The 61310-nt window shown below is 42.7% G+C and overlaps 1 protein-coding gene across 3 annotated transcripts; it reads left to right on the top strand.

The window, feature by feature from the left end:
• The first annotated feature begins 29817 nt into the window (after positions 1-29817).
• Positions 29818-60830, top strand: PHYH (phytanoyl-CoA 2-hydroxylase). Of its 3 annotated transcripts, XM_061582269.1 has the most exons (9): positions 29824-30142; positions 39150-39205; positions 40468-40578; positions 46856-47024; positions 49060-49141; positions 50842-51023; positions 57465-57614; positions 58650-58784; positions 60418-60830. In XM_061582269.1, the coding sequence occupies exons 1-9, from the start codon at positions 30032-30034 to the stop codon at positions 60469-60471; spliced, it is 1050 nt and encodes a 349-aa protein (XP_061438253.1). In that variant the 5' UTR covers positions 29824-30031; the 3' UTR covers positions 60472-60830. The 3 variants fall into 3 exon arrangements, with proteins under 3 accessions (XP_061438254.1, XP_061438253.1, XP_061438255.1); XM_061582270.1 differs by lacking the exon at positions 60418-60830 and having other exon boundaries at positions 29818-30142; positions 58673-58759; XM_061582271.1 differs by lacking the exons at positions 29824-30142; positions 39150-39205 and adding an exon at positions 39490-39581.
• Positions 60831-61310: the final 480 nt, after the last annotated feature.

Below are 61310 nucleotides of genomic sequence, written 5' to 3'. Positions count from 1 at the left end.
AAGGGTTTTTATTAATTGAATAGTATTTAGTCCCTGATGAAAAAATAAAGTCAATACTGACAGCATCATAACTTCCCTCTGCCAATAATAGGTCAGCATGAATGTAACCGACTGTCCTGGATACCACCACTTATCAAAGGATAGCTGTGTTGTATGTTTAAGAATTATCTCACACCATACATAACTTATCTAAACTCTTTGGAATAATGTTTTCTTCTTGTTACTTTTTAAAATGTGTTCTTTGTTGTAGAATATCTCTAAAAGTTTAATTTTGAATATTGGAACGTGTACTTTGTTACTCTGAGAAGCATCCATAAATGCCAGAAGAGTGTTTTTCCCTATGAGTCCGGCCATCACAGCGGGTATTAGCTCCACCTATCGTGTGAAGGCAAGAATGTCTTTGAAGTGAAGACTAGGGGCGTCAGGCCCCTCCCACTCTCCAGTTCATTCTTGCCTTCGTACGAACAAGATTGAGATACTATAGCGTAGCATTTAGCTAAGTTTTTTCGTGATTTGTCTGTTTATTTGTTCTGACTGGGTGCGAACCTAGTGTTACTTGTGTGTCTCCCCAGTCCATCCTTTCCCTGTTTTTCTGTTTAACTTCATTTAAGTTTATTTCTACTTCTTTTGAGGGTTCCCTCAGAGACCGCGGCTGCGGTTCTCCATGTTTTTTGTGTTTAGCCTTCCATTTACTTTAATTTCCTTTGCTTGTCTGAGGGTCCCCACAGAGACCGCGGCTGCGGTTCTCTACCTTTTTTGGCTGTTTTGGAGCCTTTCATTTACTTTTATTTCCCTTGCTTGTCTGAGGGTCCCCACAGAGACCGCGGCTGCAGTTCTCTACCTTTTTTGGCTGTTTTTGAGCCTTTCCCTCCCTGGCTTTGCCATCCATCGGATCAAGCCGCGCTCTGTGGAGCTTTTGAAGGGACCGCGGCTGCGGTTCTCTTCCAGGCGGGAGCTTGCGGCTGCGGCTCCCTGCCCTTTTCAGCCTGCCGCCTTAATTCAGCCTGCCAGGGTTCTGCCTCTCCGGAGCCTCTATCTCTGTGATTTTAATTTTCGCCGTGGAGAGCTCTGCAGCCGGCGGCGGCAGCGGCTTGCCTTCCTGCTCCTCTCAGCAGTCTCCTTCTTGGGGTTTTTTAGAGCCGCAAGCGCGGCTATCACCCCGCGGCTCCCCCTGCGAGACTGTGCTGGGCTACCCTTCCCCCAGTTCATTATCAGACGGCCGCCATTGCTCCGTCTATCTCCGCCATTTTTAGATCATTTTTCCCGCCCTTTCTTTTCCGGGTGCCATTTTTGTGGGATTCAAATTTCCCGCCTTTTTTGTTAACCCCTTTATTAACCAACGGATACCTTCCCTGCAAGCTATCTGTATGTGTGTTGTCTGTGTGTTGTAGACAGACTTACACAGGGCTTCCTCACACACAAATCTACTGTGACTGTATCATCAAGGCTGGAGTTTTAATACAGTGGCTGCCTTGTACTAAAGTCGAATGATATTCAGTACCATCAAGGCTGGAGCTTTAATATCAGTGGCTGACTTGTACTAAATCTGACTTGTACTAAATCTGAATTATATTCAGTATCATCAAGGCTGGAGCTTTAATATCAGTGGCTGACTTGTACTAAATCTGAATTATATTCAGTATTATCAAGGCTGGAGCTTTAATATCAGTGGCTGACTTGTACTAAATCTGAATTATATTCAGTATTATCAAGGCTGGAGCTTTAATATCAGTGGCTGACTTGTACTAAATCTGAACTATATTCAGTATTATCAAGGCTGGAGCTGACTTATACTAAATCTGAATTATATTCAGTATTATCAAGGCTGGAGCTTTAATATCAGTGGCTGACTTGTACTAAATTTGAATTATATTCAGTATCATCAAGGCTGGAGCTTTAATTTCAGCGCCTGACTTGTACTAAATCTGAATTATATTCAGTATTATCAAGGCTGGAGCTTTAATATCAGTGCCTGACTTGCACTAAATCTGAATTATATTCAGTATTATCAAGGCTGGAGCTTTAATATCAGTGGCTGACTTGTACTAAATCTGAATGATATTCAGTACCATCAAGGCTGGAGCTTTAATATCAGTGGCTGACTTGTACTAAATCTGACTTGTACTAAATCTGAATTATATTCAGTATCATCAAGGCTGGAGCTTTAATATCAGTGGCTGACTTGTACTAAATCTGAATTATATTCAGTATTATCAAGGCTGGAGCTTTAATATCAGTGGCTGACTTGTACTAAATCTGAATTATATTCAGTATTATCAAGGCTGGAGCTTTAATATCAGTGGCTGACTTGTACTAAATCTGAACTATATTCAGTATTATCAAGGCTGGAGCTGACTTATACTAAATCTGAATTATATTCAGTATTATCAAGGCTGGAGCTTTAATATCAGTGGCTGACTTGTACTAAATTTGAATTATATTCAGTATCATCAAGGCTGGAGCTTTAATTTCAGCGCCTGACTTGCACTAAATCTGAATTATATTCAGTATTATCAAGGCTGGAGCTTTAATATCAGTGGCTGACTTGTACTAAATCTGAATTATATTCAGTATTATCAACGCTGGAGCTTTAATATCAGTGGCTGACTTGTACTAAATCTGAATTATATTCAGTACATCCTGCCCCCTCTGTGGCTGTGTACCACGCCTGAAATCCAGCCTACAGCACTAATCTGAACTATATTTTGTACATCCTGCCTCCTCTGTGGCCGTGTACCAAGCCTAAAATACAGCCTATATTATACAGCCTATATTATCCTAACGCTGATACCACAGTGCATCCTGCCCCCTCTGTGGCCGTGCACTTAGCCATCTGCCAGTGTATCCTACCCCCTCCGTGGTCGTACACTGTGCCAGTTCGGGTCTTTACATCCTGCCCCTTCCGTGGCCGTGTACTGCACCCAAGTTAATATAAGATGGCAGAACAGCCAGGCATGTCGCAATCAGCCAATATGATGCCAGATCAGCCAGGCATGTCACAAACAGCCCAGCCGCAACAATCTAAGGCGACTAAGTCTAAGCATGTTAAAGCAATGGCTAAGACAAAACATCTTTCAAGCCATAGCAAACCAAAGCGGCCACGCTATGCCTCTGTGCCAACCCCCACTACTACCACAGCAACTCAGGCACACATAAGCGATATACTTCATTCCCCTGCTGCTTCCTCTGACGAGGAAGATTTTGCTGGCTTCCCCACTCAGCCTTCGCCTAACCAGCCTCCCTCTGTTTTACCGTCCCAAACATCTGCGCCAATAGCCACTCAGGCACAAACATCTACCACAACTGGGCTGCTGCCGTCCCCTGATTTCCTCTTCCAACTTCAAGCCATGCTGGCATTTTTCACCCAAATGCAGTCACCACCACAAGCTCCTGCCATACCCCAACTCAACATGGACCAACGTGCGTGTCATGAAGCTCATCCTTCCTGTTCACCTAACCCCTTTGATGTAGCCAGAGGCAGAGTTTTTGACGAAGCCTCGTATGCGGAGGAGTCATCCTTCACTGACCACGTTGAAGGAGATGACTGGAGCGACTATTCAGATCATGAGGAGGATACATCGTATCGCTTGTTTAATGCTTCAGACTATCAGCCCCTGGCACGCAGGGTAGTTAATACCCTTGGTCTCCAGACTGCGCCTTCAACTTCCTCCACCCCAGCCATCAAAGGGGCCAAGGTTCTCAAATCCCCTGCACCTACTGAACATTACATCCCGGTGCTGGACCCGATTGCCAAATTGGCCTCTAAAGAATGGGCTCACCCATTCCATTCTTGCCGCTTCAAGAACCTGGCTGACAGGTTTTACGCCCTAGCTCCGGACTTTGCCACCAAGTTAGACGTCCCTGGCATAGATGAACCAATCGCTCACCTAGTTTCACGTTCTCTCTTGCCCAGGGAAGGGGATTCCCAACTAAAGGACACTACTGAGCGATGAATAGACTTCGCCCTCCGCAAAAATCACGAGGCCACTGCCCTCTCCACGCGTGCCTCCGCTTCAGCCTCCATTTTCTCCAGAGCAGCTATGATGTGGCTAGATGATCTTCTAGAGGACACTAGCCCTGATCCTGTCGCCCTCAGAAGGTCACTGGTAAAGTTGCGTAAGACAGCAGCTTTTGTGGCCGATGCCACCTTGGATACCACTCAATTGGGGGCACGAGCCATGACGGCTCAGATAGTTGCTCGAAGGACCCTCTGGCTTCGCCACTGGCAAGCTGATTCAGCGGCCAGAATGAATCTGTCCAGGGCTCCTTACTCCGGATCATTATTCTTCGGCGAGGAAGCTCTGAAGGCACTGCTGGTTGATCCCAAGGACGCCCACAAACCGGTTCTGGCCACTGTCCAGAACATCGACCACAGGCCTTTCAGGCGATCTCCTTCCTTCTGTACTAACCAGCCCTTTCAAGGAACGCGGCCAGGAGGACGAGGCCGCAACTTCAGATCCTATGACCCCAATTCATTCAGGGGCTCCTGGAACCGACGCTTCCAGGGCAGAGACCTACGGCTGGCTTGTCAACTTCGACAAAAGCCATCTCCAACCAACTCAACGCCTACTATATCTAGGGGCAATGTTGGACACCCTGCAGGCAATGGTATTCCTGGCTCCAGATCGCATCACTGCCATCACAAGCATCGCAAGGTCCCTGATGCACCAAACATCAGCAGATGTCATGCTTCTAGCCAGGGCGCTCAGAATGTTCATTTCTACAATCCATATGGTGCCATGGGCTCGAGCCCACACTCGGCATCTTCAGTGGATTCTACTGCCCTTTCAACAGGACATTGCCAGCTCCAACCATCGCAAAGTTCACTTGACCCCCGCGCTGCACCTATCATTCCGCTGGTGGACGAGGTCCCAACGCCTCTCCAAGGCCACGCCGTTCAGAGAACCACACAGAACTGTTGTAACCACAGATGCCAGCCTCATCGGCTGGGGAGCCCACTGCAACTCCCAGTATGTTCAGGGGGTTTGGTCCACCACAGAGCAGACTCAAAGCATCAACTGGCTGGAGCTAAAGGCTGTACATTTAGCTCTACTTCATTTTCAGTCTCTGTTCCCTTTGGACCATATCCTCATTCGAACAGACAGCACGTGTGTAAAATCACATTTGAACAGACAGGGGGGCACCAGGTCTCGTCCTCTGCAGCACCTAGCCTCCCTCATCTTTGTCTGGGCAGAACATCATCTACAATCCCTGAAAGGAGAACATCTCAGAGGGATTTGGAATGTGACAGCAGACTGGCTCAGCAGACAACAGGTTTTTCCGGGGGAATGGAAACTTCACCCAGCCATTTTCCATCGTTTTCAGAGTCGGTTCGGCGAATGCTCAGTTGACCTGTTTGCCTCCAGTCGCAATTGCCAGCTTCCCAGGTACTTTGCCCGATACCTGGATTCAACAGCGGAAGCAATGGATGCTCTGACAATACCGTGGCCAGACGGTCTCTTGTACGCTTTTCCTCCAATACCATTGTTAGCCAAAACCTTGAGGAAGGCGCGAACCGAGAGGGCACAGCTGGTTCTGATAGCACCATTTTGGCCACGCCGACCGTGGTTCTCACATCTTCTGGCAATGTCAATGATGGAGCCTTGGACACTTCCAGTCAGGCCAGACCTCCTATCCCAGGGTCCAGTATGGTACCAGGACCCTACTTGGCTCAATCTAACAGCGTGGCGTTTGAACGGGGACATTTGAGGTCAGCTGGACTGTCTGACGCTGTGATTGATATTATTTTGGCCTCGAGAAGACCATCTACCACTCGTATTTATCAACATACCTGGGTGGCTTTCTCCAAGTGGTGTCAGTCCCACCACCATGATCCATCCCAGGCCACTGTGCATCAGGTGCTGCAATTTCTTCATAGCGGCTTTATGATGGGACTTCGACCCAACACTCTACGTCGACATGCGTCCACTCTGTCGTCCATTCTCTCAGTGTCCTCTCCTGGAGCTCCTATTTCCTCACATCCGTTCATCAAACGTTTTTTGAGGGGAGTCGCCCTACGCTCTCTGGCTGTTGTCCATCGGTTTCCCTCATGGAGTTTGCCGAAAGTTTTGCAGGCTTTGCAACGCCCTCCGTTTGAACCCATCAGGACTGTGCCCCTACGTATGCTGTCCTTCAAGGTCTTGTTCCTGATCGCAATCACATCTGCCAGACGCGTTTCAGAGTTGGGCGCATTGTCTTCTGCTCAACACCTCTGCATCTTCCATAAGGACTCTGTTGTGCTGAAGACTGATCCTTCCGTCCCAAGGTTGATTCAGTTTTTCATTGCAACCAGGACATTGTTTTGCCTTCCTTTTGCCCGAATCCTATCCATCCTCTCGAGAAGGCTTGGCATTCGTTAGATGTCCGGAGGGCTCTCAAGACCTACCTGTCTAGGACCCAAGAGATTCGACGAACGGAGTCTCTGTTTGTATCCATTCATCCAAGGTCTATGGGACATAAATTATTTTATTATTATTTCAATTTATATACCGCCCTTAGCGAAATAGCTCTCAAAGTATCCAATTCTACCTTATCCCGTTGGTTAAGGGCATGTATTACTTTAGCATATGAGTCTCTGAAGCTGTCAGTTCCAGCTAGTATAACTGCTCATTCTACCAGGTCAGCTGCCACTTCGGCTGCTTTTGCCACTAATGCTCCTGTTGCCGATATTTGTAGGGCTGCAGTCTGGTCTACCCCACACTCGTTTATAAGGCATTATAAAATTGATCGCTATGCCTCTGCTGACGCTTCTTTTGGCAGACGAGTGTTGCAACAGGTTCTTAATGTCGATTAACACGTGGGTGGTCCCTCCTTGTATGGGCTGCTCTGGTACATCCCGCTGTGATGGCCGGACTCATAGGGAAAATGGACCATTGGTCTCACCTGAAGGGTGATTTTCCTATGAGTACGGACATCACGACCCTTCCAGTTGGAGGATGACTATATATTTTCTAATGTGTTCTATATTACTGTTACGCTATTATATTTAAATTTAAGAGTGAAGTCAAGACTTCTTGTTCTGTTATACCGCTATGTTGGAGTCATGTTACTATGCATGGTACTATTGTGTTATTTTCCTGCTGCCAGGCCTGTTTGCCTTGTTCTTGTATTTTTAGATATTTCTCCTTAGACTCGCTGCGAATGAACTGGAGAGTGGGAGGGGCCTGACGCCCCTAGTCTTGACTTCAAAGACATTCTTGCCTTCGCACAATAGGTGGAGCTAATACCCGCTGTGATGTCCGTACTCATAGGAAAATCACCCTTCAGGTGAGACCAATGGTCCATTCTGTTTTTTCAGTCCTAAAGGTGGCCAAAAAATGAGAGTATAGATCTGGATATTCAGCTGCATTCTGTTTTCCACAGGAAAACTAGGTCAATAGTGTTGCCCATTTGGATTTGCTAACAATTGCTGCCTCTTAAAGCCTAGTTGATAATCCAATTACAATGCCTTCAGATTTTCAACACACAGATATTGCACATGTGAGGAAACCGCCATGACCACAGAAATTGCAGCAACAGTATATAAACAGATATACATGTACTTCAGTTCAGGCTCTATCTTCTCCACATGAAAGCAGACTATTGGAAATTTTCTTGTGGGAAATTATGCAGTGATATGCCATGTGAAAACTGACCTTGTAGATATGCCAATTATATTTAGGGCAATCGTTACTCTCAGGAGACATTTTAAGTATTAGTGTGTCTTCACTTTTATAGTGAGGGTGTGGAGAAATGCTGTGTATGTGACTGTTTTGTACTTTAGAAATGATTTTTATGACCTATTATGTCAGAGTGCAAGTTCGAGATCTTGTAGTGTTAGTATGTTGCAGGCCTGTTCAGCAGTACTTGCTTGGTGACTGGTTCTGGAAGGGGAGAAAACATTTTAGTATTTATTATATAGCCACAGGAGTGGCTGTATACTATAGCCAGCAAGGACTTTTCACATTCCGCAATGTTAAATTGAAAATACCCCCCTTCCCATAAGCTCATTTCAAAACAAAACCTTACAAACCTATAGTCCTGAACTCAGAAACACTTGCTTAACAACCTCCCTATGGTCAGTTTTTCCTATCCTAACCCTGATTGCATAGGAGTAAATCCCATTGAACTCAATAAGCATGCAAGTGATCAGACCTGTTTTCCCCGTCCTTCCCCTCTCCTCTCCCTTCCTCCTCTCCTCCCCTCTTCTTCCGTCTCCCCTGCCTATTCCAGCCCTCCCTCCCCCAGTCAGTTTTACCTATCCTAAGCATGATTGCACGAGAGTAAATCACACTGAAGTCAATAAACATGCAAATGTTTGAACCTGTCCTCCTCTCCTCTCTCTCCTTTCCTGCTCCCATCCTAGTCTTCCCCTCTGCGTTTCCTCCCATCCCCTGTGGTCAGTTTCACCTATCCTAAGCATGATTGCAGGGGAGTAAATCCCACTGAACTCAATAAGCATGCGAATGATCAGTCCATTCTCAGCAAACTTGGTCAGGATCCCATTTCTTACCTCCCGGATTAAAAAGCAGGGAAATTCACTAATAGGCAAAAAAAACCTTGTGGTTTAAGAATGTACCTATGTAAACGTAAATGTACTGCCTTCAAGTCAATTCCGACTTATGGCAACCCTATGAATAGGGTTTTCATGAGGCTGAGAGGCAGTGACTGGCCCAAGGTCACCCAGTGAGTTTCATGGCTGTGTGGGGATTTGAACCGTGGTCTCCCAGGTCGTAGTCCAACACCTTAACCACTACACCACACTGGCTCTCTAATATACCTATAGCCTACAGATATTTCTATCAAACTTTAAAAAGCAGGGAAATTGGGCAGCTATAGTGAATGCACCAGGGGAGCAGGAGACCTGACCTCCTCTCTGAGATAATGTACTGCCCTACAAATTTGTCAAAATGCAAACACAATCTGCATTGGTCTTTCACAGTCCAATCCACTTCCTGTGTAGCTTGGAAGAATTTGGTAATGTGCTAGAATAGGTAAAACTGACCATGGAGGAGGGGGAGGGGACAGGAGAGTGAAGGGAGGGGGAGGGGATAGGAGGAGGGCAGGGGAGGGGATAGGAGGAGGGCAGGGCAGGGCAGGTTTGATCATTTGGATGCTTTTTTAGTTCAGTGGGATTTATTCCTGTACAATCATGCTTAGGATGCGTGAAATCGACTTGAGGGACAGGGAGGGGAGAGGAAGTGCTGGAGATTTGGTGGGTGGGCACTGGGCAGAGGGAAAACCCCTTTCCTTTTCAAAAGAAAAATATTGTGAACAGTATCGTTGTTATTCAGTGTTTCTCCCACCTTTTTATTCTACAGCAGACACATGTAGTCTCCCACCCAAATTTAAACCAAAACTGTCCCTGGCTACATCCGCACCAGACCGTTATTTCACTTTAGGCAGTTATGGCTTCCCCCAAAGACTCCTGTGAAGGGTATTGATTCATACTTTGGACACATAATGAGAAGACATGATTCACTTGAAAGGCAATAATGCTGGGAAACCAGAAGGGAGCAGAAAAAGAAGGCCAAACAAGAGATGGATTGATTCCATAAAGGAAGCCACAGACCTGAACTTACAAGATCTGAACAGGGTGGTTCACAACAGATGCTGTTGGAGATCACTGATGCATAGGGTCGCCATAAGTTGTAGTCAACTTGAAGGCACACAAGAACAAAGGAGAGGCCCTATTCCCCTCACAGAGCTACAATCCACAGAAGAGGGGCTGAGTGGCCACTGGAGGTCTGTGAAGCGAATAGGAGTCTCCTAATAACTCTCAGCATCCTTCACAAACTACACTTCCCAGGATTCTATAGTCCATATTGTAGATAAACACTCCTGCATAGATGACAGACTCACCTCCCTTGGTATTAGTTTTCTGCTCAACTATATAATGTTATGTGCCTTCAAGTCGATTACGACTTATAGCAACCCTATGAATCGGCGATCTCCAGTAGCATCTGTTTTAAACCACCCTCTTCAGATCTTGTAAGTTCAGGTCTGTGGCTTCCTTTATTGAATAAATCCATCTCTTTTTTGGCCTTCCTCTTTTTCTGCTCCCTTCTGGTTTCCCAGCATTCTGGTTTCCCAGCATTCTTGTCTTCTCTAGTGAATCATGTCTTCCCATTATGTGTCCAAAGTATGATAACCTCACTTTCATCATTTTAGCATCTAATGATAGTTCTGGTTTAATTTGTTCTAGCACCCAATTATTTGTCTTTTTCGCAGTCCATGGTATCTGCAAAGCTCTCCTCCAACACGACACTTCAAATGAGTTGATTTTTCTCTTACCCACTTTTATCACTGTCCAACTTTCGCATCCATACATAGAGATCGGGAATACCATGGTCTGAATGATCCTGACTTTAGAGTTCAGTGATACATCTTTGCATTTGACCTTTTCTAGTTCTCTCATAGCTGCCCTCCCCAGTTCTAGCCTTCTGCTAATTTCTTGACTATTGTCTCCATTTTGGTTAATGATTATGCCAAGGTATTGATAATCCTTGACAAGTTAAATGTCCTCATTGTCAACTTTAAAGTTACATAAATCTTCTGTTGACATTACTTTAGTCGTCTTGATGTTCAGCTGTAGTCCTGCTTTTGTTTTCCTCTTTAACTTTCAACAGCATTAATTTCAAATCATTACTAGATTCTGCTAGTAGTATGATATTGTCTGCATATCTTAAATTATTGATATTTGTCCCTCCAATTTTCACACCTCCTTCATCTTGGCCCAATCCCGCTTTCCGTATGTTCTGCATATAAACAAATAGGGTGATAGAATACAGCCATCTCACACCCTTTCTGATTGGAAACCAATTGGTTTCTCTATATTCTGTCATTACAGTAGCCTCTTGTCTAGAGTATAGGTTGTGCATCAGTACAATCAGATGCTATGGTACCCCCATTTCTTTTAAAGCACTCTATAGTTTTTCATGATCTACACAATCAAAGGCTTTGATGTAATCTATTAAGCACAGGATGATTTTCTTCTGAAATTCCTTGGTCCGTTCCATTATCCAATGTATGTTAATAGGGTGTTTAATTCCTCATATTCCTGTAAACCCACATTAGATACATCAGTTGCAATTAAAAAAAACCTCTGATTATCTAGTGCTTTTTAAAATGGACATAGATATTAGAGCCTCTTTTAACTTGACACTCCACTGACCATACCGCCTTGTCAAGGCTTATTTTTCCTTGTCAATAGAACAGCTATTCGAAAGTGTTGAACAAATCTATAACTTGATAGCCCTAGAAATTATCTTACTTGTTTCTTTGTAGTGGGAGGCTTCCACTTCTTAACTGCTTCCACTTATTTAAGGGACTGATGTTACTTGTTTTATAATCTAAACAGGTTACTAATTTTATTTTTTTGTTTGATAGTCCTACTTTTCTTACTGCTGCAAACTCATTTCTCAGATGAATTTCATGCTGTTCTTTGGTTTGACTAAAGATGGCTATGTCGCAAGAATGTAACATTTTCTAGCATGGCTTACATAAAACCCACATCATTCAATCATCATTATAAAATAAAACAAAATTAAAATGTCATTAAAAAGCAACATGAAAAAGAGTTATCCAGATCTAAAAGTTCTTTAAAGAGCCTGGGAAAATAGAAATGTCTTTGGTGTCAAAAAAATAGCAGTGTAGATACCAGACAATTTTTTCAACTGATCTGGAATAAAAATAGAAAAGACGTAGGAACAGCAATATCTGATGAACAATGGTCATACCATATTTACAAATGAATAGTGAATATTTACAAGTGAAGTGATCACTGTTGCTTTCATAGTAATGGAAGTTATTTCACTTTCAATTGAGGGTGGAAAAAGGTGGATGTCATTCAATGTAACAAGCGGTTGGAGGGAGGTGCCCAGAATGACTAAACAAAAAGATAAAAAGTCACAATTTTATTCTGTTTGTGCAATTAAAATATGTAAATTTTAAAATATGTAAATTGCGTTGGGCTTTTTACATATTTTAATTGCACAAACGGAATAAAATTGTGACTTTTTATCTTTTTGTTTTGTCATTCTGGGCACCTCCCTCCAACAGCTCTTTTCACTTTCAATTGAGACAGATTTTCTTAGTTTAGGAAGCTTTTAGCCTCGTTTATAGTTCATAGTTGAGAACGGTTTTTAAGTTCACATACCTGAGAATTCTGCCCGTAAATCACATTAGGCTTCCTTTTGTCCTTCCCTCCCACCCCAAAATGGGCCCAGGCTTAGAATTTACTAGCTTAAAAATTATCTCTTCTGCATTTCTGAAATTGCACTACAGACTACACAAGGGCTTTTCTACCATGCTCCCAACCCCCCTCTCTTACGCTATTTTTGTTTTTAATTTCGTTACATTTGTATCCCACCTTTCTTTCATCATGGAACCCAAGGCTGTATACATGGAGTTCCCAGGTAGTCTCCTATCCATGCACTGCTCAGACCCAGATGTGCTTAGCTTCAGTGAGGTGGTGGCCTCATGTACTTCATATACCTTAACATTTAGCCTGAAGAAGTGATATGCAAAGCTTAATGACTATTGGTAACTTTTTGGTCCTAATAAAGGTGTTAATCTGTTGATGACTTTATTTTGTATTGTATTGCAGCTGCAAACATTTTATAAATAGATCCAAGTCAGGTGAAAGCTTTTCTTTATTTAAGCCTCTTTCATTGCAAAATCATTATCTTCCCAAAGTCAATTTCACTTGCAAGTTCAAACAGCTGGATGGCTTCACTGTTCTTTCCCCCTAGAATGCCCTGTGAGAGCCAAGTATAGACCATTTAAAGCCAGGTAAGTATGTTGAGTGTTACTAGTATTTGTGCATGAGACTTTACCATTCTCTCTTTTCCTCTTTCTTCATCTCAGCAGGTTTATCCAGAGTCCTGTGACCAGAATGTGGATTTCTTAATTATTAAATTTATTAGTGGTTTTTCTTAATAAAAATGAACCCAAAGTGATGTACAATAAAAATATTAAAATCAATATAAAACAAACAGAACAAAAAGTTCAGCACAATACAAAGATAAGATGGTGGAACAACCTACCCCATAAAACAGGCTACAATGTCAAAAAGCCTCCAAAACGTAAGAGCCGAATGCCTGAGTGAAGAGGAATGTTTTTGCCAGGCACCTAAAGATAGAGAATGATGGTGCCAGGCATTGCCTTTCTAAGGAGAACATTCCCATAAGCAGGGGCCACCACTGAGAAGGTGTCGCCATGTTCTGCACTTTCTCCACAGAGAGCACACAAAGGGCCTCAGATACTGAATGCAGGGTCTGGGTTGGTTCATGGGGGGAGAGGCGGTGTTTGAGGTAATGGAGTCCTGAGCCATTAAGGCTTTGTAGGTCAAACCCAACACTTTGAATTGAGTTTGGAAACTAACTGGTAGCCAGTGCAGTTGTGCCAAAATTGGTATGATGTGCTCAGACGCCTGCGCCAATAAACAATCTGGCTGCTGAATTTTTCACCCACTGTATTTTCTGAATAGTCTTCAAAGGCAGCCCCATTTATAAATCACTGCAGTAATCTAGCCTAGAGGTTACCAGAGTGTAGAGAACAGACGTTAAGCTATCCCTGTCCACCAGCTGGGCCTTTAGCTGAAGATGATGGAGGTACTCGTCGCCACTGAGGCCACTTGAGCCTCAAGCAACAGTGATGGATCCAGAAGTATCCCCGAGCTGTGCACCTGCTCCTTCAGATGGAGTATAACCCCTTCAAGAGCAGGACACATCCCTTCCATCTGGTCTAGGGAACCACCCACTAACAGTGCCTTGGACTTGTTTGGATTGAGCTTCAGTTTATTGGCTCTCATCCAATCCATTACCAAGACAAAACATCAGTCTAGTATATCCACTGCCACACTTGGAGATATAAAGGAGACATAGAGTTGTGTGTCGTCAGCATATTGCTGATAACAGTTCACATATCTGGATGACCCCACCCAGTGGTTTCATGTAGATGTTAAATAGCATGGGGAATAAAACTGAACCCTGAGGAACTCCCGCACTGAAGGGTTCATGGGGCCAAACAATACTCCCCAAGCACCACCCTGAGTGTGACCATGTAGGACCAGAACCACTGCAAAGCAGCATCTTCCACCCCAACTCAGACAGCAGCTCCAGAAGAATACCATGGTTGATGGTATCGAAAGCCACTAAAAAAGGGAGCATTAATAGGGACACACTCACCCTATCTCCCACCATAGGTCATAATACCTGGCAACCAAGACAGTTTCTGTGCCAAAGCCAGGTCTAAACCCCAATTGAAATGGATCTAAAAATTGTTTTCATCCAAAAAAGCCTGGATCTGGCCTGCAACCAGAACCTTGCCCAAGAAGGGAATATTAGTAACCGGCCAGTAATTATTCAGCTTTTCCGATTCCAGGCAGGGTTTCTTAAGGAGTGGTCTTGCCACCACCTCCTTTAGATAATGAACTGTTTCTAACTTACTGAATAAAAATATACCATGTGTTATCAAAGTTGTCTTGGTCTATTGTTCCATGTTGAGCTTTCATTGTATAGTCAAAAGTCCATAATATTTCTGAACAATTCTTATCTCATTAAACTGGAGAGCATAGAGCAGAATCTCATTTGATGACTTAGGCAGGGGGCTTATTTCCTTGTAGGCAATTTTCCAGGGGCCACATGCCAGCAGCGGGCAGGGCCAGAGGCAAAAGTGGATGAAGCAACAAATTTACATTTTATCTGTGTAAAGTAGACTAGTTCATATATAGACTCACACACGCACCCCTCTCTATCCTCCATCCAGGCAAGCGTCATTATCCGAGTTCAAGGACACATTTCAGCCAGGCAAGAACACTCAAGGGTGCGAAGCAAGGCTGCTGAAGAGTGTGGCCTGGGGGAGAGCCCAGAGGGCCGAGTAGGCTTGGAGGGCCGCATTTGGGCCCTATGTCTGTTCTTCCCTACATTTTTGGGCTTAAGGGCATGGGAAGTACTATGAAGGAGAAGGCATTCCCTAAAATACAGGGGCCCACTCCATTCAGGCTATAAAGGTTTTGATCTGTGAAGGCAAACATGATTCAGCACAGGCCTCCAGGATTCAATTTGAATTTTGACCACCGGATGGCTGCTTCTCAAAGCTGTAAACTCTTGAAAAATGGGAGTAATGACATACGTTCCTGTCTTTGTTTCAATCCAACAATTACAGAATAATGATGTTGCTACGAAGAGCCATCAGGTCATAAGAATTGTCATTTTCATTAAAGTTTGTGCCTTCTAATGTCAAATGCAGCCATATCTTGCCAGAATAGAATGTCCTATTTTCCAACAGCACCTCTCAGACTCCAAAAGCAGACTATAATTTTAGATGACAAGATTGAGGAACTTAGTCTTTGCTACACAAATTTCTTAGTGTCTACCCCCTCAACTACAAATAGTAACAAAAGGAGGCATAAGAAAATAGTGTATTACTGCATAGCAGGGTGCAAATTGCTAACTTGTAATTGTATCCTTGGCACTAATTTCCCACAATTTTAGCCAGAATAGTCCGGATGTAAGTGTAACCCACAAATGGAAATGGACTGCCTTCAAGTCGATCCCGACTTATGGCTACCCTATGAATAGGGTGTTCACGGTAAGCGGTATTCAGAGGGGGGTTACCATTGCCTCCCTCTGAGGCTAGTCCTCCCCACCTGGCTAGGGCCTGCTCAGCTTGCCACAGCTGCACAAGCCTGCCCCTTCCTTGTCTGCAACTGCCAGCTGGGGGGCAACTGGGCTCCTTGGGACTATGCAGCTTGCCCACGGCTCCACAGGTGGCAGAGCACATAACCCCTGAGCCACTCACTGGGGTGATCTTTAGCTGGCCCTTGACACCCAGAAGACACGAGTTGTGATTTGAACTCACAGACTCTGGACTCTCAGCCAGACTCCTCCCCACTGTGCTATACCAGCTGTTCAATCCACAAATATCCCTACATTAATTAGGAGAAGTGGGCAGATTCAGTCTTTTCTGACAGTGTGATTCCCATCCATAGCTGCAGCAACAAAGAAACAAGAAGGATCAAAATTAAATGTATATTGAAACTAAATAATAGTTCTCATATATTAACAAAACAGACAATAATACTCTTAATCTGGTTGCTATTGCTTCATAGCAGTAAAGTAATTACTGTTTATCCTTTTTTCCAGCAATTAACAGGGTGCAAAACAACAACAATGAGCTCACAGGCCTTTAAGTTTGCTGCTATTTTCTTGTGCAGGAAATAAAATCTTTCTTTGTTGCTTGGATCCTAAAAACAATCAAAGGAGGCCTGTAAATAACATAGTTTGCTGGCCTTCCAATTCCCTCTGGAGCAGCTTCCTCTTCTTGAGTTGGGCTGGAGTGCTAGAATCTTCTCAGAGAAGCCAGCCCACCCTGAAGGGTACTTACTGAACATGCTCCAATAACATGCCCAGGAAAATCTCAGCTAGAGTATGAATTAAGCAGGATTTTCATTAATTAGATTGGTGAAGCAGCCCTGCATAACTTTGCCCTCCTTCAGACACATTGTGTGACAGTTTTATGATGTTTTTACATTGCTGGTTTTAACTGCTGTCTGCAGTATGTTATTACGTTAGTTTTAAATTATTTTTATGTAATATTGTGAGCCACCCTGAGGTCTCTTTGGGGAGGAAGTGTGGATTATAAATTTCTAATAACAGCAGAGGGAGAACATGTTACCTAAAGAAAGCAAATATATGTGAATTTACTTAAGTCTTAATTTACTTAACTATGTTTACTTAACTATATGTTATATATATATATATCTGCACAGAAATACAGGAAGATGAGTTTGGTAGTTCCACCGAGAGTATCTGGATTAAAATTAATGGGGCAAGGATTAAAAGGAATGTGGTGCTTGGAGTCTGCTACCGACCACCCAATCAAGGAGAAGACGAGAATGTAACTTTTGAAAAGCAAATTGCCAATGTTTCGAGGTGGCATGATGTAGTAGTAATGGGGGACTTCAATTATCCTGATACCTGTTGGGAGACAAATTCTGCCAAACACAGCCCCTCCAAGAAATTTCTGACTTGTGTTGGAGATAACTTTCTCCTACAGAAGGTGGAGGAAACAACCAGAGGATCAGCTATACTGGACTTGATTCTAACCAATAGAGATGATTTGGTGGATGAAGTGGCAATTACGGGAACTCTGGGGAAAAGTGACCACACCATACTTAAATTCTTGATTTTAACAGAAGCAAAAGCTGAGAGTAGCCATACACGCACTCTGGACTTCAGGAAAGCTGATTTTAATGAACTCAGAACAATTGTAAGTATGGTTCCATGGCAAGCGCCCCTAATGAGAAAAGGAGTCCAAGATGAGTGGGAGTTTCTAAAAAAGGAAATTCTAAAAGAGCAATGGCAAGCAATTCCAACAAGGAAAAAAAATCCTTTTTGTGGGGAGGTCCCCAGAACTTTACACAGCATTCCAGGTGTGGTTGCACTATAGGTATATGTTTCACCAGAGTTGGCATAATGAAACTACCTGCTGGGTGTGAAAAGACACAGCTTCATTGGATGACCCAGGATTCTAGTATTATATCTTGCTGTTTATAGGTACAATAGAAAATAGAGAACTGAACATGACTGGTTAATTGCACAAGTTGGGTGCATTTTGAAATTTATAGACTGGCATCCTGAGTGTAGATATTTGCTCTTTGATTTTTGTAAAATTTACCAATGAATATTCTTAGGATCGCAGCTTCTGTCAATTTAAGAACAGTGGATCATGTTGCTACCTTCCTGTGTGTGTAGATAATCAACAGTCAAGCAATAATTAAAACTTGACCCCAAGATAAAACAAAGTTGAGATAGGGGTAGAATTGACATTGAATCTAGTGGGTTTTGCTTGCTTTATGCCTTATCTGACTCTTCCAAGGAGTTTTTATTTATTTGCTTCAGATTCTGCAATGTTATAGTTTGGCAGGAGTTTGAGTTTATCTGGTTTTTCTGCCTAGGTTGTGCAAGTTTGTTTGCATACTATTGAATACATGAATATAAAGTTGTCTTTGTTGCCATTCCTCTTTGTAAGCAGCAGCAAGCCGATTTCTAGTGAATTGCACACAGCAGTCAGGATCTAAAAACTGCATGACTAGTTCCATGCACACCAAGGGACTTTGTACTTTTATTTGCTAAACAGCAAACACCCTCCCCCCCCCAATGTCATACGGCAACCTAGTTTTGAAATAAAAGGGAGTTGCAAGGGTTTGGAATACAATATCTTAAGCGAATGTAACCAAATTTTACATGATGGTTCCTGAGATCAAAGAGCAGGTTTTTATCTGTTTGGATACAATTAGATGCCATTTTGAATCAAGATGGCAGACTGGACCTTTCAAAACTGCATTGACACTAACCACTGATTTCAAAACTGCACTGACTTCTGACTTTTAGTTTCTTAGAATTCCCAAATACCACGGGGTACAAGGCTGCTAGCCTTTACTAAAGTGAATTTTTCTTCTTCTAAGAGCAAAGAACTGAGCCCTTCCCCCAGGTTGAAGAATGGCCTATTTTGTTCTACTGGACAGTTCTGAGCAGCAAAAAACTCAACGCAGCTCTACATAAAAATATTGTGCTTATTCCCAATATTTTTTTCCTATGGATGTAGATTTTAACAATTAAAACAAGATCTGATTATCCATTCAGTGATAACCAGAAGCTCCAATGTTGATGGAGTTTGGGGGGGGGGAATGCAGCATAGTTGTCTCTCCAGTGATGGAACACCACTGTGGCTGTGGTCTGAACTCTGCCCATGTGGGTGACAAGCTACTGCTTGTGAGTTTCAACAACAGTAGCTAGCAGAAAGCCATGAAATGGCATGGGAGTTGGACTTATCTTTGGACTGCTCTAAAAATGGTAAAAAAAACAAAAACAAAAACTTTCCCACCCCCCAGCCCAGTCCTGACTCCTGACCAGCAAGAGGCAGCACGGCTTTCAAAGCAGCAATGGCTTCATGGCTCCATTCTTCCATGATGCCACTTAAGATTGCTCTGTAAAGGTCTAATTTCATTTGGGTTGATCTGTTGCATCACTTTTCAAAATGAAGATGGCTGAACCCCAGTTAAGACGCCTGATTGGCCCACTCAGCAATTTTTTCTGCCCCTGCATGACTCCACTGATTTTTACTGTGGTGGCAAAAAGAAAAAATAAAGTATGACACAGCATTGTAGGGGGTGGAGCCCAGAGTCCTGATGGTGATGCAAATTGCCCACTCCCTAGTTATCAGATTGATAATTTGATGAGTGGAGAGTGGGGGTATAATCCCCCTCTGCTATAAGCATGCATAAGAAGAGTAGTGGGTGGTCCCACCCGCTACTGGCACGTGGCTCCTAGTGAATGTGGCCCTCGGGCCTAAAAAGGTTAGCAACCCCTCATTATTATTATTATTATTATTAGATTTATATCTCCCCCTTCCTCCCAGTAGGAACTCAGGGTGGCATACAAAAGCACTAAAAAGACTCTAAAACATCATAAAAACAGACTTTAAAATATATTACAACAAAACATCCTTAAAAAGATTTTAAAACAAAACCTCTTTAAAAATATATTTTTTAAAAAAGCGTTAAAAATATTTATTTTAACATATATGTGAATAGACTATTAAATACTGAATACAAAACAGCAAAGACTTTTAAAAGAAAAGCTACGAAGGTGTGCTAGAAAATAATTTCCAAGACCCAAGTCCCAGTGGAGGCTTTAATTTTCTTCTATTTTTTTCTGCAGTCCCCGCCTGCCTCTCCTCCCCCGCCATACTGTTACATGCATTATTTTTTTAAAGATAGTTTATCAAAAGTTCACTCGTATATTGCAGTTGGAATCAGTGGACTAGGTTGCAAAGGTCCTAGTTTGTTAGTCACATCAATTTTTCATAAAGTGTGAGATGTTATTCAGTTCCCCATTCCAAACCACAGTCACCAGTGTTGCTTACCTTTCTTCTTGAAGAAACTTAAACATGAACAAATATACCATTACTGTGGTATGTTGGAGGGCCAGTCATATGTACATATCTATTTATTAGGATGGGTGGGGCTTAGAGAAGGCCAGTGTATTGCAAGGACTGCTGAGTAGAGTGCAGCTCTTTCAGGATCCCCCTTCACTGAAGTCTGGCTCCACCCCTACTGGGTAGAAGGCTGGTTTGGGGCTCATCACAGCTTGTCTCCAAGTTCAGGGTTTCTCACACTTTCTGCCCCTAGGACCCACTTGAGTTGGCTGAACAGCCCACCAATCACAAAAAAGTGCAGGGTCAGAGCCACAAAATTGTGGAAGATGTGTTTGACATAATCAGCGGGCAATTATTGACATAGTTTTCTCCTGATATCTAATCCATCTTTGGAAATTGCTGCATTCTTTGCTTCAGCATTTTCCTTCAGCAAGGTGTTCCTTATCTTAGCTTTCCTCAAGCTAAATACTGTTATTTGCTTGTGGGGTATTGTGACTCAACTCCCCATTTTAGGTAGAGAGTTTGCTGCTGCAGATGTGCTGAGTGGAGAAGGCTTTTTCGTTGATATTTTTCTCTTCCCAGCACCTCATGCCCCTTTCTTCTTCTGTTCCTTCACTTTCAACTTGTACCTCATCTCCCCACCACCACCACCACCACCACCAGTTTCTTTCATTCTTCTTCCCTAGTCTCTTTACATTCTCTTTTCCCCCATAACAGCTCTTCCACTCTTATCCTCTTCCTTTCTATCTCCAGTTTGTTTATTTATTATCAATAAATGTTAACCTTTCATTTTACTTTCTAATTTCTTTTAACCCCACCTCAGACTAAAGAAGAAGAACAAAGCACTCATAATGCCAAAATACAATTTAAATAATATCCCAGAAGAATATAAAGATCAAATAAGGAACAGGTTTGAGGCTTTAAACTTAGTTGACAGAGAACCAGAAGAACTATGGACTGAAGTCAGGGACATTATCAGGGAAGAATGCAAAAAGACAATACCTCTTGTTAAAAAGAGAGAAAGACCTCAATGGATGACTGAAGAAACTCTTAAAATGGTTAAAGAGAGAAGGAAAGCAAAAGCAAAAGGAGATAGAAACACAGTCAGAACCCTAAACGCAACTATACAATGACTAGTATGTAGGGACAAAGAAAACTATTACAATAGCTATTGTATAGAAATAGAAAAGGAAAACAAAATGGGTAGAACAAGAGCCCTATTCCAAAAAATTAGAGAAATGAAAGGGAAATTTAAACCACGAGTAGGGATGTTGAATAATCAACAGGAGAATACACTGACTGACCAAGATGAAATAAAAGGAAGATGGAAGCAATACACTGAAGAACTCTAAAAGAGATGCAAGGATGACAGATTCATTCACGGAGGAACCATATGATGAAGAACCAGAAATTTTAGAATGTGAGGTGAAAACTGCTCTTAAAATTCTTGGAAGAAACAAAGGAATAGATGGCATACCAATAGAGTTGCTACAAGTTACTGAGACTGAATCTGTCCAAATTTTGACAAATATTTGTCAAGAAATATGGAAAACTAAACAATGGCCCACAAACTGGAAGCGTTCAATATATGTACCAATTCCAAAGAAAGGGGATCCCGGAGAATGCAGTAATTATCGAACTATTGCCTTAATATCCCATGCAAGTAAAGTAATGCTCAAGATTCTACAACAAAGGCTCTTACCATATATGGAACGAGAAATGCCAGACGTCCAAGCTGGATTTAGAAAGGGAAGAGGCACCAGAGACCATATCGCAAACATACGTTGGATAATGGAACGGAGCAAGGACTTTCAAAAGAAAATCACCCTGTGCTTTATAGATTTCAGCAAAGTGTTTGACTGTGTAGATCATGAAAAACTATGGAATGCTTTAAAAGAAATGGGGGTTCCACAGCATCTGATTGTCCTGATGCACAACCTATACTCTGGACAAGAGGCTACCGTAAGGACAGAATATGGAGAAACCGATTGGTTCCCCATAGGAAAGGGTGTGAGACAGGGGTGTATTTTATCACCCTGTTCGTTTAATCTATACGCAGAACATATCATGCGGAAAGCGGGATTGGACCAAGATGAAGGAGGTGTGAAAATTGGAGGGAGAAACATCAATAATTTAAGATATGCAGACGATACCATACTCTTAGCAGAAGCCAGTAATGATTTGAAACAAATGCTGATGAAAGTTAAAGAGGAAAGCACAAAAGCAGGACTACAGCTGAACGCCAAAAAGACTAAAGTAATGACAACAGAAGATTTATGTAACATTACAGTTGACAATGAGGACATTGAACTTGTCAAGGATTATCAATACCTGGGCACAGTCATTAACCAAAATGGAGACAATAGTCAAGAAATCAGAAGAAGGCTAGGACGGGGGAGGGTAGCTGTGAGAGAACTAGAAAAGGTCCTCACATGCAAAGATGCATCACTGAACACTAAAGTCAAGATCATTCAGACCATGGTATTCCCGATCTCTATGTATGGATGCGAAAGTTGGACAGTGATAAAAGCGGGTAAGAGAAAAATCAACTCATTTGAAGTGTCGTGTTGGAGGAGAGCTTTGCAGATACCATGGACTGCGAAAAAGACAAATAATTGGGTGTTAGAACAAATTAAACCAGAACTATCACTAGAAGCTAAAATTATGAAACTGAGGTTATCATACTTTGGACACATAATGAGAAGACATGATTTACTAGAAAAGACAATAATGCTGGGAAAAACAGAAGGGAATAGAAAAAGAGGAAGGCCAAAGGAGAGATGGATTGATTCCATAAAGGAAGCCACAGACCTGAACTTACAAGATCTGAACAGGGTGGTTCATGACAGATGCTCTTGGAGGTCACTGATTCATAGGGTCACCATAAGTTGTAATCGACTTGGAGGCACATAACAACAACAAAAACAGACTCTGACCTTTGTCTCCCAGCCACTTTTATTCAGCATGCAGATGCAGTTACTGATATTTGCATCAGTCCAAGCAAAATGCTATGGTATGGCTAGGCGGCAGGCTAGGCCACCTAAGTGTGTTGCTTTATTTTATAGGGATGAATGACATCCACTCCTCCAACTGTCATTTTCTGCATACGGAGAAGGAAAAAGGAAATCCCACTGAGTTCAAGGTGACTTGGTCCCAAATGAAAAATTCTTGACTGAGAGGTAGGATAGAAATGTTTTAGTCAAGTTATGGCGGACCTGTGGCCTCCCAGATGTTCTTGGGCTCCAATTCCCAGCATGGCCAGTGGTTAGGGATGATGGGAGTTACAGTTCATCAATATCTGGAGAGCCACCAGATCCAGGCTTTCTTTTAAGCCACAAGCAAAACCTGACAGTAAACTCTGGGACATATAGTTATTGTTCACTGCCTTTGAATACAAAGTCTGTTTCTTATTCCAGAGTATTACAGTCCCGTACTATTGCTGCATATACCCCATACATTGAAAGTACATTATTTTACCCCAAAGAATCCTGGGAATTTAGTTTGCCTGTCACAGAGGTACAATCCTCAGCACTCTCTGTTTCAGAGAACCAGTCGTCAGTATCTGCATTTGAAACCAAACTGGTTGTGACAAAATTTTAATGCATTTTAGAGCTGCAGGTAGCTCATAATAATAATAATAATAAAATTTTATTTGTTAGTCGCCCATCTGTCTGACTTAACAGACACTCTGGGCGACTTACACAATATAAAACACAATTTAAAACATATTCATACAACAGTAAACCACCTGTTAGTAATAGCCTAACCCACCCCAGAAATCCCATAGGCCTGCCTGAATAACAAGGTCTTTAAGGCTCGACGAAAAGCCATCAGGGAGGGAGCATGTCGAAGGTCAAAAGGAAGCAAGTTCCAGAGGGTGGGGGCCACGACCGAGAAGGCCCTCTCTCTGGTCCGCACCAGCCTAGCTGTTTTCACTGGTGGGACCGAGAGAAGGTCTTGTGAGGCCGATCTTGTTTGGCGGCATATTTGGTGATACTGGAGGCGTTCCTTCAGATAAACTGGGCTGAAACCGTTTAGGGATTTAAAGGTTAATACCAACACCTTGAATTGGGCCCGGTATACAACTGGCAACCAGTGTAGCTCCATCAACACTGGGGTGACATGATCCCGGCGACGGCTTTGCTTTATTAAGCGTGCCGCCGCATTCTGTACCAGCTGCAATTTCCGGACCGTCTTCAAGGGTAACCCCACGTAGAGCGCATTACAGTAGTCTAATCGAGAGGAGACCAGGGCATGTATCACTCGTGGAAGCAGATGTATAGGAAGGTAGGGTCGCAGCCTCTGTACCAGATGAAGTTGGTACCAGGCTGCCCGACTTACTGCAGCTACCTGGGGCTCCATGGACAGTTGAGAGTCCAAAATGACCCCCAGGCTGCGGACCTGGTCCTTTAGGGGCAATCTCACCCCATTAAGCACCAGGTCAAAGTTTCCCAACCTTCCCTTATCCCCCACCAGTAACACCTCGGTCTTGTCGGGGTTCAGCTTCAGCCTGTTCTCTCCCATCCATCCACTTACGGACTCCAGGCAATTGGACAAGGTTTCCACAGCCAACTCTGGTGAGGATTTAAACGAGAGATAGAGCTGCGTGTCATCCGCATACTGGTGACACTGCAGCCCAAAACTCCTGATGATAGCTCCCAGCGGTTTCATATAAATGTTGAATAGCATGGGGGCGAGGATAGAGCCCTGTGGCACACCACAATTAAGGGGCCAAGGGTCTGAAACCTCATCCCCCAACGCTACTCGTTGATATCTGTTGGAGAGATAGGAACGGAACCACCGTAAAACAGTGCCTCCCATTCCCAATCCCTCCAAGCGATTTAACAAGATACCGTGGTCAACGGTATCGAAAGCCGCTGAGAGATCCAGGAGGACGAGGAAATTATGTTCTCCCCTATCCAACGCCCTCCTCATATCATCCACCAGAGCGACCAAGGCTGTTTCAGTTCCGTGTCCAGTCCTGAAGCCCGATTGGAAAGGATCTAAATAATCTGCTTCCTCCAAGTGTGTCTGTAACTGTTTAGCCACCACACGCTCAATCACCTTGCCCAAGAATGGTAAATTGGAGACTGGGCGAAAGTTGTTTAAATCTTGGGGGTCCAAGGAGGGCTTTTTCAAAATAGGTCTTATCACTGCCTCCTTGAGGGCTAATGGCATTGCACCCTCCTCCAAGGATGCATTTACCATTGCCCTGATCCCTTTGCCCAGTCTCTCTTTACAGCTTACAATGAGCCATGAAGGGCAAGGATCAAGCAAGCAAGTGGTTGGTTTCACAGTAGAGAGCACCTTGTCCACGTCATCAGAGAGAAGAAGCTGAAACCGATCCCAGCAGACCGGATTGCAACTGGCCGCCTCTGGACCACTACTTGTAACCACGACGTACGGAATCTTGCCCTTTAGGCGCTCGACTTTATCGGCAAAGTGTTTTACAAATGTGTCACAGGAGGCTTTTGAATGTTCCATAGGTTCCTGCGCAACTGGACCGACCAGGCTTCGGACCACTTGGAACAACCTCCTGGGACAGCACTCTGCCGACGCAATAGAGGCAGCAAAAAAATGCCTCTTTGCTGCCTTTGTTGCCCGCTGGTAGGCCGCTATTGCCGCTCTAACCAGTGTTCGATCGCCTTCAGCGTGCGACTTCCGCCATCGGCGTTCTAGTCGTCTCACCTCCTGTCTCAGACCGCGTAACCATGGTGTGTACCAGGGTGCAGTCTGAGTTCTGTTCAGAGGGAGAGGACGTTTCGGTGCCACCTGGTCTATTGCCCTAGTGATCTCCTCATTCCACTCCATCACCAGGGTTTCGACCGGGTGTCCTTCAGTAAGCTCCAAATCACCCAGTGCATTCAGGAATCCTTTGGGCTCCATCAGGCGTCTGGGGCGGACCATCCTAGTAGGTCCTTTTCCCCTGTGGAGGGTATGCGGCAGCGAGAGATCCCTATTCACCAGGTAGTGATCTGACCATGACACAGGGCTAGAAAAAACATTCCCCATTTTCAGATCACTTCCCTTCTCTCCCGAGACAAACACAAGGTCAATAGTATGGCCGGCTACGTGGGTGGGACCTATATTACTTAGGTGCAGTTCCCATGAAGTCATGGTTTCAATGAAATCCCGAGGGGCTCCAGTGAGAGCGGCCTCGGCATGCACGTTGAAATCCCCCAAAACCAATAGATTTGGGGTAAACAACCGCACAGCCGAGACCATCTCAAGCACCTCGGTCAGGGAGTCTGCTGTGCAGCGGGGTGGGCGGTACACAAGCAGAATTCCTAAACTGCCCTTTGGTCCCAACCTCCAGTACATACAATCAACAAACTTGGTCTCGTGGAGAGGAGGTCTGGTGAGAACCAAGGACTCCCGATAAATAACTGCCACCCCCCCTCCCCGCCTACCAATCCTCAGCTGCTGTGCATATTGGAAACCTGCTGGACACATGGCCTCAAGTATGGGAGCTGAGGCCTCATCCAGCCAGGGCTCCGTAATGCACACCAGGTCCACGTTCTCATCCAGGATAAGATCGTGGATGAGCGATGTTTTCTGAACAACAGACCTGGCGTTACATAACAGCAGTCGAAGGTTGGATGGAGTCTTACATCCCCCAGTTATCTTCTGGTTTTGGGCAGGCCCGGAACAAGGGATGGGTATAATACATCTATCCCTTGTTCCCCTAACTTGGCGTGGCCTGCCACCCGCGCCCTTCCAGGATCTGCCGCCAAGCCTCATATGGCCGCGGCTCCCCACCACTCCCACAATATTCCCTTCCGACCTGCACATGACCTCCTCCCCATCTGCCAATCAGGCAGGCCCCCCACCCCTAAAATTAATTTTTTTTAAAAAAAATTGCCCCTGTCTTCCTGGGGAGAGACGTTAGCTAAGCAGCAGCAGCAGCAGCAGCAGCAGCGCAGGCAGGCAGGCAGGCAGGCAGGCAGGCAGGCAGGCAGGCAGGCAGGCAGGCAGGCAGGCAGGCAGGCAGGCAGGCAGGCAGGCAGGCAGGCAGGCAGGCAGGCAGGCAGGCAGGCAGGCAGGCAGGCAGGCAGGCAGGCAGGCAGGCAGGCAGGCAGGCAGGCAGGCAGGCAGGCAGGCGGCTCTCCCTCCCTGGGCGGTGATGGTCTTCTTCCCCTTGCAGGCAGTGGGTCTCCCAAGCCCCCTCAGCCAGCCGGCTTATATATCCCCTCCAAAGAAGGGACAGGTGGAACAGTATCAGCCACAGCTGGCTGAGTACCTGGGGCCTGGTCCTGCAAGGTGCCCACGTGCAGAGCAGAAGCCCAAGAAGAAGAGAGCAAAGATGTTATCCAAGCAGCAGCGCAGCAGCAGCAAAGCAGGCAGATGGCTCTCCCTCCCTGGGCAGTGATGGTCCTCTTCCCCTTGCAGGCAGTGGGTCTCCCTGGAATATTCTCATCTGGAATATTCTATGAAATGAACAACAATATTCACTAATAGGCAAAAAACCTTGCGGTTTAAGAACGTACCTATAGCCCACAGATATTTCTATCAAACTTTTAAAAGGGAAATTGGGCAGCTATAGTGAATGCACCAGGGGAGCAGGAGACCTGAACTCCTCTCTGAGATATTGGACTTCCCTACAAATTGGTCAGAATGCAAACACAATATGGGTTGGTCTTTCACAGTCCAATCCACTTGCTGTGTAGCTTGCAAGAATTTGGTAACATGTGCCTCTGAGCATATGGTGAGTGGTGGCAACACCTGCCATCTCCAAAAATGGAAAATTATATTTTTGTATGTTCGTTGGTGTTCTTCTTACTTCCCTTCTTTCTTGTGTTACTAATGTTTCTACAGAAAATCTAAACTAGAAAATTTTATTTCCCTCATTCATCCAGAAATCTGGGTCAAATTTATTTTTATTAATTTCAAAGCCTTTTTATTGGTCAATGTCATATGATGGTGAAGATAGCCTTTTGTGTTTCAATTTGGAGGTTATATTCTATTTCTATTTTGGGTGCATTAACAGTTGAATCTGAAACTGCAGTTTGATGTAAAATCAGACTGATTACAATATGTTGCTACTTCAGCAATGACTCTTAGCTGTGGGGAAAAAAGAGGATGCATATTTTCAGCCTGCTATGTTTAAACCACTTCATTTAAGGCAAGGTGGGCATGGTCAATTAAAAACATAGAGCACACCTAGAATTTTGCTAGAATATATTTCACCTCCCACTATTTTATATAGTGCAAATTGAGATACTCCTGAGGTCCACTGGAGACTATTATGCAAATGTCAGTGCCATTATTCCACAATTATGTTTGGAGTTTTTTTTAGCGCAAATTTTGCTCTACTTCACATATTCATAGAAACAAAAAAAAATGATTTCCTATAGAAAACTTCACTAAAATTGCAAAGTAAATCAGACATATTTAAAGTGACCATCTGAACTATATAAACTGCCTTAATAATGTTGCTTCCTCCCTGCTAAAACAAGATCAGCACAGCACGTCTTCTTTCTATTATTTGGGCTGATTGCAGGTGTTGCCTGTAAATGTACTGCCTTCAAGTCAATTCCAACTTATGGCAACCCTATGTACAGAGTTTTCATGAGGCTGAGAAGCAACAACTGGCCCAAGGTGACCCAGTGAGCTTCATGGCTATGTGGGGATTCAAACCCTGGTCTCCCAGGTCACAGTCTCTAACACCTTAAAGGAAAAAATTGTGAACAGTATCATTGCTTTTCAGCGTTCCCCCCACCTTTTTATTCTACAGCAGCACATGTAGCCTCCTACCCAAATTTAAACCAAAGCTGAACCTGGCCACATCCACACCAGGCCTTTATTTCACTTTGGACAGTCATGGCTTCTCTCAGAGAATCATGGGAAGTGTAGTTAATGAAGGGTGCTGAGTGTTGCTAGGAGACGCCTTGTTCCCTTCACAGACCTTCAATCAGAGCGGCTGACTGTTTAACCAGTCTGGCCACTGGAGCTCTGTCAGTGGAATAGGAGTCTCCTCTCGGCACCCTTCACAAATTACACTTCCCAGGATTCTCTGAGGGAAGCCATGACTGTCTCAAGTGAAATCTAAGTCTGATGTGGGTGTGGCCCCGATTAGCCAAGCCAAGCAGCTGTGAGGCCTTTAGAACACTGACAGTTGGTTCTGACTGAGCATGCCCAGCCTTATAGGCTTCCAGCCAAAATTTCTTAAATTAATTAAAAATCAACCAGACATTTTTTTAACTTTTAAACTGCAGAAGATGAAGGTCAGAGTATGGGGCAAGGCCAGTATTAGGATTACAGGTACTCTGTGAACATGGCTGATTTTTAATGAATTTCAATAGATTATGAGAACTCTCAGAGAAAAAAGTCCAAAAGGGCTCTGAGGTTTTTTCCTCTCTTTTTGGACTCTCAATTCTCTCTGTTTTGTGTATGGCCATGAAAATTGATAGGGTTGTTAAGCCAGCATTTCTGAGTTCAGTACTATAAGTTTTGTAAGGTTTTGTTTTGAAATTAGCTTATGGGAAGCATCAGAATGGCATGTGGGGTATTTTCAATTTAACATTGCGGAATGTCAAAAATCCACGCTGGCTATAGTATACAGCCACTCTTGTGGCTGTTTAATCCTTCTTGTGAATTAAGGTTACCGAATTTGCTATGATTTCTACTTGTTATACTAATGTCAACATATAGAGGGATTATCTTTTAGATGTGATTGTTTTAAGCGTTACTTATCTTTAATAACACTGACGTGTATCTTGCAGAGTTTTGTCCTCTACGAAGTGTTACCCACAGCTTGCAACAGACTGGGCATTTTCCAGTGTCCCTTGATTTGAAAGGAAGGGATTGTCATGTGTTTTTCCTGTTCCGCTCTGCTCAGTGCGATCTTCTTCTTGGACTATCCCCTTTTCCCCCTTCTAGATCTCACAAAACAAACGACCCCTTTTTTAAACAGCCGAGCCTTCTTCTGAAATTCGACACTGCCTCACAAGGGCAGAAGGTTGCTACGACAAGCGGGACTACCTATTTCCCCGCCCTTTAGTGGCGGAGCAGACATACACAGAAGGAACCAATAAGCGAAGCAAGCCGTGACTGGTTAGTGCCGCTGTCGCCTCCTCGACTTGCTTTCTTGCTCGGCTGCCCGGCTGCCATGGAGGAGCCTGCGAAGGGAGCGACAGCGAGCGCGCCTCTTCGGCTGGGAGTTCTGCTGCGGCACCTCATTCCCTTTCGGCCGGCAGGTCTGGCCGCTGCCGCCGCGCTCGTATCCTTTTTCTAGTCAGGGGACGCGTAGCGGGAGATTATAGGAAAAGCTTGCCTGTGCTATTCTTGGCGTTCTGGCCAGTGAAGGGCCTCTAGCTGCTGCGTTTCTCCCTCCTTTCCTTGTTTTGTGACAAGGATTACAAATTGTTCAGAAAGAAAGGGCCTGCCCCGGTCTATTGAAAAGCTGTGATCTGCGAGGAAGAAAACAGGAAGTGTTGTTGTTATGTGCCTCCAAGTCGACTATGACTTATGGCGACCCTATGAATCAGTGACCTCCAAGAGCATCTTGTCATGAACCACCATGTTCAGATCCTGCAAGTTCAGGTCTGTGGTTTCCTCTATGCAATCAATCCATCTCTTGTTTGGCCTTCCTCTTTTTCCATTTCCTTCTGTTTTTCCAAGCGTTATTATCTTTTCTAGTGAATCATGTCTTATTATGTGTCCAAAGTATGATAACCTCAGTTTCATCATTTTAGCTTCTAGTGATAGTTCTGGTTCAATTTGTTCTAACACCCACTTATTTGTCTTTTTCGCAGTCCATGGTATCCGCAAAGCTCTTCTCCCACACCACATTTCAAATGCTTTGATTTTTCTCTTATCCGCCTTTTTCACTGTCCAACTTTGACATCCATACATAGAGATTGGAAATACCATGGTCTGAATGATCCTGACTTTAGTGTTCAGTGATACATCTTTTCATTTGAGAACCTTTTCTAGTTCTCTCACAGCTGTCCTCCCCAGTAGCCTTCTTCTGATTTCTTGACTATTGTCTCCATTTTGGTTAATGATTGTGCCTAGGTATTGATAATCCTTGGCAAGTTCAGTGACCTCATTGTCAACCGTAAAGTTGCATAAATCCTCTGTTGTCATCACTGTAGTCCTTTCGACGTTCAGCTGTAGTCCTGCTTTTGTGCTTTCCTCTTTAACTTTCATCAGTGTTTAAAAAAAACGCCGTGGAGATTAGTTTAGGTCTGCAGATGAACCTGCTGTTAAAGGCTCAGGAGATAGTTTTGCTGAGTTGGCAACTTTCCTTATTAGGTGGCTTTTGTACTATCAGGCATCAGCAGTGAGGAGAAATGTCAGAGGCTGGTAGAGGACCTTACTTATTTATCCAGGTCCTGTAAACGCCGGAAATAGTGGGATTAAAAAAAGAATAAGAAATTGCTCCTTTTCCCAGCTACATTTTCCAGTGTTTTAATTTCATCACTATGTCATAAAATAATGTCTTAATGTCCATGTGCCAGGCTGCTGTTTTAATGCATGTGCAAAACAAAACAAAAAGCTGGCAAAGCGTCCCTTTCCTAGCCAATGTTGAAGATGGTACTCTGAGCAGGTCCAGTGGAGGAGAGGGCAACTGTTTTTTAAATAATGGGGCAAGTGCATTTTTTTCATCTGTTGCAAGGCTGAGAGGTTCCTCTTCTACATGCCCATTTCAGATACAGGAGTATTTATTGCACCTCATTGTCCTGTATGACTCGTCTAGCTGACCTATATGCAAAAAGGAATCACAGATGTCAGGGAGGAGGAATCGTTCACTTCTGTGCACCATCATCCTTGCTCATCCTGAACAACTTGGTGATGGTGTGGTAGGCCCACTGTTCAAATCTCTAACCGGACATAGTATATATAATGTCTAATATGTTGTGCAGACTTTTATATTGTTTAGTCTAGTAACGGCAGAGTTTACTGTTGTTCCTTTTAAAAAGTGTTTAATAGAGTTAGTCTGATCTTACAGACATTAACTAGCAAGTAAGTCATACTGAGCTGAATAGGGCAAACTTCCAGGAAAGTGCATAGAGATGCAGCCTTTGAAACTTAGGCTGAAAGTACAGTTGTCTAGTCACTTTCTCTGGAAGAGTCCTTGTGCATTTTTGACAACTGTGAAACAGCAGAATTTTTAAATCCAACTTTCCATTGTATTCAAATAGGTAATGGGAAGAGTTTTGCCTGTTGAATTACTTTGTTTTAACACTTGTTAAAAGTCCAGAAATCTTGTGTGCGGGTGCAGTGGGGTGGGGAGAGAAAGAGAAACCTTTTAGACAACTTCACTGAGGCATGGATCACGACTGAGTTGGGATTTAGATTCATTTCCCAGGAAGTGGTTTATCTGGCTCCATCACTTCTCATGTTCTGTCCTTATACTGATTAGAGAACTGTGTAACTCCTGTATAACTTTGATGGACCAGTTTAATGGCTGTGTGCACTGTTAAAGACTTTATCTTGGAAGACAATCTTACTTGGCCACGAGTGATCGCCAATGAAGTCTCTTTACTTTGAGCCAGACCTTTATTTTATTGTATATAATGTAAACCAGCCTTTTAAGTATGAAATTATCTTGCCCCTTCTCAAGATTGTGTATGTTTGATTGGGGGTTGTACAACTGTTAGCCCTTGTGAAGCTGAAGCTGTTTAATTGCTGTCAAGTTGCTGTGAGTGTCTTCAAGATTTATGCACAGCAGCAAGAATTCTGCCGGAATAGAAAAATAACTACAATTATCTTTGCCATCCCTACATCCTGATGAATAGGACTGGTATCTATCAAATATTTGACTCTGCATGGTTATTAGTTGTTTTATCAGGAAACATTTGGACAGAAGAAAGATTTATCTCTGTTGTATCTTAGAAATGCTGATGTGATTGTTCCCCCCCCTTTTTGATATTTGTAACCTTGCTTTTGACCTTTATACCTGGTGCTGTTACATAAGGGACGTATGATGACCTAACGCTTATTGCTTTTTTTTTAGTGTGTCAGCACGCATATAGATGGCATACTTGGACTTTTGAAAAGCTTTCAACAAGGTACATCACCAGAGACTCCTGAGTAAGCTTAGCAGTCATGAAATAAGAGGAGAGGTCCTCTTGTGGATCAGGATTTGGGTAAATAGCAGGAAGCAGAGAGTAGGGACAGTTCTCCCAGTAGAGGGCTGTAGAAAGTGAAGTCCCCAAAGGATCAATATTGTTCATAAATGATTTAGAGTTAGGGGTGAACAGTGAGGTGGCCAAGTTTGTGAAGAGCTCCAAAATGATCTACCCAAACGGAGTGAATGGGCAGTAAAATAGCAAATGCAATTTAATTAGAGCAAATCTAAAGCATGATGGGGCAGAAAACCTTAACTTCACATTTACACTCATGGGGTCTGAACTGGCAGTGACTGACCAGGGATGAGACCTTGGAGTTGTAGTGAATAGCTTGATGAAAATGTTGACCCTGTGTGTGACAGCTGTGAAAAGGGCAAATTCCATGCTGGGATCGTTAGGAAAGGAATTGAAAATAAAACAGCTGATGTCATAATGCCTTTATACAAACCTATGGTGTAACCACATTTGGAATGTTTTGTACAGTTCTGGTTGCCTCACCTCAAAAAGGATATTGTAGAGTTGGAAAAGGGCAACCAAGATGACCAAGGGAATAGAGCGACTCCCCTATGAGGAATGGTTGCAGCATTTGAGGCTTTTTAGTTTTGAGAAAAGGCGAGCAAGAGTGACATGAAATAAGTTTATAAAATTATGCATGGCATGGAGAAAGTGGGTAGAGAAGTTTTTCTTGGTTTCAACACTAGAACTCGTGGTCATGCAATAAAGCTGAGTGCTGGACGATTTAGGACAGATAAAACAAAGTGCTTCTTCATGCAGCACGTAGTTACCCTGTAGAATGCACTCACAGAGGAGGCAGCGATGGCCACGAATCTGAAGAGCTTTAAAAGAGTATTAGACAAATTCCTGGAGGATCAGGCTATCAGAGGCTACTAGCCACAATGGCCGTGCTCTGCCTCCACAATTGGAGGCAGTATGCCTCAATGCCAGTTGCTGGAAACCGCAGGAGGGGAGAGTGCTCTTGTGCTCAGGTCCTGTCTGTTGGTTTCCCACAGGCACCTAGTTGGCCACTTGAGAACAGGATGCTGGACTAGATGGTCTGTTGGCCTAATCCAGCAGGCTCTTATTATGTTCTTATGCTTTGTTTGGTTCCTGTCTTGCCTGTTCTCTCATATTAATAATGCTTTAAAAATATATTTTTATTGATTTTCAGAAACATAAAAAATAAAGATAATGTGTTTTAAGATAAGGGACTAGAGATTAGCTTGGGCATTTTCAAAGGTTTCCTGAAAATTTTCACTGCTTGAATACAAAGTTAGCAGCTCTCTGCAGTTCTGTAATTGTTCATATGTGTACAAGATTATGTACCCAAGGTTAGACTTATTTTATAAGATGACATTTTATATCCTAGATTTTTTTTTAATACATTGGGGAGATAATTTGAAAGCAGGTTTCCAAACCAGTTAGTCAGTGGGAGAACTTAAGTAGTTGGTTCTCTTGCCTGCTGCTATTTAATCGGTCTGCTCATCCCACCTCTGCACAAGATAATGACCTATTCAGCTGAGTTTCCAGCTCTCCAAGCTTTTTTTTATTTAAAAAAGTATTTGTATACCACTATTTCGCTAAAAACATCAAAGTGGTTTACAACATGTTAAAAAAATCATACAATAAAAACATTAAAAATACAATAAAAACAGAGAACTAGGCCGAAGACACTGAAGGCTCAATTTCATGTTGATGTTAAATGAGCCTTGCCAACTCGGGGGATGACCAGAGCTGCTCCTGTGGATGATCTCAGGGATCGAGGTAGGACATAAGGGTTCAGGCAGTCCCTAAGATTCCCTGGACCTAAGTTGTTGAGGGCTTTGTAAATTGGTTTACTGGAAAATTTATTTGTCCTTCCAAGTCCTAAGAACAGCACTGTGATTGCATGAATGCCAAGGCTAAATCTCCAATTTTCAAGTGGTCTATGCAAAAACAAGTTTGGAACTGGTCTAAGTAATTTAAATAGTGGGTTTTGTATTTGCATTTTAAAACTTAATTGTGAACTTAAGACTGATTTCAATGTTCCTTGGATAGCTGTAATAGCACTAATTAGAATCAACACTAAAAAAACACCAACTTGCAGGTGATCTCCACAGAAAATTAATAAGACTAGCATAGTATGGCACTAATTTACCTCTCCCCTCCTGAGGCTTCCGGCAACTGGTTTTCAGAAGCATGCTGCCTCTGACTAGGGTGGCAGAGCACAGCCATCATGGCTAGTAGCCATTGATAGCCCTGTCCTCCATGAATTTGTCTAATCTTCTTTTAAAGCCATCCAAGCTGGCTGAGAAAATTGCTGATGGTCTTAGCAGACCACTTAATGGTTTTTCTGCTGGTCTTAGCAATTAAGGTCATAATATAATAAAATATAATATTTGAAATACAAGAAGCAATACAAATACAATTAAAATCAATATGAATGTTCAGTGTGATGGATGTTCCGTCTCCTGTCTTCAATCACAAATCCATAGACATACTGCAGACCATCTGAATGAAGCTCCTGCTCCACAGACCACAGTTGGGGAACCCCTAACTTAGATATTCCTATCAGAAGAGCAGCATGATGTAGTGGGTAGTGTTAGGCTTGAATTGGGGAAACTTGGGCTTGAATTCCTGCTCAAGCTCAGCCACTTTCTCAGTCTAACCAATCTTAGAGAGTTGTTTGTATCTGTATGTGTGGGAGAATCCGAGTTTACGTTTGGGAGAATCCGAGTTTATTGGAAGGGCAGGATAAACATATAATTAATAAACTCTCGGTTATGGCTGTTTTCTTCACTTGAACTGAAACAGTAGACTGCAGTTCCATACTATGTTTATAGGCAAAGGTTTAGATACCCCTTATATAGCCAATCAATTACTGTGCTCTGCAGGTGAGGGCCTCCTGCAGATACCATCAGGAGGTCTGTTCCATACAACATAGGAAGCAGATCTTTCGTTTTGTAGCATCAGCACTTTGGAATTCTCTCCCTTAAATATTTGACAACAGCTGGTATAGCACAGTGGGGAGGAGAGCCTGGCTGGGAGTCCAGAGACTGTGAATTCAAATCCCCGCTCCTGTCTCCTGGGTGTCAAGGGCCAGCTAAAGATCACCCCCACAGTGAGTCGCTCAGGGGTTACATGCCCTGCCACCTGTGCAGCCGTGGGCAAGCTGCATAGTCCCAAGTTGCCCCCCAGCTGGCAGTTGCAGACAAGGAAGGGGCTGGCTTATGCAGCTGTGGCAAGCTAAGCAGGCCCTAGCCAGCTGGGGAGGACTAGCCTCAGAGGGAGGCAATGGTAAACTGCTTACCATGAAACCCTATTCATCGGGTAGCCATAAGTCGGGATTGACTTGAGGGCAGTCCATTTCATTTCAAATATTAGACATCTTTTTTATTATCTTTTTGTTATCTTTTTTGCACCTACTGAAGACCTTCTTTCAACAAGCCGTTTAAGTAGAGACCTTATCATGGACAGATCACTTTCTGGTCAGATTCAGACTATCTGTGACTCACACCTTCCGTGGGGAGGAAAGACCTATTAAAATGATCCGTCCTAAGAGACTAATGGATCCTGTCGGTTTCCTCTCAGCCCTGGGAGAATTTCCTATCTCCCGAGTAAATGATCCAGTTGAAGCTCTGGTCGACTTATGGAATAAGGCTATGACTAGAGCAGTAGATTCTTTTGCCCCCGAGCGCCCCCTCATTCGTTCCCGAATCAGTTCAGCTTCATGGTTTTCTAGCGAACTGACGATTATGAAGCGCACTCGTAGGGGTCTAGAGCGTCGTTGGCATAAAACTCGGAGCATATCTGATAGACTCTGTGTTAAGGAATTCTCGAAGATCTATGCAGCATCCAGACGTGCTGCCCAAAGAACTTTTTTCTCGGTTTCTATTTCTTCAGCTAATAATCAACCACCTGAACTCTATCGGGTGGTCAAAGGTTTGCTTAACCCTGACCATCATGAGTCTACCGATGACCATTCACCTACTCGTTGCCAAGAATTCGCTTCTCTTTTTGAGAGCAAAGTCACTCAGATTCGTTCCGACCTGGACGCCAACATCGACGTAGTTGGGAGAATTGCACCTCTGGACTCTGTTAGTCCTATTCAGTTAGATTCTTTTCAGCCTCTTCATTTTGAAGACATAGACAAGATCCTCGGTGAAATGAGACCTACCACCTGCTCACTTGATCCTTGTCCTTCTTGGATCATAAAGCAAGCTAGAGGGGGACTAGCTAACTGGGTTTGGGGGGTAGTTAATGCCTCTCTCCAACAAGGCCATTTTCCAGGTTGCCTTAAAGAGGCTATTGTAAGACCATTATTAAAAAAATCTTCCTTAGACCCCCTTTGTTTAAACAACTTCCGCCCAGTTTCTAATCTCCCATTCTTAAGTAAAATCATTGAGTGAGTAGTCGCTTCTCAACTCCAGCGTTTTCTGGAAGATATAGATTACTATGATCCATTTCAATCTGGTTTTAGGCCTGGACATGGGACTGAAACAGCCTAAGTTGCCTTGGTTGATGACCTGCGCAGAGAACTAGATAAAGGGAATATATCCCTGCTGGTTCTCCTTGCTCTCTCAGCGGCCTTCGACACCATTGATCATGATATCCTCCTGGACCGCCTCTCCGTGATGGGACTTCGAGGCACTGTTTTACAGTGGCTCTGCTCCTTTCTAGAGGGTAGGACCCAGAAGGTGGTACTCGGTGACTTTCAATCAGACCCTTGGCCCCTAACATGCGGGGTCCCGCAGGGTTCAGTGTTATCTCCGATGCTGTTTAACATCTATATGAAGCCGCTGGGTGAGGTCATCCGGAAGTTTGGAGTTCGATATCATCAATATGCTGATGATACTCGCTTTACTTCTTCTTTCCCCCAGATACTAAGGAAGCTGTCCAGCCCCTGAACCAATGCCTGTCATCAGTGATGGGCTGGATGAGGCTGAATAGGCTAAAATTAAATCCAGATAAAACAGAAGTGCTCCTCGTTAGTTGCACGTCCGATTTGGAAACAGGGAACTTACTAAGATTGGATGGGGTAGTACTCCCCCTTAAGACACAGGTTCGCAGTTTGGGTGTGATTCTGGATTCGGCTTTGAATCTAGAGGCCCAGGTTGCGGCGGTCTCCAAGAGCGCGTTTGCCCAGTTAAGACTGGTTCGCCAACTGCGTCCGTTTCTGGAGACATCCGATTTGGCGAAAGTAACACACACTTTAGTCACATCCCGGTTAGACTATTGCAACTCGCTCTATGTGGGGCTTCCCTTGAAAATAGCTCGGAAGATTAAATTAGTTCAAAGAGCGGCAGCTAGGATGCTAACGGGAGCTGACCTATGGGCCCATACAACTCCCCTCTTACAACAATTACACTGGTTGCCGATCTGCTTCCGAGCTCAATTCAAGGTGTTAATCTTAACTTTTAAGGCCCTACATGGACTGGGCCCTCTCTATCTGTCTGATCGTATGTCCTTTTATGAACCCTCCCGGCCCTTGAGGTCTTCTGTTGATCCTCTCCTTGTGATTCCCTCAATTTTTCAAGTTCATTTGGTGAGAACTAGAACTAAAGTCTTTTCTGTGATTGCTCCTAAACTTTGGAACTCTTTACCGGCAGAGGTATGGTTATCTCCCTCTCTTGCAATATTTCGTCACCAGGTCAAGACGTTCCTTTTTCGTCAAGCTTTCAGTTAATCGTTATATAGGATGTTATATAGGTTGTTTTTAACTTCTAATACCCTTTTATTGTTGATTATTCATATTTTAATACTGTTGTGATTATGTTAATGTTATTTGTATATGACTGTTTTGTTCACCGCTCTGAGTTCTTTGAAGATAGAGTGGGCTACAAATGTTTTAAATAAATAAATAAATAAATAAATTATCCTAGCCTGCTTCTGTGTTGGAATTGCAGATGTTTTTAATATGTTTTAAGATCTTCTGTTCTTAAGATGTTTCAGAGTGTGTTTAGCGTTTTTGTTTGCCACTCTGGGCTTCTTCTGGGAGGAAGGGTGGGATATAAATTTAATAAATGTATCCTAATTCTAAAATAATTATGGTGAATAATTTAAGGTCATATGGGAATAGTTCCTGTGATTCTAAATCTGTTCTGAGTTTACTTTCCCCTTCAAGATATAATACCTGATTAAAACAATATTTTAGTTCCTTAACTTGTGCTCAAGACACCGTTTCCTACGTCAACCCAAACAGCTACTGTAAAATACCCAATTCAATACCGGTAGGTTACATAATTTCTTCTATGAAAAAATAGATGTAATATGTTTTGTAAGACAATTAAAGGAAACTAAGCATATTTTAAAATTGGAATTCCAAGCTTTAATTTGGTGAACTTCTAATAATTTGGGGTGCATTAATCATCACATTGCTGTCTCACTTGAATCCCATGGATTTTGCAATTCTAAAAGAACAGGCTAGCAAATGTTAGATTGCAGGATGCAGTAACCATTGCCACTGTTCTCCTAATTCTTGTTCTTGTCTCCCAGTACCTCCTTTCACCATCCGTGTCTGAAGTAAAGATGAGTTACATAGTATAAATTAAATGTAGTATAAATTGCCACCCTGGGCTCCTACTGAGAGAAAGAGCTTAGTCCATAGTAAGTATATTTGGACTGCAGCTGAAATAGCTTATTTTGTGTAAACCTTTCTTTCTTTCTTTCTTTCTTTCTTTCTTTCTTTCTTTCTTTCTTTCTTTCTTTCTTTCTTTCTTTCTTTCTTTCTTTCTTTCTTTCTTTCTTTCTTTCTTTCTATTTATATGCCAGATCTTCTGTCTCAACAACACTCAAAGGTGGCATACGATAAGGCATTATAATACAAACATACATTTATTATTGTGTAAATAATAATGTCTACCTTTTTTTTTGTATGCTATTTCAGGGCGTGGTTGCTTTGTGCATTTCTGGATTTATAGAAACTTTTATGCTACTATTCTCAAGAAGTAAACAGTGAACTAAGCTTTGTGTTATTTTCATGAAAATAAATGCCTTAATGTTGCCATAGATTTTAAACTTCAGGGAACCCTTCTTTGTCAAGGAACCCTGCATGTTCTTCATAGAACTTGGTGCTGCATGAGATCCTGGAGCATGTTGTAGGTTGCATGGTAGTTCTCAGGGAGAACTTGCCTGTTGGACCTCATCCTTGCTCTGTGAACTTATCCAATGCTCTGTTGTAGTTTTTAATTGCTGGAAAAGATCAGTAGTGGTGGGCAAACTGTATTTCAGAGAAGCTTGTTTATCATTAATAATAGCTTAATCAAGGAGCCCCAGGATTTCCTGGAACACAATTTGAAAATTGCTGCAATAGAATCAGACACAAATGATTCATTAGGTCAATATGGTATTACTAGCAGGCTTATAGAAAACTGTTGAATAAAAGTCTTACTGTGTCAGTGTTTTCAGTCATTGCAAAAATAATTAGGTGGGTGCTTTTGTGCATATTCCCTTTCTTTCACCAGGTATTTAAGTAACATTCTTATCTTTGCAGTTACACCTTGGATAATAATCTTCTAAGCACAGAGCAAAGGTGTTTCTATGAGGAGAATGGGTATCTTGTCATAAAAAATCTGGTCTCTGATGAGGACATTGAACGTTTCAGGTAAACGACAGCCAGTTGTCTTAAGTGCATATAATGAGATTGTCTAAAACACATTGGTTGCAATCCAGAGATCTCTCTCAAGCTGTGTCTAAGGCCTTGTATGTGCCAAGCTACAAGAGCCCCACCCAAAAAGCAGCATTGGATTCCATTTTTGAAATCCCCACTGGATTTTCAAACACATTCTTCCTTTTTATACAAGAGGCATAATTCAGTTTTAATTGATAAATATAAATGAAAAGCCTTTCTCCTGTTGCTGGAAGGAACTCATCAGATTGGGTTTTGGCACCACTTTGTGGTCACAGGCAGGAAAGATGGAAGTAAGTAAGTAGGCAGCTCCCATAATGCACTTTTTCAGTTAACTTTCCTGCCTCTCTTGAAGTGGTCACGTTTCTTCCAGCTCCTGTCTTTCCTCAGGCTTGAATTATTTTACTTTGTATTTTCCACTGCTTTCTTCTTTCTTTTCTCCTATGCTGCTTAGGGCTCCCCGGGACTGTTTAGTTTATTTCCCGCTGACTGCCTTCCATCTTTTCGCCCTTTTAAAAAAAACAACCCTCTTTTTAAAATTGCTCTCCTTTTTTCCTTCTGTCCTCCCCCCCCCCTTGCTTTCTTTACCACTTCGGGGAGGGAAGGTTGGTGTTTTTTTCTTCAGAGGTCTGACTTTTTTTACCTTAGTGGCCTCACAAGGAGCCATTAGTCCACCGCGTCCTCTTGTCAGACGTATGTGTTATACTTGCTACAGGCTGCTCAGTTGTGCTTTTTGAGCCATAATTACAGAGCCTTCATGTCTGCTGATGCACCTTCCCTGGTAGGCTCACACAGTTCTGCTGAGCCTTTCACCCACAAAGCTAAGCAAAAACGTCGCCATTTAAACTTGCAGTCTAAGAGAGAGGCTGAGCAGGCAGCCAAGAGGGCATGTCTTAATTGTCTTCAAACCAGTGCTTCCAGCTACCCTTCTGGGGCTCAGGATGCAACAGGCTCCCTCATGTATAAGAACAGGGAACAACATGGAGATGTTTTTCAACATCAAGGTGACTTGGGGAATAATGAAATGCTAAGGGACATATTCTCCCCTCACTCCTCCTCTGAGGAGGATTTTGTGGAGTTTACTCAGTTCCATGTCATACCCCATCAGCAGTCTGTCAGACTGTCCCAGCAAGGTCAGGGGTACTCCCCTAACCAGGGATCTGCCCCTCCTCGACCTGGCTTCTTCTTGACTGCAGATATACTTAAACAGATTAAAGATGCTTTATTGGGAGAAATGGCCAGTGAAATAAGAGCACCAGTGCAGACTACTGCTCCTGCTCATAATGACTCTACTCATGTATCTGACCAAGCTGTCTTATCCACCCCCAGGGACAGATCTGCTATGCAAGCCCTGTCTCATCCAAGAGGTTCTTATCACAGACAAGTTGCCCCCCACGGGAAGGTCTGTTACTACAATCTCCCCTGATCCATTTACTCTCCATATTGACAGTGCTGGAGAACCTGCTCCCTTTTATCAGCACAATATCCCAGATGGTGAGTTAGATCCATTAGACCCATTCCTTACTCCTGAGTTGGAAGGAGAGTGGAGCGAAGGCTCCCTGACAGAGGAGCAATACTCTCATCACCTCTTTCAAAAGTCTTGCCCAATATTTTATCCAGGGCTTTAGCAACTCTTGGCCACTGAGCAACCTCCAGCTCAGTCTAAGGGGGCAATTGTACTACCTGAGCCTAAATCCTCACTTACGTCTATTCCTGTCCCTGGACCATTTAAAACTATCACTAAGGCAGAATGGGATATGCCACTGCAATTTTAAAAAGTCTGTGTCTCTTGCTAATAAGTTTTACAATCTAGACCCAGAATTTACAGAACTACTGACAATTCCAGCCATTGAGTATCCATCTCTGTTCTTGTGGCCAAGAACCTCCTCCCCACAGATGGAGATTCTCAGCTCAGGGATTCCAATGAGAGGTGTCTGGACTTTGCCCTATGCAGGGCACATGAAGCTGCAGCTTTGGCAATTCAGACTTCTTGTTCTGCTTCAGTCTCACCTGTGTGGCCTTTGTTTTGTTGGATGACCTGATCAATAACCCCAACCAGGACTTAGATTGAGTTTGCAAGTCTCTCCTGAAGATTTCCAGGGTGGCAGCATGTGTGGCAGATGCTACGCTAGATGCAACTCATTTTGCAGCTCGGTCTCTGGTGGCAGATGTGGTGGTCAGAAGGACCCTTTGACTGAAACATTGGGAGGTGGATGCTACCTCCTGGGGCAACCTGTCTATGGCTCCTTATTCTTGGAGAATTTTTTATTATTATTTTATTATATCCCGCCCTTCCTCCCAGCAGGAGCCCAGGGTGGCAAATTACTCAGAGAAAATTATTTGGAGAAATTATTTGGAGAAGATGCCTTGAAGGATGTCCTTGTTGAATCCAAAGACAAGAGGAAGGTACTGGTCTTCTTTCGGAGAGACGACAGGCACTTCTCTCATCCCTTCTCCCCTTATCCCTCTAGTCAGTCCTTTCTGAGCTCTTGCCCACACCAGAGGTACAAGGACTCGGACCCAGCTGGGGCCACTGGAGCAAGCCCAGATATTCTTCCAGATTCCAGCAAGGAGCCAAGTTCCCACCCTCCAACAAAGGGGGACAGGCTCAACATCCACAATGACACCATCCAGACCCTGGTTGGAGGCTGCCTTCAACAATGTTTACACAGCTGGCAGGCCTCAACAACAGATCAATGGGTCCTCAGCTTAATTCTCTGATACAAAATTGCATTCTGGTCCCAGCCACCACCCCGATTCCTTCCCTTACCAGTTTCCAACTCTTCAGGGAAACAGGAGATTGTACATAATGTTATTCAACACCTACTGTCCATGGCGGCCATGGAACCTTTACCTCCAGGAGAATTCTTCTTCAGCATCTACTCCATATTCTTTGTGGTGCCAAAGAGGGAACAAAATTCCTGGTGGGCTGTTCTGGACCTCATATTTCTAAATCAGTGGGTGGTGCATAGGAAGTTTAGAATGGAAACACTGGTGTCAGTCAAGGAGGTTCTCCATCCTTGAGACTTCTTGTCATCAATAGACCTCAAGGAAGCCTATCTGCACATTCCCATCCACCCCAGTCATCGAAAATCTTTTCGTTTTGCTTACAATCACCAACATTTCCAATCTTGAGCTCTACCCTTTGGCCTAGCTTTAGTGCCGAGGGTATTCACAAAGGTTATGGTTGCCCTGGTAGCTCATCTTCGCCTGCAGGCATCCATATCTATCCCTACTTAGATCATCTGCTCATTTGCTCACCAACAAAGTCACGGGCACTTCAAGATATCAGAATCACCTTAATCGAACTCCAGTCTCATGGCTTCCTGGTGCATCTCCAGGAAAGTCACCTGAATCCTATGCAACACCTGATTCATCTAGGAGCTTTTCTCAACACAGTCAATGGGTCAATTTCTCTTTTACCGGACAGGGCACAGTCCATCAAGATAGCAGCCCTCAAGTTGATGTCCAAAATAGCAGACCTAATGTTTTTAGCAAGGGTCTTACATCTACTAGTATCAGCATCTCAAGTTACTCCATGGGCCAAACATCATGCAAGGTCTCTTCAGTGGTTCCTTCTCCCGTTTCAATGTGCCATCGCCCTCAGTCAGCACATTCAGCTCTGACTCACTCCTGCAGTGAGGGCAGCCATGACCTGGTAGACCCAGGATCAGAACCATCAGAAGGGTCATTCCTTCATGGAACCATCACAGACACCAGTAACTTCAGACACCAGCCTCAGTGGATGGGGAGCCCACTGCCTGCACCGCATGGTTGAGGGTTGTTGGTCTCCAGTAGAACAAATGAAGAAAATCAATTTGTTAGAGTTAAAGACAGCACACTTCGCCCTGCAGTTCTTCATTCTTCATCTCAGCCTATCCCGTGTCCTCTTAAGAACTGACAACACTACTGTAAAAGCAAAGATCAACCGGGAAGGGGGGACGAGATCTGCAGAACTGCAGGCAGAGGCCTCCCTGCTTCAGAATTGGGTGGAGGTTCACCTTCAATCCCTGTCTGCTGAACACATCAGTGGGACATCCAGTGTTCAGGCTGATTGGTTGAGTTGGCAACCAGTGAAACCAGGGGAGTGGATGCTTCATCTGAAGATCTTCCTTCACCTTCAGCATCACTTTGGGAAGCCCCTGGTAGACTTCTTTGTGTCAGAAGACAACCATCAGCTCAAGAGGTTCTTCTCGAGATTCAACTCCCCCAGGGTGAAAGGTCTGAATGCTCCTACCGCATCTTCGCCCAGGGGACTGCTTTGTGCTTTCCCTCCAATGCCCATCCTATCGCAGGCCCTACAAAAAATCAGGGAGGAAAGAGCTTGAGTGATCTTGATAGCCCCTTTCTGACCTTAACGCCCCTAGCTGTTGGAGATTCTGACTCTGGCAATCTCTCCCCCATGGCACCGTCCACATCTTTTGGACATAATCTCCCAGGGCCCTGTACTTCACCCAGACCCAGCCTGGCTCCAGCTGACAGCCTGGGTATTGAACAGAAATGTCTGAGGTTTGGTCTTAACTCTGAGGTCATTGAAACCATCTTGGCCTCCAGATGCCCATCTACTGTTCGCATTTATGCCTCAACATGGAAAGCATTTGACTCATGGTGCTGCTCCATTAACTGTCTGCTGATAAGGCAACAATTTGTCATATTCTGGCCAGGATGGCCTTAAGATGGGCCTTAGACCTAACACCTTGAAGAGACAAGCTGCAGCAATTTCTTCATTTATTTCAGACACGTGTCTGCACCTCTAGCCGCCCATCCTCTCCTGAAACATTTTCTACAGGGGGCAACCTGAAAGTATCCACCTACTGTGTATAGATTTCCCTCCTGGGATTTGCACAAGGCACTTTTGAGCCCTTATCCACAATCCCACTAAGGATGCTGTCTTTGAAAGTCATTTTCCTCGAGGTCACAACATCTGCTCTCAGAGTTTCTGAACTGAATGCCCTTTCGGTGGCCAAACACCTTTGCATTTTTCATAAAGATAGGGTCATTCTCTGAACAGATCCTTCCTTTATTCCTAAAGTGTTGACAAAATTTCACAGACAGCAAGAGCTAATTATGCCAACTTTTTGCCTGGTTCTATCCCATTCCTTAAAATGTGCTTGGCATTATTTAGATGTCAGATGGGCATTGAAGGTCTATATTGCCAGAACTAAGGACGTTAGGCTAACTGACACACTTTTTGTTTCCTTCCACCCAGCCTCACTGGGACGGAGAGTAACCTCTTCCACTCTCTCCAGATGGATTAGAGTGTGCATAGCTCTCGCCTACTTCCACCCCTCATAGAATCACAGCCCGCTCTGCAAGAGCTGCGGCCACCTTGGCAGCTCTCTCAGCTAATGCTTGTTGTTTTTTAAAATGTTTTTAATGCTGTTTTGTTTTAATGTATTTTAAGATCTGTTTTTGTGATGTTTTAAAGTGTTTTAGTGCTTTGTTTGCTGCCCTGGGCTCCTGCTGGGAGGAAGGGTGGGATACAAATTAAATAAATAAATAAATAAATAAATAATGCTTCCATGGAGGAAATTTGCAGGTTGGCAACATGGGCACCCCAAGTGCTTTTACCAGGCACTATAAAATTAATACTTATGCCTTGGCAGAGGCACTTTGGCAGGAGGGTCCCCTAGCAGGGCCTTCTTGACTAGGGGGCAGCCTTATTTATTTCCCACCCTACATGGAAAGCTTTAGAAAACCCCAGTCTGATGAGTTTCTTCCAGCAACACGAGAAAGAACCGTTGGTTCCATACCTGAATGGTAGTTCTGTTTTGCTGGAAAGAAACTCATCAGGCTATACCCTAGTAATGGCTGCCCTCTTAATTATACTGTCAGTCTACAATTTTTACATAAGGATTTTTCTTTGTATCTACTCACTAATAGGAAAGTAGGCCTTTTGTCTATTGCTCTTATATCTCTTTTAACCTGTTCGAGCTTGGTGAGGACGCAAACTGAAGGAGTGCATTATGGGAGCTGCCTACTTCCTTCAAAGTTGTCTTTCCTGCCTGCAACCACAAGGTGGCACCAAAACCCAATCTGATGAGTTTCTTTCCAACAACACAAAACTACCATTCAGGTGCGGAACCAATGGTTCTTTCAGAGTGTATGGAGTGAGTTAAGTGGATGTCTAGATTCTAGTTACTATCCATAATTTTTCAGTACAGGCGTATCTGTTTTAGTTTTTAAGGACAATAAAATTGTTAAATAATGTAGCAAACATTGCCAATGTAACTTTTTTTTTAATCCTCTCCAGAAATGAGTTCATAAAGATCTGCAGAAAGGAGGTGAAGGTCCCTGGTCTGATGATCATGAGAGATGTGTTAATTGCCAAGTCAGAGTTTATTCCAGATCAGAAAGCAGTTTCAAAAATACAGGATTTTCAGGAAGATGAAGAGCTCTTCAGTTATTGCACATTGCCTCAGGTAAAAATAACCTGAACACAAATAATCTGCATTTTTTTGTATTAAGTCCTAATTGATGCTTTCACACTAAATTTAATTCTGAGGAAACTTGTGATCTTTAGATCATAGAATCATAGAATAGTAGAGTTGGAAGAGTCCTACAAGGCCATCGAGTCCAATCCCCTGCGCAATGCAGGAATCCAAATCAGAGGATTCCTGACAGATGGCTGTCCAGCTGCCTCTTGAATGCCTCCAGTGTCGGAGAGCCCACTACCTCTCTAGGTAATTGATTCCATTGTCATGTGGCTCTAACAGTTAGGAAGTTTTTCCTGATGTCCAGTCGAAATTTGGCTTCCTGCAACTTGAGCCCATTATTCCGTGTTCTGCACTCTGGGATGATCGAGAAGAGATCCCGGCCCTCCTCTATGTGACAACCTTTCATGTACTTGAAGAGTGCTATCATATCTGTCCTCAGTCTTCTCTTCTCCAGGCTAAGCATGTCCAGTTCTTTCAGTCTCTCCTCATAGGCCTTGGTTTCCAGTTCCCTAATCATCTTTGTTGCCCTCCTCTGAACCCGTTCCTGTTTGTCTGCATCCTTCTTGAAGTGCGGAGACCAGAACTGGATGCAGTATTCAAGGAGACCTAACCAGTGCTGAATAGAGAGGAACTAGTACTTCACACGATTTGGAAACTATACTTCTGTTAATGCAGCCTAATATAGCAATATAGATATGGTCTATATAGCCTATTCTAAGAATGCTGAAGTACGTTACTCTAGAGAGTTGTTGCAGTGTTCTTTAGCCACAGGCAAGGCCTGTTCTAAATATGCACCTTCTTTTATCAAGTTGTTAGCATGGTATGAGAGTGATGTTCTGTCAAGAACATACAGTACACTCTATTGAAAGTTAGGTGACATTGAGGGTGAAACAATGCATGATGCTAGAGATGCATGAATGGGGTCTCCCATGACTTTTTTTTTATAAAAGTTGAAAGCAGCCACCAGCAAGAAAAAAAACCCTCTTCATCCCACTTGCCAAGTATTCCTATATAGTAAAATTGCCCCCCCTCCCCCAAGAGGCTCTTTGCTCCGTGTGGGAAAAGTGTACTAGTAACAACAACAACTTTATTACGGTCATAGACCAGAAATAAAGTGTACTAGTATATTTTTCCCTGTAGGGCAAATAGGTTGGGGGAGAGTTAAACTGAGAAAATGGCATGGGTGGGGCCAAAGGATTACTCCCCTCTTCTAGTGCTGCAGTCCTAATTGAAATATCCCCACCCCACCCATATGGCTGTCTTTAAATTAAGAAAGCAAATCCCGCAGTAGATATGATCTGCTGTTTTGTTCCATTTGACTCTAATATGAATTGAGAAATGCTTAGAGCTAAGGCCTAATTTTTGCTGATTGCACTCAAAGTCTAGTGAAAGCTAGAATGCATATACGGTAATGCTTATTGATCACCATGGATCATGGTCCACTATGTCCTACATAGAGTAAACCCATTGAACTTAATAAACCTAAGTTCATCATGTCAATAGATGACATGTCAATAGATGACACGACTTTACTGTTTCTACTCTGAGTAAAACTACCACATTATGTTAATTGCCATGTTAAATTTAAATTAACATAAAGCAATTTAAACTTTTTTTTCAAAATGACTGTGCTATAGGAATAGAGGACTCCAGACAGCTTTACTGCTGGATGGGAGTTATATAAAGGCATCTTCTTGTTCATTTCAATGAGATATTTACAAGGAGATATATGCCGCACTGGGCTCCTATTGGGAGGAAGGCTGGGATATAAATTTAATAAATAAATAAATATACCTGGTGGCTTGTGCCTATAACTTGTATGGTGTCACTTTCTACACATCACAGTAGCCTTGCAAACAAATTTAGAAGTCTGTCAGCAGTACATAAAACTGGTTGCTTCTTCAGCATTGCTATATTGATTTGGTACATCCATTTGAGTCTTGCCTGCATAATACAGTGGTTTTAGATGCTTTTTAGCATGTTTAAATACGCATCTCATGAGATACTTTCTTCACCTTAGATAATAAAATATGTCGAATGCTTCACAGGACCAAACATCATGGCTATGCATACCATGTTGATAAATAAGCCTCCAGATCCTGGTAAGAAATATTTGAGCAAATGATAAATAAAATACTCTGTTCAAGAATGCAAGCATTTGTTAAAATATTGGTGGATTTGCCCTTTGCTTGTTGCAAGGTCCTGTTATATACTTAGAGAGTTAGTTGCTGTAATACAAGTCTAAATGGAGATATATAGAGAGAACTTTTTTTTCCTGTTGAGAGCCTCATTCCCTCTGGGGATAATCTGTGGGCAGGGACAGAGCCAAATGTGGGTGGGGTACACATTTCTCTCTTTCTGTCACCCTCCCCGATTTTTTCCCTTCCTTACAGTCCTCCAGCTGATTTTATCTAGATGGCATCTTATCCACTCCTGCTCTAGGTTATTGGTTTGCAGTTCTTTTTGCTTCAAGGACTAGTTGGCCATTTAAGTTCAGAGCCAGAGATGTTGGTGTCATGTCATTTTCTTTTCTCAAATTGTGTTCAATGGTATACATGCATGCATACTCTGTGAGCTATAAACACTAGTGCACACATAGTGAACAAAGCCAAGATAATAGCAACAAGGAGTGGAAGGGGTGATGCCTCCCCTCTGTTGTAGGGGATGTGGGGAGGAGGAAGAGCTCCACTGAAATGGGCTACAGATTTCTTGGAGGCTGGAAAGCAAGTTGATTAACGTAAGTTTGCAGACACTTAAAAAGTATTGGGGGAGGGCACAAAAACTGCTCCATAATAGCTCAGTGGCATGGAATGTTGGCTGCCTGAGTGAGAGAAAAAACAAGCCAACTAGGTGGGAGGGGAGAAATAGAATTGAGGGCTGAAACAGGAGGATTCGTGTATATGTATTTTAAAACCATCTCATTCTGGATAGGTCACTTTCTGCATCACACTGAGAATTTATTTTGAAATGTCCTGAAGGATGGAAGTCAGAATTACCCATAGATACGGAGAAAGTAAAGCATTTAATGCAGCTTGTCCGTTACCCACTGCCCACAAAAACAAACAAAAAACCTCCAAAAGGTTGCAGCAAAGATTTAGGTTTTTAAAAAAAAAAAAAAAACCCATGACTGCTAATACAAAGGCCAAAGCAGATGCAGTGTCCTGTTTCCATATTACAGTTTGGAAAGGGAGTAACCTATGACAGCTCTGTAGTATAGTTCACACTGAATACTGCAAGTCAGGCTCTTAGTGAATTTCAACAACCTTATGGTGTTGTCCAGAGATATTAGACTCCTATAGAATGTTTAGTAGGTTACAACAATGGTGCCATGTTAATCCATTGCTTTTATCCCCACTTTGCAAATTGAGCTAAGAGAGTAGCATACAACAACCCTGCAGTAGTAGTTCACCGTTAGAACCCTATTTCTGGTAGGGCTGCGCTAAGAGAGTAACTCCAGCTCTGCAATGTAGTCCACTGTTAATACTGAAGGCCAGAGGTAGGGCTACTTACATTGCCCCCTCCAGTGTGCTCCTACGCCAAATCCAGCACTCAGTTGCATGCAGAAGCTTGATGTTCCATTGACAGACTAGATGCAATTTTAAATGTTCATATTTTGCACATGAAGTAAGACAAGTTAGAGTCTTTGATACTAACTTTTGTTTTGCAAGCCCTCAACTACAGGCTCACATAAAACACACACAGCAGGGCCCCACTGCATCATTTTGTTGTGCAACTATGCTTGTATTTAGTTAAGTTTGATAACTAATTCTGCAGCTAAGCTAATGCAAATAATTTTTTGTAGGAAGGAAGTCCTCTCGCCACCCAATGCATCAGGATTTGCATTATTTTCCATTCCGGCCTGCAGATCGCATTGTTTGTGCCTGGACTGCCATGGAGAGGATTGACCGCAGAAATGGATGCCTGGTAGTTCTGCCAGGAACTCATAATGGGTCTCTGAAACAGCATGATTATCCTGAGTGGGAGGTAATCTTTTTATGTCTGCATTGTAAGGAGGGAATAAGGGAGTATCAACAGACTGGGGGGCAGCTGATAGCAGTTTTACAAACTGAGTAATCTTTTAATTGTTCTCACAGTCTTGATCTCTGGCTACATTTAGAGATCAAACTTTTCACAGTACTGTTACCTTTAGCAACCTCAAAACCAGTGTTTTAAATTAAGCTCTGAAATCAATGGGCTACCAGTTCAACTGGTATGGAATTGATGTAACATTGTCAGAACACCTCCCCCCACCCCCGCCAGCTGCAGCCTGTACCAGTTGGAAGTTTCTAAACTATCTTTTAAAGGGATGCTCAGATAACTTTTTGTTGTTACTGGGAGCCAGCCATCCAAGACACAAACCTAACAAGACTAACCAAAGTTTTTGTATGTTCATCATGACACAGAGTTAACTCTGAAAAGCCTCAACTGTAGAAGAATACTGAGGCTGAATCAATGGAACATGTGTTGCTGAAGCCCACTACAGTTAAGACTTTTTAGTTATGCTATATTGAGTTAGTGTCTCAAGCTATTAATTCTGGTCCACATTCCACAACAGGAGTGGCAGCAGTAACCTATGCTATGGCAGCTATTTTTAATAGTCTTTAAATAGAAAAAGTAATATTTATGCTGGTCTTATAGAGTACACGAGTGGAGGCGCAGAGTATAAGCCTGAGGGGTGTCAGTGACCCCTTCTTGTAAGCTTTGTTTAGAGAAGTTTTGTTGGCAGAATAAAGAGCCAGCAGTTTACTCCACAAAGTAGGAAGGAAAGGGTTAAGCCGACTCTAAGCAGAGCCAGGGAGATAACGAGGCTCAAGTTGCAGCAATCGAGCAGCTGGAGCCACTAATCACTAAACGAGCCCAAGGTCCATAAAACCGCAGGAAAAGAATGTGTGGTGTGGGGGAAAAGGCTAGGAGATGTTATGTATGTTGGAGTATGTTACTGTTGTGTATTACCTGTGTACCAAGGAACAAGTAAAGTATTTGGAACCCAGACTACTGTTTCTGCTTCTTGCTCTGTATGCTCCTAACAGCTTCCAACATCGGGTTATGGGCCCAGTCCAATAGCTTGGGCTACGGAGCAAAAATAACGAAGAAGAACACAGCTTGTATTCTGAAGGTGAGAGGCGGTGATGGTGGCATATCCATCACTATTGCCCTTAGAGCAACTCCATGACTCCAATTACGCCAGCTGGAAAGTCTGGATGGAAATGTATTTACGCAGAGAGGGTCTTTGGTGTGTTATTGACAGAAACCCCCCCATGGATCCACCCTCTGAGGAATGGCTACGTCTGGATGAAAAGGCTAAAGCCTGTGTGATATTGGGACTACAGGACAGCCAGCTTCTCTACGTAAGAAACCAGCAAAATGCGAAGTCCGTTTGGCAAGCCCTTCGAGATGTGCATATAAGAAAAACAGCAGGAAGCAAAGTAAGACTTGTGAGGAAGCTGTTCCAAACGCGTCTAAAGGAAGGAGACTTCATGCATGAACACTTACAAACAATAAATAGCCTGTTTGCAGAGCTGCAGGAGAGGGATGTAATATATTCTCCTCAGCAACAGGTTTATTTGATTCTCTCTACGTTAGATGACTCCTGGGATGCGTTAGTATGCGCATTAGAAACTATGGATGAAAATAATCTCACTCTGGAATATGTGTCAGGTAAACTAATCCAGGAATGGGAAAGAAGACATGAGAGAGAACAGAAGCAAGTCGCAAACAGTCCAGCACAGAGAGACGAAAGGACAAAAGCATATGCAGTAAGACTATGCTTCAAGTGTGGATCAGATAAGCATCTGCGGAAACAGTGTTCAGCGAAAAAGGAGAAACATAAAAAGGAACTTTACTCAGTGCGTGTTGTGAGAGCTGAAGAAGAAACTAAACAGGTTACAGAAGAAACAGAATGGGTTATTGATTCTGGTGCAACCCATTGCCTTGCTAAAGAAACAAAGCTGTTTCAAACACTCTCCCCTGTATGTGAAAACGTAACGTTAGCAGACGGCACAAAAAGAGAGGTAAAAGGGCGGGGTACATTGTTTATGTCAAGTATCCAAACTCTAGTAACAAATGTATTATACGCGCCTCAATTATATAACAACATAATGTCTGTTATAAAGTTAAACAATATGGGATATGATGTAAGGTTCTCAAAAGGGGTGTGCGAAATCAGCAAATGGGGTGTAGTAACAGCCAAAGGAACTCTAGAAAACTCCCTCTATGTGATAAGGCAAAATCCTGAATGCATAGCTAATGTAATTCTTAACAAGCCACCTCACGATGGCTATATACATATGTATCATAGACGACTAGGGCATGCTTGTTTTGCAACCTTGCAAGAGACGCCCAAACACAGCGCTGACGTAAAGTACAAAAGCTGTGCGAATTATGTTGACTGTGACATCTGTAAAGAACATAAATCAGCAAGAACGCCCATACAGAAAACATGTGATATAAAAGTGTCAAGAGCGTTTGAGTTAATCCATATGGATTTAGCCGGTCCATTCCGGAAGTCCAAGGGTGGTGCCAGATTTTATTTGGTACTAGTAGACACGTTCACCAGGTATAGTTTTGTGTATCTGCTTAAGCACAAAGCGGAAGCAGAAGCACATATAAAACACTTTATAAAATGGGTGGAAAACAAATTTGATGATAAGGTGACACAACTGTACTCAGACCAAGGAGGTGAATTTCTATCAAAAGGGTTACAGAATTTTTTGAAGGAGAAAGGGATAAAACAGTCCCTAACGGCTCCTTTTACTCCCTCTCAAAATGGTTTGGCTGAACGCCGAAATAGATATCTTCAAGAAATGTCGCGAACAATGTTATATGACTCATCATTGTCATCAGTGTTTTGGGGAGAAAGTCTTATCTACGCAAATTATGTGCAAAACAGATTGTTTGCTAAAGCAGTAAATTGCAGTCCCTGTGAAAAGCTCTACGGCTGTAAGCCGAAGTTAAGTCACATAAGAGCTTTTGGAACGCCTTGTTGGGCTAATATCCCAAAAGCCCAAAGGAAAGGCAAACTGGCCCCTAGGGCAATTAAAGGAAACGTGATAGGATATCAACACTCTGCATACAGAGTGTGGGTACCAATTAAGCAATGTGTTATTGTAAGCAGAAATGTAAATGCAAATGACAAAACTTGGGAAACAAATAGAGAAAGTATTATGGTTGATTTGGGATGTGAAACTCCACAGAAAATCACAGCAAAACCACAATTACATGCAGGAGAAATAAGCACACCTGCAGTAATTAAGCAGGGAACAGCTGAAGCTGACTCTACTGTAGGTAGAGAACAAAGCAGCATCACAGATGCTGTAGAAACACAGAACGCAGATCCGGAAATAGAACCCCGCAGATCTTAAAGAGCCAACCTGGGAAGACCACCGGATAGGTTCACGGTGTCCATGATAACTACACACGATCATAGAGCAGAGCCCACATCTTATGACATACTAAATGATTTCCCTAATATAGAAAAAGAAAAATGGCATGCAGCCATGCAAGAAGAAATAAATGCTATGATGAGTAATAACACATGGCTACTTGAAACACTCCCACCTAACAAAAGAGTGATAGGGTGCAAATGGGTGTATAAAATAAAAAGGGCTAGTACGGGTGAGGTAAAAAGGTATAGAGCACGATTAGTGGCAAAAGGGTTCTCACAACAGCATAGTGAAGACTATGATGCAGTTTTCGCGCCGGTGGTACGGTATGAAACGGTTAGGCTGATCTTAAAAGTTGCAGCCACCAATAGGCATTTAGTGTTCCACTATGATATTAACACAGCTTTTCTATATGGAGAATTGGCTGAAGTCATTTATATGGAACAACCAAAAGGGTTTGACGATAACACAGGACGTGTATGTAAATTAAATAAATCCCTATATGGTTTGAAACAAAGTGCCAGATGTTGGAACGCAAAGCTAAATGATGTACTACATGAAATGGGATTCAAGAAAGGAACAGCTGACCCATGCCTATACCTCAAGAGGGAAGGCAATACAACTACCTATTGTTTAGTATTTGTGGATGACATCTTATATGTATGCAGTGATGAAAAACAAGAGGCTGCGTTTAGCGACAAGTTGGCAAGCCACGTAGACATTAAGCGCTTAGGGCCGGTAGCACAGTACCTAGGGACAGAAGTCTGCAGACATGCTGATGGCAGCTTCTCTCTACACCAAGAAAACAAAATCAGACAACTGCTAAACGAGCATGGCATGGCGGAATGCAAGCCTGCAAAAACACCCATGGCTGTAGAGTTCCAGAAGGAACAACACAGCGGTCCTCCAATAGACACACAACAATATAGACGCATCATTGGCAAACTTCTGTACCTCACTAACACCACACGGCCGGATATATGCAATGCCGTGAGCATCTTAAGTAGGAAAGTAGAATGTCCAACCCAACAGGACTGGACAGGGGTAAAGAGAGTTCTACGCTACCTAAAAGGGTCAATACAAAAACAGCTAACCCTGTCATGTAAACAAGATGAGGGTCTAGTCTGTTACACAGATGCAGACCACGCAGCAGATCCCACTACCCGTAAATCCACATCGGGAGTAGTTATTATGTATCATGGTTCTCCTATGAACTGGCACAGCAAGAAACAAAGCATGGTTGCAGTGTCAAGTACGGAGGCAGAATACATAAGTCTATCTCTAGCACGCTCTGAACTGGAATGGTTCGAACAGCTGTTCAAAGATGCGTCTCTGCCTATATACAAACCATATACTGTCTTTAAAGACAACCAGGCATGCATACAGCTCGCACTGTCGGAAGCTCATACCAAACAAACGAAGCACATTAGTGTTCGTTTTCAACATGTGCGAGACTGTGTGAAATGGGGACTGATCCGCCTACAATATTGTAAAACCGACAGAATGGTGGTGGACGTGTTCACTAAACCACTCCCTGAAGAAAGGTTTGGGTTACTAATAAGTGAACTAGGTATACGTTGAACCTGTATTACTGTGAAATAAACGTACAATGTACAATGTAACCAAATGTTCTGTAAATAATGTATGTATTCTTTGTGAAGCAAAGTGGGAACTGTTGGCAGAATAAAGAGCCAGCAGTTTACTCCACAAAGTAGGAAGGAAAGGGTTAAGCCGACTCTAAGCAGAGCCAGGGAGATAACGAGGCTCAAGTTGCAGCAATCGAGCAGCTGGAGCCACTAATCACTAAACGAGCCCAAGGTCCATAAAACCGCAGGAAAAGAATGTGTGGTGTGGGGGAAAAGGCTAGGAGATGTTATGTATGTTGGAGTATGCTACTGTTGTGTATTACCTGTGTACCAAGGAACAAGTAAAGTATTTGGAACCCAGACTACTGTTTCTGCTTCTTGCTCTGTATGCTCCTAACAGCTTCCAACAAGTTTCAGTCAGTGACTGCATAGATTGAGTACATTCAGGGGTGATGACTATGAAACATAATTCATTACTTTTATATATCTGAAAATCAGCTTATATGTCTATACCAGTGGTTCCCAAACTCTTTTCTCCATGGACCACTTGAAAATTGCTGCGGGTCTTGGCGGACCACTTAATCATTTTTCTGCTTGTTGTAGCAATTGTAATTAGTTGTGCTAGATGTTGTATGGATTTTAATTGTATTTTATTGCTTCTTTTATTTCTTACATTGTATTTTATTGAATTACAATTTAAATTTCATAGAATAAAATACAATTTAAGAAATAAAAGCAATAAATTTACAATCAGAAATCAATATGAATATTTAGCAAGGAGCCACCACGGACCAACTGAAGGAAGCTCATGGACCACTGCTGGTCCAGGGACCACAGTTTGGGAACCCCTGGTCTATACCATAAACCTAAGTTAATTTTAATCATGGTCTTCTCCCAAGCAACTTTGACATGAGGTCTGCTTTCTCCATGTCTACTGCAACATTTAGTTTATTACTGAAAAATGTCTTTATTTTGTACAAACTAGGATTTGCAGCTCTCTGGCTTGAGTTATACTCTAGACATTATATTAGAAGGCTTGAAATCACTTGAAATGAAAAATTCACTTGCTTTGCTGGGGAAAACGTTGTTTCTTAAAGTTGAGCATGGGGAGATTGTGATAGCTGAATCTGGACTCACTTTACATGGCATTTTGTACTGCCAGATGTGTGGATGGCGTAGAGATGTGAAGGCCTGGAAAAAGACTGGAAAAATTCAGGGGGGACACTTTTTTTTCCAATGGAGAAACAAGGCAGGATGGCCATTGGCTACACATCCAGCTTGTGAGCTTCTGAAGGCACATTGCTGGCCACTGTTAAAAACAGAATGCTAGGTGATATAGACCTTGGTGTAATCCAGCTAAATAGACCTTGTATTTGTAAATCAGTTCTAAAAGTTTTTGAAGTGTGTTTCCAAAGAATATTAGGAGAAAGAAGATAAATCATTCTTTGATTTTCCAGGGTGGTGTAAACAAGATGTACCATGGTGTGCGTGATTATGATAAAAGTATGCCCAGGGTCCACCTTACTATGGAAAAAGGAGACACAGTGTTTTTCCATCCCTTGCTAATCCATGGCTCTGGAACAAACAGGACTGAAGGGTTTCGAAAGGTAAGATAGTTGCAAGCTGTGAACACCTGAATTTTGTGTGTGTTTCTTTAAATGTTCATTTCATAAGTCAAGACTCTCCCACGTTTTTAATTAACATTTGATGCTGTTTCTTAATCTCTTGTTTAATTTGTTTTGGAGAGTGAAGACTAAAACTAAGTACCTACATATTTTTAGTTTAAATCCGGTATAAAGAATGATGGACTTTGCATTTTATAATTTCAAGTCATGCAACTTCTCATCAAGGTAACGAATTTTCCTGTGCAGTGGAAATCCTTCATTCTCATTTTATGAGAAAATGTGTCAGCCATTTAGAAATTGAAGGCTGGGATGCTGACTTGCTAATAAATTTTATTTGGTGGGTATGTGCAACAACCCCTCATGCTGTCCCTGCAGTACTGCAGAAATATTCTTCTTCTTTAATGAGGTATTACCATCAAAACCTGAGATGGCATCCTATTGTTTATCCATTTCTTTGTGGGGGTAAGAGGGTCCTCCATGGAAGGGTGCCCCTTTGCCATCCAACACCTGTTTTCCTGGGGGCAGCTCTAAAAACAGTCACCTAGGAAAGTAATGGAGAAATGCTTCCATTGCTTTGCTAAGGAGGTGCTTTTAATAGCTTTAGATCAGCTTTGAAAAATGAAGTGAAGGTATTTCTAATTTGGGATTATGTTACTTTTTCATTTCTGAATCTATCCAATGGAGTGGAGCAAGATTACCCATCTCTAGCAGAATTCTTTTAGAATTAACCCAGTAAGCCTTCAGTTTCTGTTTCTCTTGATGAATTGCTTTTCAAGTAAGCATGTTGGATGGTAGGAGAGGGCAAGGTCCTTTGTGGCTACACAGTTTACAGTGAGGTACCAAAGGAGGGTGTATGTTCGGTATGTAATTCCAGTGTAACACCTAAAGAGGGAACGTGCATACTTCCTATGCATTTGGAAATACGCAGTTTCCCCTTTCAGCAAGTCCTACTTGCATCTCTTTACAGAAAGGCATTTACAAAAGAGAAAAAATTGTATATATATGTATTTAATACAGGCAATTTCTTGTCATTACGCAAGTTGTGACTGCCACTATACTGATGTGAAAGGCACTATGCAAGAGAACATTGAAAAAGAAGTAGTGGAAATTGCAAGAACCAAATATGGTATAAACTCACCTCTCACCCTAAAGGTATGCATTGTTTATTAATGTCCTGTATCAAAAGCATTTTGCATGATACCTCTGACAGTATTAGGAATAATTATTTCAGGAGGAGTTTTACACTTCGACACTGAACAGGTCTGATCATCGTTCTCCCTCTCTTTCTATATAACATATATTCTTCTATATATCCCTCCTTTTATATAACATATTATGATGCTATGTTCTTGCAGGATTATCCCACACCACACCCCATCATTTTAGGACCAGCACTAGGCATGCTGTGTTCGTTTGGCTGCAGGCAGCAAACTGAAATGTTACTGTGTTTAGCATGATTATCAGATTAGTACAAATGTCTGTCTATGGGGGGTTAGGTGTGCCTCCTCTCTGTAACTACACCCACATCCAATGCCAAAACAGAAGTTTATTGTTTTACTGTAATCCCAAATTGAGACATAACAGGTATACTTGCTGCCTGAAGCTGCAACAGGGTTCCTACTGGATTCATAGTGAGGGCTGTGTAAAACAGGCATGTAAAAAAATGAAGTTCTGCAATAAATTAATCTGAATTTTGCACCAAGAAAAACTGAGTGCTGTATGAGCAAATGTTTGCATTATGTGTGTCTATCTTGCATGATTTATTACTGTCTTGTATAATATATTGTTGCTCTCTTTATGTAAACTGCCCTTGGGATTTTTACTGAATGGTGGTATAGAAATTTCTACAATCAAATCAACATAGTAATTCTGCTAGCCATGGAGAAACCAATGCAGGGATTAAATCACCATCCCCCAAGTATGGAAAACCTTATTCAGCTACCTCTCTGGCTTCTGAGGTGTGAGCAGGCATTGCCCACAGAATTTCAAATCTTATTTCTGCAGCCAAGAGGGCTAGCAATTCACTTTTTCCAATGAAAGCTGAAATTCTGAAGCAGCTGAATTTTATCCTGTCTCATATTTTTAGTGCTCCAGGAATTACAGCATACACACAGCCCCTGGTTATGGCACAAGAATGTAGCTTAGCCACTGAAGTAATACCAGAGAAAGGTTTAATTACTGACTATGTTTGCTTCCAAACTACCTATAGGCAGAGCTGTGTATATTGTTTCATAGGCTGAATCCTGAGAATCTAATATTCCATTTTTATTTTATTTTTTAAAAGAATATTCAAAGCCTTTAAGGATAAGCTCTTTGGACAGTAAGTGGTGAAGTTTCGGCAGTGGAGGAAATCTGGGATTTAGTGAAGATTTGGGATGTGAACACAGCAGTTACAGAAACTACAGAATTTACACAGTTTCCGAGTTCAGTATATTTTAAAATGGTATAGAAAGTAGGAAATCACATTATGACCAAATCACATTGATTATCTCTTCATTTAACCTCTCCTTTTTCATGTTGAACAGATGATCAGCAGTATCAGTTCTTGTCACCTATTGAAAGGGATAATGGGATAATAGAGGTAGGCTCCAGTAGTGCCTGTTTCTGTTGCTATTTGCGCTGAGATCAGAACCAAAACCTCAGGCAGAAACTAAACTTCAGGGTGTGGTAGGAGATTCCTTTCATATACAGCTGCTTGCATGTACATTGGGAATGATTTTATGCACCAAAATGTGTTTTTCCCCCATCCTCCGCCATGACAGAACTTTCCTATTTTTGTTCTTAGGACGTTTGGATGTTTCGAAGTCGTCTTGTTAAAGGAGAGAGAATAAATCTTTAGAATTCTACCCAGATGCCAAGACTTAGAAAATGATGTGCTGGTTTCTTGAACTGCCTGAGAGAAACTGTGATCCCTTGCTCAAAAGTGTTCAGAAATGTTTATCATGTTGATTTTTTTCAATTATTATGCAGTAAAATAATTTTGAAGTGTATTCACATTTAAAAATGAATGTTGAGGCTGAAATTCTAGGCACACCTACTTGGACACAAACGCCGTTCCATTAAACATTACTTCTGAGTAAACAATATGCTTAAATTCACACAGAGAGCCAGTCTGGTGTAGTGGTTAAGGTATTGGACTATGACCTAGGAGAACAGGGTTCGAATTCTTACACAGCCATGAAGTTCACTGGGTGACCTTGGGCAAGTCACTACCTCTCAGCATCATTGGAAGGCAATGGTAAACCACCTCTGAATACTGCTTACCATGAAAACCCTATTCATAGGGTCGCCATAAGTCAGAATTGACTTGAAGGCAGTCCATTTTCCATTTTAAATTCACACATCAAGTTAATTTAAATATTTTAACTGATGCACTTAAGATGTTTTCTTTAAAACTATTTCTGTAATTAAAAAATAATCAGGATCTCCTTGTATGTCCTCTCTTAAAATGGAACATTAACTCAAGAACCAGAGTATTTTTTTAATCTGCAACAGGATGTAATTTTGTAGGTTTGATTTAGATGGAAATATCACTTATAGCAGGTTTCCACCAAAGATTGCAGCTAGTTTTGAATAGCAAAGATAAGACATTCCTGGATTTCTTGCAACCAGAATAATTTGTTTGTTCACATTCTTTCTGTCTACAAATGTCTGCAAAGTTGCTGTTTCCCTTCCTTA

This window comes from Rhineura floridana, chromosome 8, assembly GCF_030035675.1.
Source record: "Rhineura floridana isolate rRhiFlo1 chromosome 8, rRhiFlo1.hap2, whole genome shotgun sequence".
Classification (NCBI taxonomy): domain Eukaryota; kingdom Metazoa; phylum Chordata; class Lepidosauria; order Squamata; family Rhineuridae; genus Rhineura; species Rhineura floridana.
This window is presented reverse-complemented; position numbering and strand designations above follow the sequence as displayed.

Excerpts from the sequence above, each read along its gene's own strand:
- PHYH (XM_061582269.1), top strand. The coding sequence starts at position 30,032 with ATGGAGGAGCCTGCGAAGGGAGCGACAGCGAGCGCGCCTCTTCGGCTG. Across the intron at positions 49,142-50,841 it reads AAATAAGCCTCCAGATCCTG|GAAGGAAGTCCTCTCGCCAC; the intron begins GTAAGAAATATT and ends AATTTTTTGTAG. Across the intron at positions 58,785-60,417 it reads ACTCACCTCTCACCCTAAAG|GACGTTTGGATGTTTCGAAG; the intron begins GTATGCATTGTT and ends TTTTGTTCTTAG.